Below are 70,336 nucleotides of genomic sequence, written 5' to 3'. Positions count from 1 at the left end.
GCAGCAAGATTTAGTAAACTCAATTGGTGAATCATCAGGACTATCCTAAATATCCCAGGCTGGCAGGTTCATGTATACTACGTAACACTGACCTTTTGTGTGTGTGTGTGTGTGTGTGTGTTTTTAAGACTTAATCAAAGCTGCAAATACAGCTTAGCAGTAGACTTTTCTTGGCTGCTGGTGTTGCAGTTTCCTCCTTGGGTTTTGTGGTGACTGGCAAGGCTTGGTAATAGAGCACCAAACTTATTCTCATCTTTCTCCTAACTGCATCAAAATAAGCTTTGAAAATCTTTCTAGTAAACCTGTAAAGGGACCTATTATCACTAATTAGTCAAGAGCCTTTGCAAAGTAGTTTGTGAAGAAGTATGGCTATTTGCAAAAATAAAAGGACAAAAAACCCCTATTTTTTGTGAAGGTCAGTGAACACTCATTCTACTTAAGCACCTTCTGGTACCATGAGACCTGGCCTGTCACTAGGGTGGGCTGTATGCATGGGCTGAACAGGTGCTAACAGGCGCCTCTGTCCCTTTAGAATACAGATTACTGAAGATAAATGACTGGTTGCTGAACGACTGCTTAGTTTCTGGCTGATGCAATACTGTGGTATTTTGTAAGCCATCATAGCTGCTTTTTCAGGATTCCTATACGTTGTGGACTTTGGAGCTTCCAAGCTATGAATTACCTGGCATGTTCCACCAGTGCTAGGCTTTCCAGTAGCCTGTTTCATAGCCAGTTTGCTACTTTTTATTGTATGAAGTAGATGATACCTAATCGCTCACTGTCAAGTTTTTGCTTTTTTCTCTACTTGCGGATTTTTTTAAAAGCCTTGGCTATTGATGCCTGCACATTAAGTGACGACCTCTTTGCTGAAGTCTTCCTGTGTGGCATAAGATAAGGCTTTATGAATTGCTTGCCTGAATTCCTGCCTGAAGCTGTATGCTCATCAGAGCTAGTAAGAAAATTGATCCACTCTAAACTTTGGCTTAAGAAAAATGTGAATAAGATAAAACAAAAAAATTGAAGTTGCATGTTGCAAAGATTAAGTTCCTTAGGCTCTGTTTCGGTATTTATACTGTATTCATCGCTGGCCTGTAGTGGTTAATGTGAATGCTGGAAGCAATTTTAAGGTGCTTGTTTATACGAGTAAACTGAAAGTAAAACAATTTGCTGGGGAGCAGAAAATCAGCAGGAATTCTGGAATAAGTCTCTAAGTTGTTTGGTTGTATTTTGAGCATGTGTGCCTAAGGAGCTCATTCTCTTAGGAGAGGTCATCTAGTAAAGCAGCATCTTGCTTAGAATCGTTTAGGTTGGGAGGGACCCTAGTTGGGTAACTTCAGTGTGGGGTTGGGTTGCTCAGGGCACTGTTACACCAGGTTTTGAGTGTATGCAAGCAGATCGCACATCCTCCCTGGACATCCTGTTGTTTGACCATCCTTGTTGAGAATTTTTTTTCCCTAACATCTAATCTGAATCTGCCTTGCTGTATTTTGAGTCTGTTGCCCATGCCCTTTCAGCAAGCAACGTTACTGAGGGCACAAGAAAACATGTTTAATTGGCATCCAAAGCTGTAAGTCAGTATGGAAAACAAAGGGATCACAAGAGAGACATGTACAATGTCTACAGGCTCAGAGGGACATTCAGTGTGGCAAAGTTGTGCTGTATAGGACATTACTGGAATAGTTATGGTGTTCATTGCTTGCATACAAACCTTGGTGTCTGAAGTCTTGCAGAAAGCAAATGCCATCGGGTTTGCCCCTGAAAGTCATTGTGTGAACCGTTTTTTGTTGCAAGGCGCTTGAGAGCTGTGCCTCATCGGCAGTCATGTCACTAGTTTGGACTTTTTTGGGGGTTTTGTGTGCATTTTTCCCTGGTGTTGTCAGTTGTACCTTATAATTGAAGCATTTAAGATGACTTGGGCTAGAAAAAGGATGTTTTTTCAAGTCTTTAGCTGTATGAAATTATATGAGGAAAGGAACTTGAGGGGAGAGAGGGCAGGTAGCTAATGAAAACCACGAGAAAGCTCTGAGCAGTGTTGTTTCTCTGTGTAAACCTGCAGTGTGTGCTGTGCTGAGCTATATGCTGCACACTGCATGGCAGGTTCAGACTTGAATTTTGGAAGCGGTGCTACTGAAGCCTTACTTTTGCCTGAAGTCTTTCCTTTGTGAGCCCAAAGAACTTGGGCATCAGATGTGAGCTACTGCAGTACTCGTTGTGAATCTGCCAGAATTTTCGATAAAAGTTAGCTAACAATAAGCAATCCATCTCTGGCGTGCGGCATTAATACCAGTGATCAGCTGGGCTAGGAGATTCGTTTTTGTAAGCAGGACCCAGTAGTTCTATGTATGGAGCAGTGAGGGGAGGAGTGGCAGGGAAATGACAGGAGATTGCATGCTGCTGTGGAGAAAAAAGCAAGTATAATTGTGAGCCCTGCCAAGGTCAGTTTATGTTGCTCGATGTATTGGAGAAGCTTTTTCACATAGGATTTTCAGAGCATCCAAAAAGAATTGGACGGCAAAATACAAAAACCCCTTTGTGAACGTAATACCTTTAGAAGAATTTTAGGCTCGTGGTTTTATTGCATGAAAATCTTTTGGTTTTGTGATCTTTGCATTCACCTCCAGTTGCTGTCTGGGGAAGATCTCCAAGGAGTAAGTAAAAGCTGATACTTGATTCAGTTGTTACTTATAGTGAGGCCAATTTAAAAATGCTCTGGGTCCCTTTGAATTTGAACCGGAATTGATGGAAGGTGGAACGCCTGAGGAGCTGCACCGCAGCTTGAGGTTGTACAGTCACGCGTTTCTCTCTGTGAAACGCAAGGCTGGGGCTGTGTAGTGCAAGATAGCAGGCGTGACTTCTGTAAGAGGTCTGTGGGAGCACAGCCAGAGCGCGACAGTCATCTGATAACTGCCTTTGTCTTTAAAGCTTCATATGATTTTATTTATTAAGACTGTAAGCTAATACTCCAAAGAAAACTGTTCGGAATTTATTGTAGCTGGTTGCTTTCCTTTCCTATTCGTTGTGCTCTCCTGCTTGTAATTCTCATGGGTAGCCCTCAGGAAGACTCGTGCTGTATATCCTCTTCTTTCCCCAACCTGTGTGACTCTGTTCATTCACCACTACAATGGCAAGCTGAAATCTAGGAGGCAGTCGTAGCGTGCGCAGAGAGACTCCCGTGCCCTCGAGGCCCTTAGTCAACAGCCGGCAGTGGGAAAGCTCTGCCAACGTCTTAAACGGAGGCTTATACTGCCAGAAGAGTGTTCTTTTGAGCACAGTTAGTGGAATTTGTTCTGCAGTGCCAGATTTTCAGTCACTGTGGTAATGTGTCTCCAGTAAGACTTCCTTGTCCTGCTGGGTTTGTCCGTCGTGTTTAAATGTAAGCTTTGTACTAATAGTCCTTGTGGTTTTAATTGCCTGGTTTCCTTTTTAACAACTTGTGTGAAAGTTGCGTGTTCAGTGGAGGTGACCAGGAGAATTTCGTAAACCCGCCAGATCAACAAATGATCTTAGTCCCTTCTGATCCGCAGCAGTGGTATTATCCTCCTGCCTTTTAGAAATGGTGAGTTTATTACACGTTTGATTAAAAGTCACTTTCTTCCAAGTTGCCTGTGTTTTCACCGACCGCTTCCTTGTAAGCTATAACTTTGGGCTTAATTGTAAGCATCCTGGTGCCCCCTGCACCTCTTCTTCCTCCCCAGGTTGTTTTGTCTTTGCTTGCTCTAATGGGATCATCTTGAGGCTGTGGCTTTGATGTGTATTCCCTTGGGGAATTTGCAATGAGCTTGATGATGCAAAACAGATCAGACCTCTGTCAGAGATCAGAATTGCTCTCCTCTTGAGCAGTTTCCAAAAGTTGTAGGTCTTGATGATAACTGTTAATGTAGAGCTCGAGCTTTGATCTTGTCTCTTTGAGAACTGCTTTTTGCTTAGACGTGAGTTAAGCGGTAGTGGCGAAGCTAGCTTGCAAGCTACTAATATTCATAGTAGCACTCGTGTGGCCCTGAATTGTTTTAAAAATTACGTAGTATTTGAGGCAGAACCTGTGTTGCTCAGACAACAGACAGCAAGTCGCAATTTTCTTAGTATATACACTCCCTCTAATATCCCTTGGATTACAAGTTGGTGAAAATGCCTGGCGGGGGTGGTGGGGGTGCATTTTTAGTTGACTCATAATATGCCAGTGCCACTACTGTCATACTCACCTCCCCCCTGATGATCTCTGTGGAAAGAGGAATTCTAGAAATTCCTTGTTGCTGATGGAAGCTGTCCTTGGCTGTGTCTCTGCTGAGTGTCCTTGAGTAGTCATCAGTTGAGGTGGAGGAAGAGAGGGGAGGAGGTGGCGGAAAACAAGGGCTGGAGCTCTTGAGAGTTGTCATTCCTAGAATTTGCTGCCCAGGGTTTACAAGAACAGGGTCCTCTTCATTAAACAGACTGACTCGTTTCCTGCAGTGCCCTTTAGGTTGAAACTTGGGCTTTTATTTTTTTCTTTTTTTTATGGGGTATTATGGAGAATGGTTCTAATTGACTTTCTCTTGTGGTTTAGCTGTGTGTAACACTTGGCAGTTCATTCTTTTCTAAACAGCATTGATCTGGTAATAATTGTTACTGGCTTTTGTGTTCCCGGAGTCCCCTGTCTCTCAGGGTCTAATGCATACAATAACAGACTTTGAGTACCTTCTGGCAGAACTTTCATAGCCTTTTGAATGCTTTTGTTGCTCGCTGCCATAGTCAGTGGACTTGGAAATCCAGCGTTTCTGGAACAGCATGGAAGCTGGACCATATTCTCTCTCTTTTTCAGGAGAAGTACAGTTGGAGCATCTGGAACAGACAGCGAAGTAGGTTACATCAGCAGCGACGCATTAAAGCTCTTTGTGTCTTTTTCTTTGCAGGAGCTGAAGGCTCTGGTGGCCCAGCACAATGTGAGTGCTTCTCAGCAAGGTGGCAGCTTCCGCACCTGCCTGCCAGGCAGCCTCCCCTCCAGCCAAAGCCAGCGCAAGTACCACTTGGAAAAGGTTTTTGTGGTATCTCAGACTGGGAGCTGCAGAGTAATGGCATATTGTGACTCGCTGAGTTGTCTCGTGGTATCACAGCCTTCTCCACAGTCTACTTTTATTCCTGGTAATCAAGCAAGTCAAGATTTGGGGATTCATAGGTGAAAGTTAAATGTGGTTTCTCCTTGCTCCCTGCTCCCGCCCCGCCCCTGCTTCCTCTTGCTTGACCTTTTGCATGTGCCTTGTAAACTGGGAGGAGTCCTAAGACTCCCTGTTGTTCCTGTGGCCCCTGCATTGGTGGCTTCTGCCTAGCGAGGTAGCTTGTTTCCCACATCCCTTCTGTGTCAGAATCCTAACAGAGGGTCTCTGGCTCTTCTGCTGAAGTGCCACATCCACAAGAAGGTAAAAGGTGTGTCTGGTACTCCTTGCAAAGGTGGGTCTTCTGAAAGGACCAGGGGCCAGCACACTAGGGCATGTGGAGAAGCTTCCAGTGCTTGAGTGAGAAACAGTTGCTCCCCACGTTGTAGGTGGATTTATCCACATGCAGCTGATCTGTCAATACGCTTTAATAAAAGAAAAATGAGAATCAAAGAACTTTTGGTATGAATGATAGGAGCACTGTTTCCCAGTGAGCAAATAGGAAGCCAAGAAGTCATGGGCAGCCCTGTTTCTGTCTGACTGTTATGGCCAGGGGCGAGTGACCGGCCATCTGGACCAGAGCTGACTTGCTTTTTCAATGAAACAGATGTAGCATTGGGAGTTGGGGAGAGTTTATTTGCAAAAGTACTTCAGTGCTTTCTGAATGATGAAACTTACTTTATTTGGTTAATGGTTTGGAGATTAATATGCCTTATCTAGGCATGACAAAATTGTTTTCTGCATTCAACTGGCCTTATTTTTCTGGCTCTTGGAGCCAGGGAATGAATTTCTGAAGGGAGGTGTTGTGGTGACTCTTGTAGCACATGGGTTAAGTTCACCTGTGAGCATTCTTTGCAGTGACACTTGTTCTCTTAAATAGCCATGTAATCCTGCTGTGCATGTTCATCTAGGCAAGAATGTCTTTGAAGAAAGTGGCTAAAGAGCAGCAGGCTCTTGTAACAAGAATTGTAAGACTGATACTGAGTTTGCTTTTGCTGGCTGGGGTCCTGAGGGATTTAGCCCGCTTGCCGTTTGAACTAAAGAATGATTTGTGGTAGTTCTTACCCAGAACAGCAAATAACTTTTCCGTGTTCCTCCCACTCCAGGCTTCAGCACAGGCGTTGTAGTTCTGGCATAGAACGGCTAGTTCCACACGTATGCCGCGTCACGATAACCTGCTTTATCCTTCTTCTGTGACAGGGTGTGGTGTTAAGATGATGAGCGTGGCCAACCTGAAGAGCAGTCAGTACATCCCTATCCACAGTAAACAGATTCGGGGACTGGCTTTTGGCAGTCAAGCAGCTGGCTTGCTGCTCTCTGCTGCTCTGGACAACACTCTCAAACTTACCAGGTGAGCCCTGCTGCGGGGAGAAACCTGTCCCGGCGGAGTTCTGCTATGTGCAAGAGACTGGACTGGATTGTGTTGTGTCTTGCTAGAAATGTCTTGCAGCACTTGCTATTCTGCTGTCCAAAAGATGCTGCTAAGATGAGCTCAAGCGTGCATATTCTTCGTGTGTGTGGGAACTAACAGAGGGAAAGACTTGGTCACGCTTTCGGATCTTTTGGGTGGAGGTGTTACGGAGCTTCCTGTCTGTGCTAGACTAGGTAAAAGTAAACAACGCTGTCTCTGATGCTAAAGTCAGCATGTCAGATTTCTAACCTATGAGGTTGATATTCTTTTTGCGGTTTGATCTGGAGAGTAACTTCTCGTCGCAGTATCTGCTCAGACACTTGACTCCCCTATCTGCCTGGTTGGCTGCATCAGAACTTGTGATCCTCTTGGTTTTGTGCTTGCTTCCAGAATGTCTTGGGAGTTAAGCGCTTACTTAACTGGTTAGGGAGGGTTTTGATTGTCTAAAGCTTAACGATGGGGATGGTAGGGTTGAGTGTTTATGGGTAAGAATCGGGGGGAAAGCCAGCAAGGCAGATGTCATGGTGGGAGTCCGCTACAGAGCACCCAGCCAGGATGAGGAGGCGGAGGAAATATTCTGTAAGGAGCTGGGAGAAGTCTCTCAATCATTAGCCCTTGTTCTCCCAGGGGGACTTCAACTTACCAGATGTCTGCTGGAAATACAATACAGGGGAGAGGAAACGGTCTGGGAGGTTCCTGGAGTGTGTGGAAAGTAACTTCCTGACATAGCTGGTGAGTGAGCCAACAAGGGAAGATGCCCTGCTGGACCCATTTGTGAGCAGAGAAGAACTTGTGGGTGATGGGATGGTTAGAAGCTGTCTTGGGCATAGCACTCAAGAAATGACGGATTTTTTTGATTCTTGCAGAAGTAACGAGGTGGGGTGAGCAGAAGTGCCTCCTTGGCCTTCTGGAGGGCAGCCTTTGGCCTGTTTAGGAGCCTGGTTGACAGAGTCCCTGGGGGGCAAAGGAGTCCAGGAAGGCTGGACTTTCTTCAAGACGGAAATCTTAAAGGCGCAGGAGCAGGCCATCCCCATGTGCCAAAAGACTGAGCCAGTGGGGAAGACGACCACCGTCCAGGCTGAACAGAGAGCTTTGGCTGGAACTCAGGAGAAAAAAAAAAAGAGGAGAGTTCCTGGCCTTGGGAAGGGGCAGGCAACTCAGGAGGCCCACAAGGATGTCCTGAGGTTATGCAGGGAGAAAACTAGAAGGGCCAAAGCTCAACTACAACTTAATCTGGCTCCTGCTGTAAAAGACAATGAAAAATGTTTCTATAAATACATTAGCAACAGCAGGAGGGCTAGGGAGAATCTCCATCCTTGGCTGGATGCGGGGAGGGAACGGGACGGGGGGGATGGGGGAGGGACAGGGACGTAGTGACAAAGGCTGAGATACTTAATGCCACCTTTGCCTCAGTTTTTAATAGTAAGACCAGTAGTTCTCTGGGTAGCCGGCCTCCTGAGCTGGGGCCAGGGAGGAGGAGCAGAATGAAGCCCCCATAATCCAAGGGGAAATGGTTAGTGATCTGCTACACCACTTAGACGCACACAAGCCTATGGGGCCGGAAGTGATCCATCCAAGGGTACTGAGGGAGCCGTCAGAAGTGCTCACCAGGCCACTTTCTGTCATTTATCAGCAGTCCTGGCTAGCTGCTGGAAGCTAGCAAATGTGATGCCCATCTACAAGAAGGGCAGGAAGGAGGATCTGAGGAACTACAGGCCCAACAGTCTGACCTCGGTGCTGGGGAAGGTTATGGAGCAGATCATCTCGAGTGCCATCACGTGGCACATATGGGACAAGCAGGCGATCAGGCCCAGTTGGCATGGGTTTATGAAAGGCAGGTCCTGCTTGACTAACCTGGTCTCCTTCTGTGACAAGGTGACCTGCTTAGTGGATGAGGGAAAGGCTGTGGATGTTGTCTTTAGTAAAGCCTTTGACACTGTTTGCCACAGCATTCTCCTGGAGAAACTGGCTGCTCATGGCTTGGACAAGTGTACTCTTGGCTGGGTAAGAAAAACTGGCTGGGTGTCTGGGCCCAGAGAGTTGTGGTGACTGGAGTTAAATCCAGCTGGTGGCCGGTCACAAGTGGTGTTTCCCAGGGCTCAGCACTGGGGCCAGTTCTGCCTAATCTCGCTATCAAGGATCTCGATGAGGGGGTCGAGTGCACCCTCAGTAAGTTTGCAGATGCCACCAAGTTGGGCAGGAGTGTTGATGTGCTTGAGAGTAGGAGGGCTCTGCAGAGGGATCTGGACAGGCTGAGGTCAGTTGTATGAGGTTAAACAAGGCCAAGTGCCGAGTCCTACACTTGGGTCACAACAACCCCGTGCAGTGCTACAGCCTTGGGGGAAGAGTGGCTGGAGAGCTGCCTGGCGGAAAAGGGGGTGTTGGTCAACAGCCGGCTGAATATGAGCCTGCAGCATGCCCAGGTGACCAAGGCAGCCAGTAGCATCCTGGCCTGTATCAGAGATGGCGTGGCCAGCAGGACCAGGGCAGTGGTCGTGCCCCTGTACTCAGCACTGGTGAGGCTGCACCTCGAATCTCGTGTTCAGTGTTGGGCCCCTCACTACAAGAAGGATGTTGAGGTCCTGGAGCGTGCCCAGAGAAGGGCAGTGAAGCTGGTGAGGGGTCTGGAGAACAAGTCTGATGGGGAGCGGCTGAGGGCACTGGGATTGTTTAGTTTGGAGAAAAGGAGGCTGAGGGCAGACCTTATTGCGCTCTACAACTACCTGAAACGGCGTTGTGATGAGGTTGGTGTTGGTCTCTTCTCCCAAGTAACTAGCGATGAGAGGAAATGGCCTCAAGTTGCACCAGAGGAGGTTTAGGAAACTGGCTATTAGGAAAAATTTCTTCACCAAAGGGGCTGTCAGGCATTGGAACAGGCTGCCCAGGGAAGCGGTTTAGTCGTCATCCCTGGAGGTGTTTAAAAGATGTGTAGATGCGGTGCTTTGGGACATGGTCGAGTGGTGGACTTGGCACTGCTAGGTCAATGGTTGATCTTGATGATGTGAAATGTCTTTTCCAACCTAAACAGTTCTATGATTCAGCAGGATCTTCATACTTCTTTCAGTCACCCTCTGAAAGAAGAGTCCTTCTCCGCTCATTGTTCTTCTCTAGTTACTGATTTCATGGTCATCCTACTAAAAGGAATTATCTATGATGTCGTTAAGCCTCCTCTTCCGGCTTGCAAGAGCTTAAAATAGCACCGTGACTTTTTTTTCCTGTTGTTTTGAACCACTGACCGTTCTGATATCAAACTCCCTGTTTCCCCAGCCAGGTTTGTCTTTGTGGTTGTTCCTTTTATACTTACCTGGGAGCAATTACTTGCTTCTCTGGAGTTGGGAGCATAATCGCCTCCCCTGAGGGAGAAGCCTGTGTGGTGTAAAGGATAGCCAGAGTTGTTTTGCGATGTGCTGTCTTCTGTCTCACTCTGTTCTCAATGTGCTGAGTCTACGTTGACAACACTGCCCTTTGCAAATGCATTCTAATCGGACACGAACTTCATCTGCTATCCTGGGTTGCACCGCTCTGTACTCTCCACTTCTTCCTTCCCCAAACTGAGCTTCTAAAGAATTAAAACTCTAAACGTGCTTTTAACTGTCTTTACCTTGCTCACTGTTTCACTGTTGCTTGGATTGGATTCTTTTGAGGCATAAGCACTGTTCCTCTCGTGTCAAAAGGCGGCAATAATTAGAGGTGTAATCTGAAAAGATGAGCCCTGTGATCTCAGGAATATGCGATATTACAGGATTACACTAGAGTCCCTTTGGCTAATTGTTTCCAGAAAAGTAACTTAGCTTTCTCTTTCCAGTAAGGCAGCTGAGACCCTGCTCTGAGATTTCCTTTCCCAGTCTCCAAAGATCAATCTGGGAAACGAGGCGTAGACCTGGAAGAATTACAAGTCACTTGACAATATCCAAATGATTATTCTGTCTAGATTTTCTAGATTCATGTCTGGAGTAAAGGAGGAGTTAATTCAGAATTCAGTCTAAAGGGAGATGCTTCTGTCTGAAGACTTGAAAAAGCGAGATTTGCTTGCCTTAATTATGCTGTTTTCTCATCAGTAGATGCTTGTGCAACAGGCCAACACTTTGCTTTTCTTCTGCAGCTTGGCAACAAATACTGTGGTGCAGACATACAACACTGGCCGTCCTGTCTGGAGCTGCTGCTGGTGTCTCGATGACAGAAACTACATCTATGCTGGATTGGTCAATGGCTCTATCATGATATATGATTTGAGACACACGAACTCTCATGTCCAGGAACTAGTCCCTCAGAAGTCCAGGTATGGCATAGGGATTTTTCATTCCTTTCAACGCTAATTTACATTCAGCTAAACATAGCTTCTTCCATAAATCATACGGCAATTGTAATAGTTTAAGTTGTTTTATGCGAATCTCTTGTTCAAAAGTTCAAATTCAGCACAGATGCGAGAGGTCTCTCATAAGGTTGCATGGTATATGTATAACTTAGTATGCATGCTTGGCACCTGCATCTTTAAGGCACACGGTGGTCAGAAATGGATCCACCGGTGCAGCCTAAGCAGGAAAACAGGATTTGTTTTGAAGCTGGGTTTGGTATTTAACTTGGAAAGGACAAATTACAAAGAGGTGTGAGAGGCTGGTCTTTCCATCTCTTCTACTCAGAGAATCAAATGCTGATTTACACACATACAGGTGTATCCTGTGTGATGCTCCTTTAAAACATAAGACTCTGTAGTTAAGTTGAATTGCATTTATTCTTGATGAACGCGTTGGGATTCCTTGCTTGAAGGACTGTTTTGTAGGCTGCTTAGGCCGTTTCTTTGCAATGTGGTTGGAGAGGCTGGAGTCCTGAAGTGGTGAGGCAGAACGCCAGCATGGCTGCAGCTGGCAGCACTGACTCTTGCCCATCATGCTTTCAGGTGCCCCATGGTGTCGCTGTCCTATCTGCCCCGGATGGCCTCAGCGTCACTGCCCTATGGTGGAATATTAGCTGGGACCTTGGAAGGAGCCTGCTTTTGGGAAAAGAAAGCTGGCGACTCCTACCAGCCTCATCACCTGCCGCTGGAACCTGGAGGATGCATCGATATTCAAACAGAGATCAGCACACGACACTGCCTCGCGACATACAGGCCTAGTACGTAACAGCGTACATCTGCAGTGCACTCTGCCACTCTGGCCTGCTGTTTGAGTTCAGCAGCAGCTTGAGTGCTGAGGGTGCAGCAGAAATGCAGTACCTGCCCTGGCCAGAGCAATAAGCACCTGTGCGTAGAAAAGAATTGGGTGAGGGCAAAAGGAGGCAGCTGCAGGGTGGTGTTGCTCGTATTCCTACAGTTAAAACTTGTCCGCAATTAAATTTTCCAAAGGTTACCTCTTTATTTCTGCTGTGCAGGTAAAAATAACCCATGCGTGCGTTGTGTAATGATGGAACTGACCTGCAGCCCGCTGACAGAGGCCTCTGATGATGTGGTGTGTTCTTCTAACCCAGTTCAGACTTTCAGCGCTGGGCCCACCTGCAAGTTGCTGACCAAGAATGCCATTTTTCAGAGCCCAGAGGAGGATGGCAGTGTCTTTGTGTGTGCTGGTGATGAGGCGTCTAATTCTGCCCTGGTATCTCCCATTCCTTTCAGTGTGGTGGAGGGTTTTCTTGCAGTTCTTAGGAGAGGAGCCTTCTTAGTGTATTTTGGTGGGAGTTGTCTTGTCACAAACGTTCCCCTGTGCAGGTTGGTCTGTTGTGCTTGCTGTAGCAGGTGTAACTTTGTGGTAGTGTGGGACACCCAAGCGAGCCAAGGCCTGCAGGCCACAGCCGTTGAGAGGAGTGCAGGTAGTGAGCCCCTGTTGTCCACCAGCGGAATGCAGCTGGGCACGCTGACACAACTGGGCACTCACTGGTGTAGCGGGGACTTGGTGGGATAGCTAATGTGGCAAGTGCTGTGAGGGGTGGGCGCAGGCTCTTTAGGAAGGGCAGGGGAGGTGGGGATACCTGGGGTTGCCCTTTCTATGAAAAAGCAGCTTGGATGCAGAGCTCGGACAACAGGCCGCATGGGAGCTCATGAGTCAGGGTCAGAGGAGAGGGCAGTCGGGGTGACATCATGCTGGGTGTTAAAGACCACCCAGGCAGGCTGTGAAAGTAGACTAAAGGGTCCTGTAAGTAAATTGAGGAAAGGCTTTTTTGTAGAGAGCAAGCTCTGTTTTGGACAGGAGGGGAGAATCCTGCTGTCTCTGACCTTGTCTGTCCCACAGCTATGGGATGCTGGAAGTGGCTCCTTGCTGCAGAAGCTGCAGGCTGACCTGCCTGTGCTAGATATCTGCCCCTTGGAAGTGAACCAAACCCACCTCCTGGCTACGCTGACTGAAAAGACGGTGAAGATCTACAAGTGGCAGTGAGAGCGGTCCCTGCATCTGCCAGAGAGGCTTTCCAGATATGCTGCTGATGAACCCTATGCAACTACTCAGTCCCAGACTCTGCTGTCCTGCATGGGCTGCTTACAGGAGACCTGAACCACTACAGCATCTTCCTGGCAGGAGGCAGGAACTGGGATGTGCTGGTGCCTGGTGTAATTCCCTTCTTCCTCCATCTTCCTTGTTAGATCTGCCCCTATTTCTTCTTTAATCAATTCTCTTCAGTCAAACTGCACAAGCTGCCTCAGCACAGCAATAATTCTTGGACTGTCTCCAGCATGTGTGGCTGTACTTTTTTCGCAGTGTGAATACAGCACAGGGACTTGCAAATCTCTTCTGCGAATCAAGAGGAACTTGCAGAGCTGAGACTCCCACAGCACTTTCTCAGGGAGTCCTGCTGTGACTACTGGGTGACAAAAAGGTGGCAATATTGGCATCTCGCTAGCATGGCTGATACTTGGTGTAAAAGCCAATTCACTGCTTTGGAGAACATGCTCCTGTGTTCTTTTGAAGGTCTAGGGCAAAGTCAGTTGGCAGTTATTCCCTGATGAGGACAGACCCTGTTTTGTTGCCATGGAGAGAACAGGCTTGGAAAAGCTAGAGAGAACCTTTTTCTTTTGTGCCTTTTTGTCCATGAGCTTAGAATTTGCACTGTAATAATTCCTTAATTCTCTGCCCCTATTTCCTTCCCCTTCTCCCTTCCCTGCTTCACCCACAAGCCAACTCGGATGGTTTAGTTGTGGAAGATGAAACTGGAGAAGTAGAGGCAAGAGAGGAGATGATTCCTGTACTGTTGGCTGCTGCAGTCCATGCTGTCCTTCCCTAAAGACAGCAATGTACAGGCACTACCTTGGGAAAGTATGCTGGCTGCTTTTGGGGTCTTTTTTTTTCCCCCCTTTGAGGAACTGGTGGAAACTCAGGTGTTTCATCAGCTCCCTTTCACTGACCTTTTGCCTGCCTTACATCATAGTTACCAGCTCATGGGCAGGTCCTAGACAGCTTCCAGTTTTATGTGTGCTGCAGACTGGCTGGTTTATGTAAATCTGAACCTGTCAGGTGGGATCAGAGGTGAGGGACTGTGTGCTGGCCAGGTGTGCTCTTAGCTCCCTTACCAAAGTATGCTGGGGGGTGTGAGAATGTTTATCTCCAGGTCAGATCATGAAGGAGGCTTTTATTTTTAATGAAGTTTCTAATTTCATTTTATTTTTAATGAAAGCAAACTTGCAAGGATGGTGGCACACTCAAAACACCAGAACCATTTTGTTTTCTGAAGTCCAGGGCTTGCCTCTTTAAAAATGAGACTTGAAAGGCTCTGCTTAACTTTATATTTTTCTGTATAGTATTTTGTTCCTGTATTTTTATATCCTGTGAAAATAAAGTGTTTATAGTTGCCAGGTATGGCTGCTGCTGCTGTACTTTAAAAATACATCTCAGCAGTGTGAACAGAAGGAAGCCTGAGGGGCACTGCAGATGGTCCTCCGGGAGAGCTAGAGCAACCTGTTGACTATGGAGACTGGGTGCTGGCAGCTGGAGAGTTGCCTCTGAGGCCAGAAGTCCTCCAGTGCCATGGTGGTGGCCCTCGAGCAACCCATGGACTATAGAGATGCAGACAACCCTCTTGCAGGGGGGGAAGTTTTTTTTTATTATAATGGAAACTAAGTTGCTATCTCTACTTTAAATAGAACCCAACATAAAAAATACATGCACCCATAGCTAGACACATTCACAAACTATCACTCATTCAACATCCACTCATTCCACCCCTCAGAATACATCCATTTCACAGTAGCAGGTCACCCTGATTCACCCTGATTCTAAGGCCATCCCTGGATCTGCCTTACCACATGCCTCTAAATGACATTGCTGCTCCACATGATTCTATATTGTCAGCCTTCGTATCCAAAAGCTGAGGAAGACACTTCGCTACGTGTGCCGCTCCCACTCCTCTTCCCTTTCAATGGTATGCTCTGGCATGAGTTGCTCAAGGATGTGTTCCAGGGATCCACAGCCTCCTCTGGCACCTGCAAAACACTACATGAGACTCTAGAGCCTGCTTGCCAATAGCTGGTGGCTACCCCCAAAAACAGACCATACAACCTCCACCCCAACAGGCCATGCTAAGCAACAGATTACCTCAGATACACACACTCTACAAACCTAAGGATTGTACCACAATCCAGAACACCACACAGGGTAGACCTAATGCCAGGCCAAAAGACACAGCCTGACAGTAAGTACAACAGTGCCCAGGATGCAGGGCATGGAAACTATGGCATGGCCTGCCGTGTGAGAACACCACAGCTCTGCAAAGCCAAAAGGCTTACAACTACAACAGCGCAGGGAATAAACCCCTGGAAGAACTCTCGAGAAGGAGAGTCAGAGAAAAGACCTGATGGCAAAGCCCAAGCACAAGTCATGAGAAAGACTGGCCAAAAGCTCCTATGACACTGAACCAGACCCAAGGCATCACCCTTCCTCTGCTCCCTCTGCCTGCACGAGACTGACTCCCCACAAACTACCCTCCCATTATGCCCATGTTTAGACACACACCATCTTCATGACCCACAGATTTTTGCCATGCCACTTAGCTGTCACGCTTCCACAGGTCACAGTCCATCTCGATGGCCATCCTCAATAGCAGCCATGTCACTAAATGGGAAGTGCCTTTAATCACCTCATACCCCTCTGCCACCTGCAAAAACAAAATACAAAGCTGTTGAATACACACTTCATCTGTGAGAGAGCAGTCTTCCATGGCTCCACTCACCTGCTCCACTTAGTTTCCAAAAATAACACTTCATAGTCAAAGTCCCCCATGGTGCTTGAAAATCCAGAGCATCATAATGACCCATCTCTCCCAAAACAACTGACCACTCTCAGGTCCGTCACACCGCTCCTCAGACCTCGATGCCTTGACCGTTTCTAAAGGCTTGCCCCAAGGTGCCTACAAAAGCATTCGGAAAACCATTGCTGAGTTACTGGCTTACCTCATGCTACCTCCCAATCCAGTTGTGATCTGCTCAACTCCATCCACCTACATACACAGAGACCTCAAAGTCACTTTGACCCTCTATGCTGCTTCAGTACCGACATAAAGAGAGCTGTGTAATGCACATGCAAATAGAATGCCATACAATGCAACATGCTCATAGATCACAGTCAAAGACAAAATACAATACTGAGCACTGCAATGGAAGACAAAACACAATGCAGGGCCATACAATGCAAAACAGTCTCAAATGACATTCAATACACATATGGAGCTATACAGAATACAAATCGCAACACTGGGCCATACGATGCAATACAGATGCAAATACAGAGCAACACAATGCAAAAGGCAGCACAGGGTTGTACGACACAAGACCGTCTGCAAATGGCAGTCCATTAGAAGTACGGAGGTATACAATGCAATATGAAACCAAATGCAGAGCGATATAACGCAAAAGAAAGCGCCGCAGAGCGAGGCAGTCTCAGATGGTAGTCAAAACCAATGCAGAGTGCCGGAATGCAATACAAAACCAGAACACTGGATGTATGCGAAGCCAGGCTTGAAGACTTAAGCCCATAAGGGTGCAGGGATGAAATGCTGCAGGGGATCTCTACAGAAACAGAACTTTTAAGAGCAGAGCTGTCATCACAACTGATTTTGTATTTCAGGAAAACACAGCTGTATCAGAAATAGACAGATAAATTCTCTGTGAATGCCCAGCTAGAAGCCATACTTACTGCCTCACCTTAACCCTGAAAGCACATACACACCACTTAGCAGCAGCAGTTTTGATAACATACTTCAATTTCTCTTTCCTGTATGTTTTACATATAAAGGAACAGTTAAAGAGGGGGAAGAAACACCAGTATTCCTGAAAACTGTCTGCATGTTCGGCCTATAGTGTTGACCACTGCATTCTGCACTTCAAAAAGCTGCAATATTCCAGTTATTTCAGTAGTTCAGGTGCAGGGAGATCGAGCTTGCCTATACACCTTCTAAATATACAGACCTAGCCTTGCATGTTTACCAAGCACCGAGTTCTGTCATTTCCCTATAGTGTCTTTACTCTGTTGTTTTGCTGCAGAAGAAACAGGTGAGATGCTTTATTTAACTATCACAAACACAAGTACCCAGAGCCTGAAGGCTGGCTTCTTCGAATGTGAAGAATAGAACCCCAGGATCTTAAACCTAATTCAAGGCTATATGCAAACGATATCGATGCATGCATCAGTGTTCATGCTGGTCCTCCCACCCGTGGCTGTGAGCCACAAAGTGGCCACTGCCAGCAACTTCACTACCTGGACAGGCAGTCATTGCCATCTACCTCCCAACAAAAACAGGAGGCAGATGAGGTCCAGCACAAGCAGGGAAAGGCTGCAGCAACATTCTGAGACACAAGCAGCAGTTAGACAACTACCTCCCCGTGACAGACAACAAGATTTAAACACCCAAATAAATGCCTTCTGTGCTTTTGAAAACATCTTCTTTAGAACTTGTTTTGCAGTGTCAACCCACTAGAAGCAGCGTGATCCTTAGCGAGGTGCAGTTCAAACACCATCAGGCAGTTGCAATCTGGACAGAAGAGATATTTTCCCTTCGTGACAGTTACTCCTCAGACATTTCTGATTAATAATTACCAGCATAGTGAGGTTTCTGTCAAAAAACTGCATTGAAAGAACAGCAGTGTCATGAGAGACATGTGAAAACGACCCCCAGTTAAATTCTATTCACTACCACATTCAGGACAACTCCGATATCCACAGCCTTTGAATTTCAGAATAGTATCTCTGACAGCATCTTCCTGAAAAGAAGTTAGTCCCCATTTTCATACGTGCTTCTCCTTTCTTCCCCAGTAACAAGCCTACATTTACGTTGCAGGGGCAAGCAGAGTCATAGGAACGCTTGCTGACCTTCCGCAAGTAAAGCTACACGAAGAGTTTAACAAAGCAAGACGGAAAGCGACTCCTATGAGGCGTTACTCTGTTTAATGCAGGCAGAAAAGGTCGGCTACTCCCCCCACACACACCCCTTGCACTTCTAACTACGCCTCGCTTTTCTCTTCCAATGATCAATTAGGAATAGACGGCTTTTTGGCAACAATTTGGCATTCTACAGAACGCACTTCCAAGTATTTTAGTCAATATAGAAGGCTGTGACGGCTTGCATCCATATTCAATATATTGATTCTGTATTTGTCACTTTGGTTACTTCTTTTGTATATAGGAATCTTTGAGGAATACAACCACTTATTTTACTGTCTTTACCCTGTACAGTGAATAACTGGTGCACAGCCTCAAAATACACCAGGGGAGGTTTAGATTGGATATTAGGAAAACTTTTTTCACTCAGAGGGTTATCAAGCTCTTACGGACATGGTTTACTGGGGGGCTTGGCAGTGCTAGGTTAATGGTTGGACTCGATGATCTTAAAGGTCTTTTCCAACCTAAATGATTCTATGATTCTGTGTTCTCCTGTGATGACATTTCAGGATACAGCACAAGACAGCTTTTGCTATTTCAGTGCTATAAAGCACAAACTCAAGAATTCTATTCCAAGAGAAAATTCTCCTTCCAGGTAAGACGCGTGCAACACAGCAAGGCCTTGGTTTGCTAAGACAGCCAGACTCATGATAAACCCCAAGGGAATGCACAATTGCTTTAGACAACACAGGAAATTAAAGCCGGACGCAGAAGTCAGGCTGCAGCTTTCAATGGCATGCAATCAGTGAGGTCGTATCTTTACGCCGAGACTCCATACCTCTTCATGCGTTCCTGTTCACTGGTATCCAGCGCTTTCAAAGTACGAGCATACAGGATCACAATGTCAGAACGTTTCGCTTTCTTATTGCACTGAAACGAAAGACAAGTTCAGTTCATCTCCAAGAATTCAACCCTTCAAACTATGCATCCCTACAAGCTGCATTATTTTGAAAAATCCTTATAGCTCTGCAGGGAGGGACTGCCTACTTGAAAACAAACCCACAAAAACACAAACATACCACAGCATGTTTGCAAGACACTCCCTCATATAGACACCAGAGCTCTCATCGGGGCTACAACAACAGTTTAGGTCGTGTATCCTACTGCACCTTTAATAATGCCTCCCACTACATTTGTTCTGCTAAAGCACCAGCGACACAGCATGGTCAGGTAAGTTCCGGGGTGGGGGGAGAGATGTAAAACAAAACACCAGCCCAACTTGTATTCTGCAAACATCAAGACTGGCTGCTCCACCAACAGACAAGGATTTGGGAACCCCTGAGGATACTTCCAACTCCATTATTTACATACCACATTCCTTTGATCAAATCCCATAGGCCCAAATCCATAAAAGCATTCCAGTGCCAGTATGAAACACTGACATCCCCCGGATTTCAGTGATACGCAGGGAGGCAGATATTTCAATAATTGTGTGCGTCTGGCTGTGACCATTTAGTACGCTAGACTCACCTTAAAAAGAAGGGATAACACCTCCCTGAGCTGGGATGTGGAAGAAACTACGGCATCCGCAAGCTTACTGTTTTGCAAACATACTTCGTTGATCAGAAAAGAGGCAACAAATACTCAGAACAAGTAACCTCCGCTGAAGATTTCGTTACTACGTGTGCTTAAAATGCAGACTCCTCTAGCATTTAGGAGCACAAAGATATTGCGGGCAACACTTTCAGATCAGACAAACCCCCTCCCTTCCTAAAGAACTGCCTTGCACAGCAGTAAGTGGCCAAGACAGCTTTCCTGGCAGCCTGCAGCTGTCACTGGCACGACCAGGAATGCTGCAATTTCACAGTAACTTGCACTCAAGCCACTCGCTATACAGAGCGCCGCGCACAGCAGCTCTGTGCTATTCAATCAGAGAATGCCCATCTTTATGCTTAGCTAATTGCTTCTAGGAATCCGTCTGCCGTTCCCACCCTCCAGGATCACGGTGCAGTGTTCTGAAACCATTTGCAGGTTTAGCACTTGAACTATCAAACTTCTGAGTTGCCACGCACAAACGCTCCACTTCAGGGAGAAAATCCAAGTCAGAATCCTCCCTTTAACGCAGCGCTGGTTGTTCCTGGCCTAGTTACACCAGAATAATGGTGGTTTTTGTTACTTCTACCAGCAGGCAAAGGTGAAGTCTTCATGCAGCAAGCAGTTGCAACAGTTAGAGGGCTCACACCAGCAGCAGAAGTTACCCGGTAGCAAGTCCTTTCCAGTGCACAGAAGCATCCATTTTACCTGAGGACACTTCCCTGCCTGTCCCTTGAGCCACCTTTCAATGCAGGTGTAACCAAATAGGTGTCCACACCGCAATGCCGAGAGACGGTGGTCCCCAGCATAGAAACAAACATATCTGCGTACAGGTCCATAGTTAGGCTGATTTAAGGATACAACCCTGCATCGTTATGCCCAGAGGAAGATGGACACCTATATGAAGCAGTTATTTTGACGAAGGATCTAAGCATGCATATTCCACGTGCCAAGAAAGCATTTACCATATGCTATCTGTCCATTCACCCTGACTTAAGCAGTTCTCCAGCTGGCAGTTATCCAAACTATCAGTTCTGCTGGGCCATATGTTTTTGTGGTGGGCCTCCGCTAGCCCTTCTATTGAAGCATGGGCACAGAGAAACGCTACGTTTGCATCACCACCACTAGCATACTAAAAAAGGCGCAGAAATCACTGTCTCCCCCACCTCCTGACAAAAGTTATTAGTCACATTTAGTATTCGAGACAGGTATGCTCGATCCAGTGGGGAGGTACCACCTAACCCTGGCTAACGTCTGTCAAGTTTTCAGCCTCTGTGGTTCCAGGCAGAACAGGAACCAGTGGCTTACACAGCAAAAAAAGACAAGAGAATTCCAGAAAACCCAGAGAGCACATGTTCACGTCACGCAGTATTAGACAGCACTTAACAGCCTGAGCTCCTGTCACGTCTAAGACTAGCTCGAGCAAGCAGAACGAATCTGTTCAAAAGACACCTCATAGATGTACCCTGAAAAAAAAAAATTGTCAAGGTGGGCTGGCCAGTCAAAAACTAAACTAAGGGCGGAGAGCAAAGCATAAAGACATTCCTAAAAACTAATCTTGTTCTCATATCCTCTACCAAGTTAACCATTTGCCACTTGTACATCAACTGCACATGTTCATCACAAACAATGCCACTGAAGTGCGTGTCAGCCTGTGAACATCAGTCCGGATAAAGGACTGTGAGCCGGAAAAAGCCAAGGAAAGAAAAAAAGACAAACAAAAAGCCCAACTGCCCTAAGTATCTCTACCTCCGCAGCTAAGCGTCGTAAGAAGTTAGAGGGATAAAAAGAGAACTCTAAACTGAAGCAGACTGAAATCCCAAACGATTAAAAAAAACAACTGAATTGGATCCTTCTCTGAAAACTGAGAGCACTGCTGATCTCCAGGCACATGACTTGATGTCTCCTGTAATATTCCTTCATTATATATAACAGAGGACGTGTTCCAAGTACTAATCTCTGAACTTGGAAGTTATTCTGAACATTTCCAGGATTACTTGTAAGCAGCAGCCTGCAAATAGCAAAAAGAGTGTATTTAACGTTACAGTAGCTCTGCGGAAGTGCGTCCCAGAAAGCCTTGCGGTGGCAACCCGCTCCGGTCAGCTCTGGGTATAACACTCTGTCTGTTGCACTGTCTGATGTGAAGCTCAAAAGGATCGCCCCACCGAGTTCTGAAGCAGCGGGATGAGTTTCGGAAACAAGTCTCTACATAGCTCAACTACAGCACAAACCTCCTGAGCCAGCTGCTGGAGGTGTCTCCTGGGCTGACAGCAACGGCGGTGCTGCAGCCTCCACCGCTTCCTCCTCCTCAGCAGAACTGCTGCTCTCGGAGTCGCTCACTTCTATTGTTTCGTCCGAGCTGCGTTCCCGGTTGTGCCTCACACTGTACGAGGGCTCCAGACGCGGAACTGGTCCTGTAGCCGGCTCTTGGGTCCTGCTGAGTTCAAAGTAACTGTCCAATGCTGCCCTGAGGCCAGAAAAGCAAGACAGAAAAGCCACAGTTATTTCAGCTAAGCTAAAGACTCAGAATGTTTCTCCACGCTTGTCTGTGGTAAAATTCCCAGGCCCCAACTGCAACAGGAAGGTCTTCTTTTGGGGTGGGGGGGGAGAAGAAAAGCCAAGATGCCGTAAGTATCATTCACTAAGAGCCTAAGGAACTCCCACCTGTTACCTCCAACCTCACCTCAGAACCTGACCTGGTTCTCACAGCCGCTGGTAATATCAGATGCACAAGCCTTGTATCAGAGTCCTGTTCCATTGACTGCTTCGTGCCTAGTCTTTCGACTTTCCCTCTTGCCTTCTACTGGAACTTCATCCCTAGAGAGAAACATCCTCCCCTCTCTCCCCCAACAGTTCAGCTATCGTCTCAATTATCCTTCAGATTCAAAAGCTAATTGTTTCAGGTTGCCTTCTAGCTCCAACAACTACAGTGACCTTCACACGCAATCCAAGGGCAAACTGTACAGTTTTGCTGAATCACCTGCGAGGAGAGGAGTTCTTGCTCTCACTGACTTTAAAGGCAGTGCACCCGTTAGTTCTAATTTCACCCCTGACATTTACAAAAGCTACAAAGATGAGACAAAACCCAAACCAACCAGAAATGGGGATTTCTTTCTGCCTGGAGAGCATCCCCACTCATCCCCCTTTAAACCCATCACAGATGATACTAAACACAGAATATCTTTTTTCTTTGCCTGGAAGTAACAACAACAAAATATTACTTTGCATGGTTGTGGAAGTTTCTGCAGTAATTGTCACCAGAAAATTTAATCAGGCCGTCCCCAAATCAAAGGTGAAATGCAAAACAGAGCACAAGCTCCACTGAGCTGAATGCTGGCTGCAGATGCCGAGTCTCAGCACTGCCGCAGGAGGCACTGACCGGAATCTGGCAGAGCAGAGGGAACGGTATGAGCAGAAGCTCTGCAAGTGAGACGGAAAGCACAGAAGGGCTCAGAAGTCCACAACACCACTGCCAACACAAGAAATGGGGGGGATTCACTTAACAAGAGCAAAGATCCTGCCAGAAGAGATCAGAGCGCGCTGTGCCATTATTGAGCTTAAAAGGTATGTGAGCTGCCCAGAATTTGGCCACAACCACACACCTCGGCTGAGCTGGGCTCTGTAAGCCAGGAAGCAAGGCAGTTTTAAACTGACGCCAGGCTTGATAAGAGTGCAGTGCAGAGCCAGTTTCATTTCTGCTTTACCTGGCACTGACAGTCCTCTGGGAACCACCAAGTCTCTGCTGCCCGAGAGCTCTCCTCACTCGTGCACGTTGCGTAACCTCTGGCAATGGCCGATTCTGATCAAATGCCCCTTGTAGCCTTCACAGTTTGTTGAGAGCCGAGGAAGGTCTTGGCTGCTGGTCAGGCTCAGCAGCTGCTGCCCTTGCCGTACCGGCACTTGGCATGACAACAGCACCATCAGCAGGAAGAACTGTAACGCTGCCTCCTCCTTCCCCGAGCACTGGTGCATGGGACGACAGCGCTGCGTCACCAGAGGGCTCTGTGGGAAGCGTCCTGATGTTCTCTACAGAGTAACCAGCCACTGGCTGAAGGTCAACTTCCATCTCTTCTTGAGCCATTTCTGCAAAGAGTTCAAGAAAACCAGTATTTATTTGCAAGTCTGCGCCCTACTTCTGGCCTGACTGTGGCAAGAATCAGGTGCAGCAGTCAGTGACTACAAAAGCCTTTAGAATTCAGACTCGAGAAAATATTTGGCCTTTTGCAGCAAAGCTAAATTGTTTCAAGTCGATACAGGTATGCGAGCTGGGATAGCAGGCAGCACCTGCCCAAAGTCCCAGAGTTTGAGTAGCTGTGCTATGGTGGGAGACCCAACAACTCGTGTCTCAGGTACTGAAGCACCAAAAATACAGTGCTCGGAACACCAGTTCAAAAGTAACAATCAAAAAGCAGCAGGGTCAACATCACGTCGTCTGTGACTAGCAATATAAAATGCTTGACAATACATATATAAAACTCAGTCAACACTTTTCTCCACCTGCACTTACTCCAGACCTTATATAAATGGAGACCAGATTTTGACTAGCCTGTCTCCACTCAACAATAAGAGGATCATATTAATACACGTGTTATTAATTAATATTAATACACGTGTTATTAGTACACGTACAATGAAGGACTTCATTGGATCAACAGAACCAGCTGCTTTCTCTAGAAGACACTCAAAACTCCTGAGAATCAACTCAGGAAACTACAAGAAGTTTTTCACAGAAGAGCACACAGTTCTACCACTAACTGCAACAGAGTAAAATGCTTCAGGCATGCAGAGAAACCATGGATACTCATTACAACAAATACCACCTTCTTGTCACCTCAGCAGTTCTTATGCCTCCTTTCAGGCAAAGGCCCAAACAATTACAAATGCAGCACATAAACATTCCTGTCCTCCATGATTCATGTTCATTTGTCCCTATGTTGCTACCTGGAAAAAGAGATAGCAGATATGTACCCTTAGTCCCAAGCCACAGACCTGACAATATTAAAGACATCAAACATACAGTTTGACTTAAGCCAAAATTGTAGACGTTACAACCGAGTAACGCACTGCAACGCAAACGCACGAAATCTAAGCTCACAAAGCTGGAAGAGCTACAAGATACAAAGGAAAAAATAAAATACATTCAGGCACTATACCTTCAAACAAACAGCCTTGAGAAAACAGACTCCTCTTCGACTACTGAAGGAAATTCCTCAGCTCTGAACTACAGGCATTCAGACACCAGCGTGCCAGGAGACAGTTTTTACGAATGTCACCTCTGCTGAGGAGGTCTTCACCTACTGTCTTGATGAAGAGAGGTCGCAATTATGCTACAAGTTGGAACCTGAGGAAGGGAGGCTCTCTGCCTCTCACCTAACACACTGCTATGGATACTGACAAACTGAACATCCAGAAAATGAAAGTATTCCGTGATGGCAAGGTGTAATCAGCTAACAGCTGAATTTTTTTAATGCCATAGCAACCCACTTCACAGACCTTAAAACTACATTAGGCAGAAGATTAAAAAACTGCATTGAGGCAGGATTTCAACTAAAAAGGCAATTATCTAGACCTTTTACTCATCCAGTTCTTTGGGGTTTATTATCAGGAAGAGTAACTGCAAAGCTTGTTCAAAAGTAAGCGTACACTTTCCAAAGACCAAAACAAGCACAGTCCACCGAAAAAGTGGTGCTCTCATGCAGGAAAGCTACACTATAAAGAACAACTAGACATTACCTCTGGGTTAGAAAATAAAGACAGCACAAATAACTTGCCTAGAATATTCCTTCTTCAAATCCTGCCGTTCCAACCGTGACAACCCAAAGCAGCAGCAGAGCCAGAGTGAGCTCCTTTCCTCCAGTAGGAGGGAGGAGAGGATGCAAGTGGGGAAAACACAATCTAGCTGTACCCGTCTACTGTCACAGCTGACCGAGTCAAAACGAATTTTCCAATCATTCAGCTACCTGGCTCAGTTAAACCACCTCCCCATAACCGGACCTTTGTAGAACACAGTCTCCTCAGTTCATCCTGAGCCAAGCTCAGACTGCACAGCCTGCATCAAACTCTACTTCTCCCCTTGTATTTCCTTTGCTCCTTGGTATTCAGAGCTGCGGCAAGCCAGCAGCACCAGCTCACCAAAGGAAGCAGACTTGTAAGACAATCCCTTTTATTAAGCCAAACATGCCAAGCTAAACTGATGCATAACCAGCTACCCCAAGTATCAGCTCGCCAAGAACAGCACAAAACTGAAAAAGAAAAAACCACACAAAACCCAAAAATCACTCTCTCCGATAAGCAGCAGTGCAGTGACTGTTAAGATTGCTAAGGATATGGAGAACTAAGAACCCGTGCTTAATGCTCTGTTCACAAGAGAGTTAAGCGCAGGACCTAGCAGGAGAGAGACCATCTTACCCTCTGGTCAGCTCACACGTGGCTTCAGTAAGATGAAAAGGGTACTTTTAAATATTGCTACATCCTGAGATGCAGCCAAAGGCTGATGCCAAAATAAGTAACCCAAACGCGAATCAGACTTTTAAAGTAGATTTAGAATTGTACTTTAAGACTTAACTACAAAAGTCAGGAGGAAATTGGGCTTACACTATCCGAACACAAGGAAAAACAAAACTTCAGAACAAAAATGTCGCTAATCTCGGTTAAGCAGCCAAGCCTTAGGACAAAAACCTTCAGGGAATGTTCCAGCCTTGTCGCCATCATTTTCTTCTGTCGCTGCTCTTTTTTGTTGTTGTTGTTTTTTTTGTTTGTGGGGTTTTTTTGTTTTGTTTTGTTCCCCCCCCCCTTCAAAATGTAATCATGTCAACTCCTTCCTCCTATGTCCAACCTTTCCCTTGCATTGACTTGGATAGCTCCATCGTCTATTTTATGAATTTTGGAAGGAGGAAGGATCAGTCGTGACCACCCAAATTAATTGGCATCTGCCACAAACCACTGTAAATTCCTCATTCAATTCAGTTGGAGACAGAACGGTGTCCAGAAATTTCTAAGGCAGGTGTGCAGGCTTCAACTCATACAAAGTCTAGGACCCAGTTACAGCCTAATAATTAACTCCACCTCTTAACACTGCAAGACATTTTTCCTTTAAGCTAGCTCAACTTCAACTCTGGGTAAGAATTTACCTTTTTTTTTTTCCTTAAGGATGTAAGAGTTAAGCTTCCCTGCCCTGTACCTGCCAAAGCCAACCCTCATTTAGGTGGCTTTGAATCCTCACCAGGTCAATACCCCTTAGAAAAAAAGGGAGAGTGTAAACAAAGCCCTTGGCGAGGCTTAAGGTACATTTTCCAGGTTTCTGATCATTGCCTTAAAAAAAAAAAAATCCCTTTGTCTGTTGCTGTCTGAACCTGATGATAATGCTGTAGGCACTGTACAAGCACCACTGAAATACTAACTGCCTACTCATTTGCCATAGTAATGGTCAGAGACCCAGGACAGCCTCCGTCCCACAACTCCGCCCTACAACTCCGTACTTACCATCCCGAGAAACTGGCAGTTCCAATTCAAAACAGCTCACCTGAAAGCTACGGAGAACGCCTGAAGGTTTTGTGGGACAAAATCAAACTATAAGCACGGAAGGAGATGGTCCAACTCAGTAAACGGTGTCTTCACTATTTGCATTTCCAAAAAACTAACCCACCCCTGCGCTACATTCAGTCCACAGCCCTCAGTTACTTACAGCTCTGGGTGGGTGAAGTCATTTGCTGCCACAATCCAGACATCTCAAAAAAGGTACTTTAAATGCCAGCCTCCACTTGTGCATGGCAAAGCTGAGAGAGATGGAAAGAACATGAGTACGTGCTCAAATGTGAGAAAATGTCACATGTTGAGCCAAAACAAAACCTTCCCCCTTCAACTCAATAAATTACAGAGATAAAAGGGGGGAAAAAGACAAAATAAGTTGAGCTACCGTGACAGACCACACTTATCCAGCTCAATGCAACCAAAAAGCTTCAGGGAAGCCTTCGCATTTCCAATCCCTTTACCAAGGAAGTAGAAAAACTCGAGAACAAGCACAGGGACTGAGCACACACGACTCTTCCTTAAACAGGCAATAAAAAGGTCCACCGCACTAAGACGGCAGAAAACCAATAAGCACTGAAACTATGAAGGCGACGGGGGGGACACACACAACTCCAAAGTAAGGAACAACAAGAGCTTGCCTTTTTGGCAGGCTGCTAGCCTATGAGCCACCACCTGTAAGCGCAGCTTCTGAGCTCGTCTGGGAGCTAATGCCTCCCTAACAGGGTGGCCAAAAGGGCCCAGACAGGCGGAAGGAACACTAAGGGACAAGTTATTCATAAAGCAAACATCAGAGGGTTTTGTAACTGTCATGAATGTTGCATCAGGACTCATTTAAAAGGTCTGCCACAAGTGTTTGACTAAGCTACCTGCCCAAAATGAAAAGATGGCGTTAGATAAAAATCTAAATTAGTTTTCCATTTTAAGCCCGGAAGTAAGTCACTGACACTTAGTGGTTCAAGACTCCCCTTGAGGACAGTAACCATTAAGTCACTGCCATCTGCTGTCGCTGCAATAACGGATGAGGAACAAGCACAGGTTCTTCCTGACTACATTTCCACTTGATAAAACACCATTAAAACTGACCCAGTCTGACGTTCCTGGACTTTGCAGCAGAGAAACCAAGAACTAAACAGACCTCGACACCACAGCAGTTCACCAAAAACACTTCCCCCTTCTTCAAACAGAGCAAGAACCACCAATGAGCGAGTGAATGAAGGGATGGGGCTAGAAGAGACACTGAGGTGGCAACTCAGGTGGGGGTTTCTTCAGTTACACTTCAGCCACTCACAGCAAATGTCTGGGAACAACAGCCTGCCCAGCCAACCTCCCCGCATAAACTAAGTGAGGCAGAAGGATTGTACAGATCTGGTTTCATACACGCACAAGCAAGCGCTGGAGACCAACCACCTCTGCAGCTGAGCTTTCCACCCAGGTGGGAATTGGAGACTGAAAAAAAAACACCTTCTCAGGTCACCGCTACTACCAGCAAGGCGCACCTTCCTCAGCACTACGGGGGCAGGAGTCTCCCCGGACCTCTGGAAAGAGAATAACCGCGTCAGGCACCAAAGCCAAAACAAAGCCATCCCACCGACACCTCTCCCTCCCAGGAGGTCGCTGCTAGGGTGGCAGCCCAGAGCCCCACAGCTGCAAACCCCGCAGGGCTGCCGGCAGAAGACGGGCTCGTCTCACGGTCCCCATCCTCCCCGCAGCCGGCCCGTCCCTCTCACGCGACGCTCCACAGCGGCGGGGGCGCAGCGCGGGAAGCGCGGACCGCGCCGGCCTGCACGCAAACCCCGCTTTTTAACCACAAAAATCGCGAGGTGAATAAGAAACAGAGGCTCGGGCCGGGCTCGCTCCCCTCAGGAGCGGCGGCGGGGAGCGAGCGGCGCGCAGCCCCGCTCTTTGTTCGCCGCCGCGGGTAGGCCCGGCCCGGTGCTCACCTCGCGGACGTCCTGCAGACACTCGAGCACGGCGAGGTTGTTGGCCCAGCTGTGCTTGGGAGCAGAGCCGCACCACGCCGTCCCGGCACACTGCCTCCTCCGAGAGCTTCCACTCGCTGCCGCGGGGACCCCGCGGGCCCGCCGCGCCCGGCCCCACCGCCTAACCCCGCTAAGGCCAGGCTGCCCACAGCGGCGGGGCCCGCGGGAGGAGGGCCGGGCCGGGCCGGGCCCGGCCAGCGGCCACAAACACGTCCGCCCGGCGCCATCTTGGAATCACCACCCCCGGCACCACCGCCCGCCCACCTTAGCGGCACGCACGCCGTATGCAAACCAGTGCGCCGGTGACGTCACCGCGCCGCACCCCCCCCCAGCCGGCCACGCCCCCTTTCGGAGCAGGGGACCTGGGTCGTCCGGGTCCCGTGGCTCCGCCCCGTCGTCGCCTCAAGCGGGCGAGGCGCCCGCGCGGCCCCCGGCGCCGTGGTGACCCCCCCCCCCCCCCCATTGCAGCCCCCGGCCGCCATCACAGCCCCGCGGTGGTCCCCACAGCTCATCGGCTGTGCGGGACGGCACTTGCCAGACTGCTGAGCCAGCGCTGCTGGCAGGGGACGCGAGGAGCCATGGCCCCGGCACGTTCACACCTCTAGGAAGGCAGCCCGGCCCCACACCTCTCACAGCGGGTATCCAGAAGCTGTCTCCAGTTTTTGCTCTAAATCTCTCGGTTCCCACCCGGGAGACGGAGCTTGCAGTGCCATCCTCGTCGGAGGGACGTTGGGGAGAGTTGTTCAAAGCCCGAGGAGCTCTTGGCTGCCCTGGTGATGGAGGACGGAGGAAAGGCCGTGAGGAAATGGTGCACAGAGCAGGGTTGGGCTAGTGTGCAGTAAAGAAAACTTGGGGACGCGTAGTGAATGATGAAGAAAAAATACTGAATAGCCGCTCAAAAAAACTAAATCCTTGGGGATGGGATAAATCCCGCTCCCTGTGCCGGGGTGGCCCAGCCCTGGGGTATCCCCTTCGGGGAGCAGGCAGCCAAACAAGGGCAGAAAAAAATCACATTTTGGGGGGTGCCACAAGACTGCTTGTTTTGGGGTTTACTGGGTTGGCTGCACCTCCTGCAGGAGCTTTCAGCGCAGGATTCTCTTGTTTCGGAGCTGGGATTTGGCATGTCATGCTCCATTGTGGCTCCGGGCTTCCTTCATGGGGATGGAGAGAAACGGGCACTCCTGTAAGAGCGATTTTGTCCCCAAAGCAGGATCTACAAGGGCTGATTCCGTTGCCAATGGGATCGACAAGTTCCTCCTAGGGCAACTGGATGCTGAATTTGGTGATGGTGTCTGAAAAGCAGTGTCTACAACCACTTAGCCTCCATCGGAGCAGCGTTTTCGTAACGCTGCGGCTCCCTCCGCCCCGTCAGCCAGACCTTGGCATTTCACAATAAAAAAATACCTGTCCAGGTGCTGGGTTGGTGGCAGCAGTGGGACACAGGTCTGCCACCAGCTCAGCAACCACAGCTTTTTGGATGCCCTCTCGGTCTCCCAGCAGCAGGATCCAGCAGGCCAGCTCACAGCACCCTCCCAAGATGGGTTTACCCCAAAATCTCAGCTTTGCTTCCAACGGCAGATGGAAACTGGGGACAGGGAGAATCCCACCTCAATTCCTCTGCCTGGTTGACTCCAGGAGCAGTTTTCCCAGCACAAGCCAGCATCAGGCCAAAGTCAGCAGCTTTTGCCTGGATGCCGGGGCACTCCACGGGTCTGCCCTGGCTCGGGTGAAGCAGAGCTGTAGGGCTGCTCCCTGTCTGCCCTGGGGCTACCTCGTCCTGCCTGGGCAAAGCCCTGCTTTTGGGGATGCCACCAACCATCTTACCCACACCAGGAGCTACCTGGTTTGTGTTTTTCACAAAAGAGCGTTGCTGTTCACACGTCTTAGCTTCACAAAGCATCGGAAGGCCCAGGTCGCTACTGCAGAGCACCTACCTTTAAAAAAAAAAAAAAAAAAAAAAAAAAAAGGTGGGGCAATTTTCCAACCCTTCCTCCAACCTGCCACAATTCTTTCCCAATCCTGCTTCTGCCTTCCCAAGCGCTCAGTGCTGCTCCCAGCTTGACGCCATCTGAAGCACGGGGGGCTCGCTCCCCCTTCGGCAACCTCTGCTGCTAGCGGAAGCGCCTCATTGGACTTGATGCAAGACTAAACCCCCGGACCCTCAAATTAATTACGCTTTATGGGTTGGGATAATCATGGAAGTTAGTTTGAGGCATTTTTTCTCTTGACCAGCACAGGCTGGACAGGGCCTGTTACCTGCTAAGTTTGTCCCAAGGATTAGAGAAGCATTTTAGGGCATAGTTCCCCAAACTCCTCTATTTTATTGCTACTTAGAGGCACGATGTTGCAAGAGACAGGATGGGAGCAACATCCCACATCCCCTTGGTGTTCTTGAGATGCTGCTATGGCTCCAAGGCTTTTATCAATTAACTCCCCTGTACCAGAGCACGGGCTTCCTACGGGCACCCACCCCGCAGCACCCAGTGCTCTGTAACGCCCTCAAATGCAAATAAACAATGATAAATATTGTTATCTTAAGTGACGGAGGCTGTTTACACCAACACGCTGGACTTTGCAGGCTGAGTGCTCTCAGGGGACGATGGCAGCTTGGCGGAGGGGCAGTCCCACTGCCGAGGTGCTGCAATAGAGCGCTGCTTGGTTTCGCAGGCAACTCCGCAACATTTAGGGATGCAGCTAGGCTCAGAGGGTGTCTGAGCACTCAACTAATTCACATTTTAGCTGGGAAAAGCCTTTACTGCAAGTTTGCTATTAGAATGTTGAAAGTGCCTCCCAGCAAGGGAGACCTTGGCCCTTTCTCCCTACCTATATCGGCAGGGAAATCTCTTTTTTCACATTTAAAAGTTTTGGTATTTGGGCCCCTGAAAGGCCATGCAAGAGGTTTCCATCCCACAGTTCCTGTGCCTCCAAGTGCTCTCCTAGCCCCCAGTATTTACCACTGGCTGCACCAGCCATCAAGATCATCAAGTCCAACCATCAACCCAACACCACCAAGCCCACTAAACCATGTCCCCAAGTGCCACGTTTACAGGTTTTTTGAACACTGTGATGGTTCTCCAGTGATGGTGACTCCACCACCTCCCTGGGCAGCCTGTTCCAATGTTTGACCACTCTCTCAGGAAAGAAATTTTTCCTAATATCTAGTCTAAACCTCCCCTGGAGCAACTTGAGGCCATTTCATCTTGTTTCCTATTGCTACTTACTTGGGAGAAGAGTCCTACACCAACCTCACCACATCTCCCTTTCAGGTAGTTGTAGAGAGCGATGAGGGCTCCCCTCAGCCTCCTCTTCTCCAGACTAAACACCCCCAGTTCCCTCAGCCGCTCCTCATCAGACTTGTGCTCCAGACCCTTCACCAGCTCTGTTGCCCTTCTCTGGACACGCTCCAGCACCTCAACATCCTTCTTGCAGTGAGGGGCCCAACACTGAACACAGTATTCAAGGTGTGGCCTCCCCAGTGCCGAGTCCAGGGGCATGATCTCTGCCCTGCTCCTGCTGGCCACACTATTGCTGATACAGGCCAGGATGCTGTTGGCCACCTTGGCCACCTGGGCACACTGCCGGCTCATGTTCAGCCGGCTGTCAACCAGCACTCCCCGGTCCTTTTCTGCCGGGCAGCTCTCCAGCCACTCCTCCCCAAGCCTGTAGCGTTGCCTGGGGTTGTTGTGGCCGAAGTGCAGGACCCGGCACTTGGCCTTATTAAACCTCATACAGCTGGCCTTGGCCCATTGATCCAGCCTGTCCAGATCCCCCTGCAGAGCCTTCCTGCCTTCCAGCAGATCAACTCCTGATGACCAGATGGACATTTAATAGCCCCTAAGCTGCTAACTCTTGAAGTCAAAAATGTTGTGTATGGCACTTTCTGACCACTCAGCTAGCTTTCCGTTATATGAAACAGTATTTGTTCCCCACCCCTCCTCCATTTCCTTCCTTTCTTCCCCTTGTGGTGGTGCATTTCCCCCAACCCACCCATCGCCTTGCTCCTGGGCCGCTCTACAACCTGAGGAATTCAGTTGCCTGGCAAGCCTTGGCTTCTGAACAAAGAGTTTGGCAGTTGAAAGCCCCTCAGCTGTACCAACCACTCTTGCGTAGCTGAGGTGGGGAACGGCACTGATTGTACCAGGAATGTAGTTGCCTGACTAGGGTGAGGAATGAGAACAGGACTGACTAATCATCTCCTGACAGCCCTGGAAGGACCGGTACCTGTGCTACTGGAGACTTGAGAAATTACCTGTCTGCGTTGTGGCCAGGATGGAAGTTCACTGATGCCTAAAGTCAATCATCTCCCGACCCTATAAAATGCGGTTCTAAGTGAGGCCCTTTGAGCTCTCCTGGACCACAGTGGGCTGTGACCAGCATCTCCCTCAGAGCTTGCAAACTCCCAAGTTCGGAGGACCATTGCGGACCTGTCTCAAACCTGTCCTGCAGCCCTGGCCCTGCTCGAGCCCTCACTTGGGGTACCTGGGACCCTGCCCTGGCAAGCAGGAGGGGGCTGAGGTGGTGTTCCCCATGGGGCAGGGAGGAGCGTGGTGGCAGGGCTGTGGGCTGCCTTGGCCAGCTTTGGCTGCTGTGGGCCTAGCCAACACCCCGAGGCTGGAAAGCATAGAATCATAGAACAGTTTGGGTTGGAAGGGGCCTTTCAAGGCCATCTAGTCCAACTCCCTGCCATGAGCAGGGACATCTTCAACTAGATCAGGTTGCTCAGAGCCCCGTCCAGCCTGACCTGGGATGTTCCCAGGGATGGGGCATCCACCACCTCTCTGGGCAACCTGGGCCAGAGTTTCACCACCCTCATTGGGAAAAATGTCTTCCTTTTATCTAGTTGAAATCTCCCCTCGTTTAGTTTAAAACCATCACCCCTTGTCCTGTCGCAACAGGCCCTGCTAAAAAGTCTGTCCCCATCTTTACTATAGGCCCCTGTTAACTACTGGCAGGCTGCAATGAGGTCTCCCCGGAGCCTTCTCTGCTCCAGGCTGAGCCCCCCCAGCTCTCCCAGCCTGTCCTCCCAGCAGAGCTGTTCCAGCCCTCGGAGCGTTGCTGGGGCCTCCTCTGGCCCCGCTCCAGCAGGTCCATGTCTCTCCTGTGCTGAGACAAACAAACAGGGAGACTGCACCCCTGGAAGAGGACAGGGAGGTTAGATCTCTCGAGGACCCTGCTCATTCCCTGAGTTGTGCAGCCATGGGTCTTTCCTCCCTCAGTGGGTACCCCTTGGATCCAGCCTCCTTGGGCCACAGCTGGCAGCCTTCTAGTCTCCATCTACTCCCAACATATGCGGCACTCTCCCTATGGCTGCCCCAAAGCCAAAGCACCCCACAGCTCTCATCCACATGCACCTTGGGGTCCTCGGCTCTCCTCCATGGGCATCCTGGCCACTGTCTTGCAGCGGTGCAGCTCCTGCTGAGGTTGGTGGCCAAGTTGTCCCCCTTGTCCTTCCTGCCAGCAGGCAGGTCCAGGACGGGCTCAGACCCATTTCCCTGCAGCATGTTGAAAAGAGCACAGCAGATTCTTAACGTCTTTATTAGTTTGTTGTTTTTTGTCCAACACAGTAAATCCTCTCTACAGCAACAGGTTAGTTAAATCCAGTTTACATATTGCCGTCTCATGAGTGCTGCGGCCTTGATGCCGCCGTGACAAAACCAGGTTGCGCTCAGACAGCAAAATGCGTTAAATTCATCCGTGACTGGGAAAAAAGAAAAACCAACAAAAATCAAAAGAACAACCAACCAGGGAAAAACAAACTGACGAACAAAACCAAGGTGAGGAACCGAAGGCAAGTATGGCCAGACCACCTCCAGGGGAACCACATGGCACCACTTGGATGAGAATGCAAGGAGGCACGAACCCAGAAAGGTCAGGGACTGGACAAACCCTTATATATATTATGTATAGGTATTTATATATATATATCATCTGGAAGAACACGCTGAGAAAACAAGAGATCACAGCGGTATCTACAGTAAAAAGGAGCTACTTAGCTTTCAGAGTCACACCGAGAAGGAAGCACACGGCAGAACAAAGTGGGGGACAAATGGGGACACTGGTGTTCTGGGGTGGCCATTCAATATGGGAGGGGCTGGGTGGAGCACAGGTCTCGGGGCCAAAAGCCCTCATATACCTGCTGGGAGGCCTGGGACCCCCGTGCCCCTTGCTGGGGAGCAGGGATGGAGTCTGGGGGTCAAGTGCTTTTGCAGAGCTGGGTAGGACCTGCTCACAGTGGGCTGGTTCTGCTCGCCCAGATGGTGGCACCTGGTAGGTCCCCTACGGGTCCCTGCTTGGGTCCCCCACAGACCACCCACAAAGACCTGAGCACCCATCACCAGAGCTGGGGGCTCCCTTACCCCGGGTGCAGGAGGAGCCGGGGTCTGCTGTCTGTGGGGTGGGCCAGGGACGGCAGCAGAGACTGGGTGGCGGACGGTGGGGTTATGCAATGACGCGGCTCTCCACGCCGAGCGTGAGAGGCTGGATCCACCCAGAGCCAGTGACCGGATGGGCCCCCACGGCTCGGGGGGAGCCAAGCCCTTGAGAGATGCCCCGCTCAGTGTGCAGCTGAGATGCTGGGTGTGGGGAGGGTTGTGTGGATTTGGGGGCCATGGTAGGTCTGGCCTGCTGTGTGGGCAAAGCCAGACACTGGGGTACTCCCCATGTCCCATGGGTCACCCCACACTGCCAGCACCTTGCAGTGATGCACCCTGCGGGGCAAAGGGTGCTGAGGGCTCCCCAGCATCGCAGTGGGGGGAAGTGTCTCATCTTATTGCTAATGACCCCACTACAGTGACACCCACGGGCTGTGGTGAAACTGGAGCGGGGATTTGCCATGCGACGTCCCCAAACCCGGTGGCCTCTGAGGCCTGACAGCCTCAGCCCAAGAGCTGGGAGTGGAACTGCCAGTGTGGCAGGGACCAAGCAAGCCAGGACACACAGCCCCCCTTCACCACCGGTGCATTTTTGGCGGCAGGTGGTGGTTGTCTTCTTGCAACAAGGGACCAAGGAAGTGCCACCATGGACGAGGGCATAGGCAGAGGCAGCGGGACGCCCATGCCACCCCCCTGCCCCCATGGCTTCTGGAGCAGGGATGAGCCCTCTCCCCTGTCCTGGGGCCACCCTCAGAGTTCATGACCAGGGTGAGGGCACAGTTTGGGGTGCCATTTCTCACAACGCTCAGCCAGCTCCAGGGCAGCAGGTCCTGGGTGTGCTGGGGGATCCCATGCTAGCTCTCCTCAGGGAGAGCCGGTGGGGAGAAAAGGGAGCTGCATCCCCAGAAAAGGTCCAGTGACCTCCCAGTGAGCACCGCTCCCTGTCCCTGTCTTCCTTTTGGTTTGGCCAGCTGTCAGTTGACCTTGGGGGACCAACCTACCTCCTGTGTCCTCTCCACATCCTGCTGTCCTGCCCCATCCCACCATCCTGTCCTCATCTCAACACCCTGCCCTGCTCCCCCATCCTGGCCCTGTCCTCCTGCCACCCACCCTCCCAAGCCAGGGCCAAGCCGATGCTAAGGAGGGTGAGGACAAATGCAGAACCATGTGTGACTGCTGGGCGAAGCCAGGAGCCGGAGCTGGGAGGCAATGAAGCAAAGCCCCTCTCCTGCTCCGGTACCAGACAGAGGGATGAGGCTAATGGCAAAGACGACAAATCGACCCCAAAGGAGTGAGGGCCCTGGTGGAGGACGTCCATGGGGCAGGTGGGTGCTGGTGGGATGCTGACGGATGGGAGATGGCTCTGGAGGAGACGCTGGCGGCAGGCGTGGACCTCAGCACGATACCTCCATGGTGTGGTTGATCTGCCCCATGGCCTCGGTGCTCTCCGAGTGGGTGCAGGCACGTGGGCGGGTGCCGTCCACCGAGCTGGCGCTGGTGAGGGAGGCCGTGCGGGAGCGTGCCAGGCGGGTCATGCTGGCAGACGGCACTGCACAGGCACAGAGAGATGGACAGGGTGCTCAGCTACCTCCGAAAGCCAGCAGGACCTGAGCTGACATGGCCTCACGCGAGCAAAGCCGCCAGTCTCGCTCCCCGAATGACCCCGGGCACAAGCTTGCAGCATGCGGTACTGTGACAACATGAGCAGCTCCAGGCTGGCAAGGGACAGAGGGGCAGGGACGGGGCACCCTGGGCCAGGCTGCACACCAGGCACATCTCCCAGGCGTGAACCGCTGGGCATGAGGCAGCGGGGAGCCCTGGCTCATGGGAAGGGGTGAGCTCCGGGGAAGGGGTGAGCTCTCCCGGCTCCCCAGGGCGTCCAGGGAAGGTGACACCCTCCTCCAGCCAGGACACCCAGCAGGCACGGCTCCTGGCTGGCTGGAGGAGGGCACAGCGGGCACGCTGCCGAGACAGCGCCCGCACAGCGAGGGGCACTTCTCCGGATGCCATTTCTCAGCCCCCGGCCCTGGGTCAGGGTGCCATCTCAGGCACAGCGGAGCGAGGCAGAGGGCACCTGGCTGGGAAGGGCCAGCCCCGCACCCAGGCTGCTCCCAAAGGTGCCCAGGCAGCTCGAGGGCACAGGCCAGGCAGGCACCATGCAGCAGCGGGCACGGGCCGAGCAGCGCTGAGCGGTACCTGTGCCTCCACTCAGCCTCCGATCCTTCAGGTGGGCGACTGGCAGGGATGGAGCAGGAGAAGGGCAGGGAGGGCAGAGAGAGAGCGTCAGCCGTGCTGGCCTCTCCGTGGGACCAGGAGCCCCCGCCCAGCCCCACGTGTGCACGCACACAGACCTGCACGTGTGCCCACAGACCTGCGCACGCACAGACACGCGCATGTGCACGTGGACCTGCAAACACACACACGCGTGTACGTGGACTTTCCCACGTGTGCACGCGCAGGTACACACACACACACACACACACGTGGACCTATACACACACACACGCACACAGACTTGTGCATATGGACTTGGCGCATCTGTGCGCGCACACACACGGCCCCTGCTTGCGCGTGCCCCCACACACGTAAGTGTGCACGCGTGCACAGAGACCCTGTCCACACGCTGCGTACAGACGGAGCCCTTGTCCACACGCCTGTGTGCACGCAGAACCTGTACGCCACACACCCCTCTGAACGCCCGCACAGCCGTCTTGTGCCCCTGCACGTACGCCAGGGACGCGCGTGCAGCTCTCCATCGCGACGGGCACGCGGGTGTGCCAGGCGCCTCTCCTGCGGCAGGGTCAGCACACAGGCACACACACACGTGCACACGCAGGCACGCGCCAGCCCCGTGCCCAGCCCTGGCACTCACTGTAGCCCATGCCTTGCAGGAAGTACTTGAAGGCTTCGGTCAGCTTGCCGGGCTGCAGGGAGAGAGCAGGCTGAGTTGAGGCAGCACCAGGGCCGAGATCGCCGCTCAGCCCTGAGCTAGCCGGGGAAGTGCATGTCTCAGGGCCCAGTATACCCAGTTAACTGGGGAAATTGTGGGGGCTCACCTGTGTGACCTGGGGCAGCCCACCGGAGTCAGCCATCTGCAGAGAGAAGGTCCTGCTTAGTCTGGGAGGGCGCCTTTGCCTCCCACCCTGACCCCTGGTACCCACTGGCAGGATGAAACGGCTGGGGCCACCCTGCTCTCCCCATGCATCCCCCACCCAGGACAGACCTGAAGTGGGGAGATGGGGACACCCTGCCATGGGGCAGAGGGCAATGGGGCGCTTCACTGGGCAGCAGGGACCCTGCCACCCGCCTACCTTCAGGAAGGTGGTGTTGGTGGGATCCAGCTTGGAGTTACACTCCACCTGCAGGCGAGAGGGATAATATTAGCACCCTGGGGTGCCCTCAGCCTGGCAGAAGTTGCCCATGGGTACTGCCACTGGCCCAGCCCATGGCACCCCAGCTGGCACATCCCACCCCAGTCAGGTGGAGAAAGCGACAGCTTAGGCGAGCCCTCAGCCCACAGAACCACCATCTGGTTCTTCCATGGTGGACCACTCCTCCTGCCATGGGACCTTCCTCCTGCCAGGCAGTGTCTGGGCAAGGGTGGGGGCTGGAAAGGGAGGGGAGGGGGGCTGGTGAGGCATCCTGTGTGTCACACGTGTGTATAAGCACACAAGTGTGCTCATGTGCATATGCATAGAGGTACGCGTGCTGGAGGAGGGTGCGTGTGCGTGCAGTTACACGCTATGTACAAACGTGGCCATCTGCACAGTACCTGGGGCCGATCCTGCAAGTGTGGACAACCACGTGGACGCGCGCAAGCACATGCCTGTGCTAACAGCTGTTTGGGTGCATATGGCCACGCAGGGAGCGTGCCTGTGTGCCGACACATCCGAGTGTGCACGTTGTGCCCACGTCTGGGCGTGTGAGGAAGGGGAGTTTTTCCAGGTGCACGTGCAAATGTGCCCACATGAGGAGGTAGGTTTGCACATGAGCACGTGCCTGCACACGGGAACTCACACGTGTCTGAGCAAGCAGCAAACATGAGCGTGCCCATGCGTGGGCACCATCTGCATGCCAGCAGGCACTACCCCATCACTCACCACCCCCTCTTCAGCGGGCGCGTTGTCTCCGACCACCAGCATCACGGGGCAGCTGGAAGTGAGAGGAGGAAGGGGCACAGTCAGGGCCTGGCCTGGGTGGACTCCGCTGCCCTGGGACCCCCCATGCCACGCTGGCACAACTCTTACCGCAGCGTCTTGGCATTAGGCACAGTCCCAGGCCGGTTGATGTCCAGGTCCCTGCGGCTGATGGAGGAGAAAGAGGGACAGTGTGAGCCCGTGGGCAGGTGCTGCCACCAATGCCATAGCACAAGAGCTGGGGCACCACCAGCTCCGGGAAGCAGCACCCAGCCCCGCTGTCCCAGCACCCTGTGGATGGAGGACCCCACGGCCATGTCTGCTGCGACTTGAGCAGAGCCCGCGCTGCGGGATGCAGCACCCAGCGGAGTAGCAAGGCTCCCAAACCCCTGCACACGTGGGAGAGCATCTCTGCCCCGTTCCTCGGGCCTGTGCAAGCACCCAGCGCAGGAGGTGACCAGGGGATGTGCTCCCACAGACACGGGCTCTGGGACGTGTCAAGGCTCTGGCACAGGTGCCACCACTCCCACATCCCCAGACGGCACTGGCAGCCAGCTTCGCACCGCTGCCTGCCTGCGCTGGAGGGTGATGGCAGCACCCAAGGGGTCAGGGTCCCCATGGTGCCCTCAGGGCAGATGGGGGGCTGCCCGCTGGCAGGGCCGCCCGGGGCGCTCACCTGTTGTACATGTTGAGGAAGAGCTGGAGGTTGAACTGGTTCACCACGCTGCCGATCTGCTGCCGGTAACTCTGCACCAGCTCCGTGTTGTTCACCAGCTCTTCCTGTGCCGGCGGGGATGGAGATCAGGGCAGGTGCTGCCGGGTGCCGCGGGGGCACCCCGCTCCCCAGGCCTGCCCATGACGTGCTGGCCAGCAGGGCGGAGGGGGAGGATGCTGGGCAAATGCAGGCAGCACACCCGGGCAGGACGCGGGCATGAGTCGCACACTCGTCAAGGCTAAGCCCCGGATCAGGCAGGAGGGATATAGGCAGGGCTTGACTAACCCCATCCCGGGGCAGGGGCAGGTCCAGCGGCACTGCAGCACCCGGCAGGCAGGGCAGGGCGCAGGCTGGGTGACCCGGCTGGGGTGCTGGGTGGGGGGCCAGTGGCAGGGTGCCGGCAGGATGCGCAGCCCTTACCTGGCTGAACAGATGGGACAGGACAGTGTCCGGCAGCGTGCTGGTGAGGCCAGAGAGCTGTGGAGGGAGCACAGGGAGTTACAGCACTGCCATGGCTGGCTCCTGCCCCAGGGAGCCGCCAGGGCCGGCGTGGGGGTCAGGGCCCTGCCCACCTTGGCAGCTGCCCAGTCAATCCAGCCTTTGCCGTTGGGGTCGATGTTCATGAGGACCAGTCCTTCGACCAGGTCGGGGAAGATGAGCTGCAGTGAGCAAGAGGGGTGACACTCAGCGAGAAGGGGAGATGCGCCCAGGGCAGCCCCCCACCAGCACCGTTGCCCACTGCACAGGCGTTGCACGGGGCTAACGTGGCCCTGTCCTGGGAGCGATGGGAGATCTGGGGCAAGACTACCCGGCCGCCAAGGTCCCATCCCTCCAGGAGCCTTCATGGTGGCACCAGTCTGCCCAGGGGTGTGAGCTCCTGCTCTTCCCCATGCCCCAGGCTGACAGCAGGTACAGGCAAATCGGGGCCAGCCCATCCCAGCCCCAGGCTCACCGCAAACTTGGCCAGCACGTAGGCTCCTGCCCCAACGCCGATCCCGATGACATACTTGAAGCTGGAAAGCGGAGAGGTGCACATGGGGGGACGGTGAGCTCCAGCACGGGTCCCCTGGGGCACCCCTCCACCCACAGCATGGGGCACAAGAAGACATGCAGGGTGCCAGATTACAGGCACAACTCCCTCAGCCCCAAACCTTGGCTTCCTGCCCATCTCCCTGCCTAGCACCCTCGGCCAAGAGCCATGGAGGAGAGGCCGACTCACCCAAAATGCTGCACCACACTGGGTAACATGGCAGCCAGCTGGTCCATGGATGGGTACTGGTACCTGCGGCACAGGGAGGCACACACAGCAGTTATAGGACCTGTGCAGAGCGGGAAGGCTGGGATAGGGCAGATGGGCTGCCTGAAGTGGGCAAGGAAATGCTACCCACCCGAAACCCCCCCATTGCCCACCCTGGGCCAGTCGGCTGCCACAGGCTTTGACACAGTTCGGAGAGACCTGCAGGCAAGGCACAACTGCCCAGGCAGTGACAACCCTGCAGGCAGGAAGGTGACATCCCGGTGGCATAGTGAGCCCCTGAAGCTGGCACCTACCCCTGAGGGAACTGCGAAGCTCCTGTCTGCTGGCCCGGCGCATCCACATGGCACACCACAAAGTGCTTCGTGATCTCCTGCATGTCCTCATAGTTGAAGAAGGTGTTGAAGCAAAGCTTGTCTGTCAAAGGGCGGGCAGGGATCAGAGACCAAACGCCCCAGCACAGGGGCCTGGTGGGCCAGGGGAGCACGGAGAGAGGTTGCCTGCCCACCCACTGCCCTTCAACCAGGAGGTGACATGCCACCAAAGCCCTCCCATTCCTTTTCCTCCAGGCTTCTTGTGCCCACAGCAGAGACCACAGCCACTGTTAGCAAGGGCTGCATCCCTACTGGTGTTGGGAGGCATGGGGCTAGATGGACACAGCCAGGAGGATGAGAAGTTTGGGGTGAACCTCGTCTGCTTGGAGAGATGGGGTTGGGGGGATGCAAAGCCCAGAGCTGCAGGACCACCTGGCAAGCTTAGCAGCCCAGGGTATTATCGACCCTATCCAAAATCCCCAGAAAGGGCTCAAGCAAACATGGGATTTGAGAAACGGCTGCAAATCTCTCTGCTTGGAAACAGTCAAAGAAACAGCCCCAGCGCTGCTGTGGACAGGCCACCACTGTTGCAGGAGATACAGCCATTGCTGGGGCTTGGAGGGGTCCTGCCCGCTGGCATCGGTGCTAGGACATCCCTCCCAAAGCGTGGGGGTGAGGCAGGTTGTAAGGTCCATTGCAACCAGCAGACACAGCCCTGGACGTGACAGAGCTGCTGTGATGGTGAGGCAGCTCACGCAGCATGCCAGTGACTCAGCCTCAGCCGCCGGTGGAGACGGAGATGCTTCTTCCCATTCACAGGGCACTGGGCATCCCAGTTCAGACGGGGGGCACAGCCCGGCACAGGGGTCTGGGGTGCAGGTCCAAGGCTGGAGGCTAACAGAGAGCGCAGCATCCCCACATCCAGAGCCCCGGCTTGGGGTCCCTCCTCCTCTGCCTGTCAGAGTCCCTCCTTCCCTGCTATCCTCCGTCTCCTTCGTCCCCCACCATGCTGTGCTGCCGGGTCTGTGCTCCAAATAACAACGGGCCGGCAGCAGCAGCGGGGACCGAGCCAGCATCTCCCACGTCCTGTCCCTGCCCGGCGTGGGCAGGTGGACAGCCAGCACCAGGGTGGCCAAGCGGTCCCGGCTGTGCCTGGCCTGGGCTTTGGGGTCATCTGAGCATCCAAACCCTCCTGGTGCTTTCAGATGCTTGGGGAGACCCAATGCAGCCTGGGGACCCTCCATGGGAGGAGGCAAAGGAGCTGAGCCAGGGGCTTTGGCCAACATCCCGGCAACCCATGCAGCCCCATGCTTGCTCCCACCTGCCCCTGTGCCCAATGGCCTGGGGACAGCACTCACGATTGAGGCCCACATCGTGGTATGTCAGGATGGCTGGGCGATTCCCCTTGGGAGAGCCCCGGATGACGACGTGCAGCAGCCCGTAGGGGGTCTCAATGTCATGTTCCTGGGGGAAGAGGAGACGGGGTGACGCCTGCCTGTTCCAAGACATCCTCTCCTGCCCTGCCATCCCACCCCTCACCGCTGTTTCCCCAGCCGGCTGGGTCCCGCGGGAGCACCATGGAAAGAGGAGCAGCTGCTCTGGGAAAACCCCCAGCGCTGGGCATCCCAGTGGTGGCAGAAGGTAGAGCAACTCACGTAGTCCACTGTCCTGATTTCAGCTGGGATAGACTTATTTTTTTTCACAGAAGCTAGTATGAGACTATGTTTTGGATTTGGGATGAGAAAATGTTAACGTGCTGATGTTTTGAGCTGTTGCGAAGCAGTCAAGGACAGTCCAGCTTCTCCTGCTGGCCTGACAGCGAGCAGGCTGGGGGTGCACGGGAAGCTGGGAGGGGACACAGCCGGGACAGCTGATCCAGGCTGGCCAAAGGGATATTCCATACCGTACGACGTCATGCCCAGTATATAGAGCTGGGAGGAAGAAGAAGGAAGGGGACAGGGGACATTCGGAATTACGGCGTCTGTCTTCCCAAGAAACCATTACGCGTGGTGGAGCCCTGCTTCCCTGGAGATGGCCAAACCCCTGCCTGCCCATGGGGAGTGGGGAATGGATTCCTCGTTCTGCTCTGCTTGCGTGCACGGCTTTTGCTTTACCTATTAAACTGTCTTTATCTCAAACCGTGAATTTTCTCACTTTTACTCTTCTGATTCTCTCCCCCGTCCCACCGTGGGGGAGTGAGCGAGGGGCTGCGTGGTGCGTAGTTGCCGGCTGGGGCTAAACCACGACATCCACCAACTCGAAGGGAAGGGAAGGGGTAGGATAATAGGATTTAGGATATCATGGGATGGGATCACAGGATGGGATCAAAGGATAGAGGTTTGGGATGGGATTGGATGGGATAGGATGATCCAAGAAGGCTTGGGAGAAGAGGATCGTGAGACCAGACAGGCGGACCGCAGGATGGGACAGGAGATCTTTGAGGGCCTGAGACTGAAGGAGTTTTGGCAGCAGGGTGGGGGATCATGGTATGGCCCACCTGGCCTGGGTTCACTGTGGTACCACCCTGGGAAATACTGCAGCCTGATCCCAAAACAACAGCTAAAGTAACTTTAAAATCCCTTGGTCTGAAACGGCTGCACTCCCATACATAAACCAGGACTGTCCCATGCCTCAGTTTCCCTGGCTGGGAGGGCTCCAGCCTCACCTTCACAGCCATTGTCCCCAGCCAGCACGGGAAACTGAGGCTGTGAGCCCAGGTGCCGGCCAAGGCATCGCCCAGGGACAAGGGACCAGGGGTCCCCTCCGGATGCCCATGCTTGCCAGCCAGCCCACGGGCAGTGACCTCAGAGCTGGGATCTGGTGGGTGCAGGAGCATCACGTGCCGAGCAGGGCTGGGTAGGGGATGCTGGCAGGGTGCCCAACCAGCGTGGTCCTCGCTGCGGGTACTGGCAGCCTCACAGATGGGCTGGTGGGAGGGGAGTGGGTGCGTGGACTCTCCCGTGGGTTACATGCCGCCAAGGACTCTGAAGGACATGGGCCTCAGGTGGGAGGAACCGCCTGAGGACAGGGTCTCCTCACTGCAGTGCTTCCCCTCACCTCACCGAGATCCGCTGTCCCCGGGGGGACACAGCGCCCGAGGGCAGCTCAAGGGCTCTGTGGAGACAATGCTCAGCTCCCCAAGGGCACCCCGACCCCAGCCCTCATCCAGCTGTCCCTCCGCTCCCCGAGGCTGTATCAGGCGGCAGGCGATGAGCGGGGACATGCCCTCGCAACAACAGAAGGGGAACCTGAGGCAGAGGAAGGGCCCAGCCCAAGGTCACAGAGCAGGAGGCATCCATGTGGTCTGATCCTGGGCACAGGGCAGCCTCCTTGTCATCCCCATGCCCACGGTCCTCATCACAGCCCCAACAGCTCGGCCTGCAATCCCACCCCAAAATCACATGCCCAAGGTGGTGGCCCCTTCCCCAGCACTGCTCCACTGCTCCCCCTGCCCTCCCCACCAAGCCAGGCACATCCCTGCCCATGGCGCAGCCTCTGCAGCGCCGCTGGGTACCACAGCCCTGCCCGTCGCTGCAGGGATGCTCGCTGCTGGGGGAGCGGCTAGGGATGCAGGGGATGCGGGCAGCGGGGGGCAGGGGCATTGACAACCCGTGGCCCCGCAGCACCCATAGGTGCCTGAGAGAGCCCAGCCCTGTCCAGGTTACCCACTCGCTGCTGCAGTGCTCCCACCTCGCTTACCCTCCTCCGGCACCAGCCTGTTGCCATCGGGTCCTGCCATCGCCACAGAAGGCGAAAAGCATCCGAGGGATTGCTTCAAAATAGCAAGAGACCCTCTCCCTCTGCAGCTCTGGGGGTGGGGAAGGGGCAGCGTACCCCCCCGTCGGCAGTCAGCCCCGGCGCAGACCGCAGCTGCTGCAGCTGCGCTTACTCACCCTCGCCCTCGGTGCAGCATCTCCGCTGGGCGCAGGGAGGACACGCTCAAGGACAATGCGTCCCCGAAACCTGCGGCACGTCAGGGATGCGGCAGCGGGGCTGGGGGAAGGAAGGGCTCCCCAGCAGCAGGTCCCCCTCACACTAACGCCTGCCTGGCCCACGTCAAGTCCCGCTGGGTGCAAAGGTCCAGCCTGGGCGAGCAGGGGAGGTACTGGGGCAAAACTCCCTGGAAGGGCGGGCAGCGAGCACGGGAACGGTGGTACCTACCCCATCCCAGCACTCAGGCATGGTGAGGAACCGGGTGGACGAGGATGCGAGGGCGGGGTGGGCCAAGCACAGGGTCCTGGCGTAGGGCACAGCAGTGCGGCGGCGAAGCAGCGCTCTGCGCTGGCTCAGCCCCTCGCCTGGATTTATAGCAGAGCCCCAGCCCTGCGCTAAGCCCTCCCTCCCCTTCCCCCTCGATGCGACGCGCAGCCCCGGCAGGTTTGGCCTCCGTTGCGGGCAGGCGCTGCCATGGAGCCAGCACTCAGCCATTGGCTGACGCGGGAATTATTCATGCTCCAATTGGCCCCAAATACCCTTGTTTATGAAGAAAAACGCCTGGCACCGCGCAGTACCTCCTCCATCTTCCCTCCTTCAGCAGACCGAGACAGGCAGGGGTGCGCTAGCAGCCACCCCAATGCACAGGTACCAGGAAGCACACGCACACACACGCAAATGAACGTGGGTACACGCTAAACACGCAGGAGAAGGACGCAGCAGGCGTGCTTTGCGTATACACATGACCACGCACATACATGCACAGGAACATGTACCGACACAGACACACAAGGGGCCAAGCAAAACTGCGTGTCCCCACACGGAGACTTCAGAAAAATAAATACAATTATCCGTGCTGAAGCACACGCACCCCACAAAGTGCTTGCACATACCCCCCCGGGGCTGGCTCCTGTGTGTCTGTGTCGGTACACGTTCCTGTGCAGGCATGTGCATGACCCCGTGCATATAAGGAGCATGCCTGCTTCATCCTTCTCCCGTGTGCTTAGCGTGTATGCCACAGCCGTCACTCATGCCCATGGGTGCACCATGACCCGCACACACGCAGAATGCACGTGTGCACAGAGGGGCACACACCTGTATACGCGTGAACGCTGCCCCAGATACCTGTGTTACCTTACCCAGCAGCACGGTCATCCCGCCTGCTGCAGAACGCTGGCACGCAGGGGCCGTGCGGGATTGAGCTCCAACCTGGACATCGCCAGTGGCAGGCAAATAAGGCGGGAGGAAAGACAATCACCTCTGCATCATCCCCACCCCGGCAGCTCGCCACGGCTTGCTTCCACCATGCCCTGTCACGCACCGCAGCCATGGGCAGAGGGGTCCAGCTGCCATCACCAGCACATGCGCAGGCTGCCCTGCACGGCAAAGCCCCACGTCCTTGGCTCCACCCAGCAGTCTTGTTCCTGTGGAGTCTCTGATGTCTAATAACAGGGGTGAGCCGTTTTTCCCTTGGGAGAGCCCTCTCCCTGACCTGGACAAATGGTCACCCAGAGCTGATGGGGAGCCAACAAAAGCAGCATCCTGCAAACAAGTCAGAGCTGGGCAGCCAGGGGGTCTGGACATGGGCGAAAGGACAGACAGACAGGCAGCGGGACAGCATCCACCTTGCCTCCACCAAAGAGGCTTTCCTCCGCACTGCTTCGTCCTGCAGGGAGCTCAGACTCAAGCCCGGAGAGATGCATTCTGCTAACGAAGGACCGTGGGTGAGGGGGAAGCCCAGCTCCCAGGTGGTTCTTGGCACAGGCACAAAAGCTGTTTGTGGGTCCAGGTGCCGTTTTCGCTTTCCTCAGCCCCGCTGCCTGTGGAGCCAAGGAGCGTGAGCAGCCACAGGCTCTGGGAAAAAGCAAGAGACGCAGGCAAGAAAAGATGGGCGGAGGGGAGGGGAGAAGGGGTGGAAAAGCCAAGGTGAAGGAAGGCATGAATCTAAAGGGCAGCAGGGAGATGGGAGGGCTGAGCAAGGCTGGCTGCTTGAATGGCATCGAATGGCATCGCCACCCCGTTGGCTACTAGCCCATCCACCTGGCAGGTGGCCCTAACGTCCAGCAGGACCAGGGGCCCCAGGTCCCAGGGCAGAGGCATCTGCGCGCCTGCACTCCTGCACCTTGGCTTATGCCAGGAGGCCCAAGGACTTTAATTAGACTAGCGGCAGCAGTAGGGGACCCCCCCACTCCCCCCCGCCAGCCCAGCCAGGCCAGAGCGTCTCAGCAAGGGCAGTGACTGGCTCTGGGGAGGAGCAGAGGGACAGTGAAGAGCTAAGCTGGCGGCTGGATTGAATTACCCCAAGGAGGTGAGCCTAGAAAACGGGGCGAGATCTCCCCAAAGAAGGGCAGGCAGCCCCCAGCCTTCGCAGGGAACCAGCCCACGAAGTGCTCTGGGGTGAAGGAGAGGGTTGCCCCAGCACAGCCTGGGAAGCTCATCCTCACCCTGAGGTTCTTAATGGGGAACCAAGAGGGTGCAGGGCCTCACTGGCTTGGGAAAAGCCACCTTGATCCTTGCCCAGTTAATTTTTTTAGGTGCCGAGGGCATGCAGACACATTGCTGTGGCATTTGCTGTCTGGCCCCACTCCACCTGGGTACCACCCAGGGACACGGTTCAGCATCACTGTGGGCCAGTCCCTGAAATACTGGCATGCAAAGATTGTCCTAGGAGAGTCATTGCTCTTTAACAGCCCCTGCATGCAAACCAAGTCCTCCCCCACCACTGGAGCCATGCTGGTGCCCGTGGCACTACTGGGTGCTCTGGGCAGCCTGACATTGCCACCTCCCTCTCCCTCCTTGCCCTCACTTTGGTGACACCAGGAGGTTTGGTTTCCCCTCCAGTGGTCTGAACAGGGACCCTGGAGCAAGCAGAGCAAGGAGCAGTTCAGACCCACACCCTGTGCCGCTCCTGGCCCCAGCATCTCGCCAGCTTTGGAGCTGCTGGGAAGGGCAGCATTTCTTTTCTACCACTGCCACTTTTGAATAATTTTGTGGCCTCCAAGAGGGACACGAGAAATCTCCTACTCTGTGAACCTGATGAAAGTCCTTGCTCCCTGTCCGGCTGCACCCCGCCACCCGCCCAGGCGGTGGAGAGCGAGTGGGCCAGCACTGCTTTGGGTCTGCCAAAATGGGGACCCGGGCTCCCCTGCCCTTCTCCCAGGATGAATGAAATACAGATTTATTTTATCCTTGCAAGTGCTGCTGTTTCAGTGCCGGACCTGGCAGGGCTCAGCCAGCGCCACCAGAGCGCATCCTCCCCACGGTCCCAGCCGCTGGCAAAGCAGCGACAACCTGAAGTCAGTCACAGCTGTCCCCTGGGAGGGGGGGTGCTTTGGGAGAGGGACAGGCAGCGAGCCGGGGTCCGGCAGCCCCGCTACCCTCCATCCCCACCTGCTGGAACCCCGGTCTCCACAGGGAGAGCCTGGTGCAGGGTGCGCTTGGGTGGAGGTGTAAGAGCGGTGAAGACCCGACACGGGAGCCAGGCACGAGCTGAGCCCCTGTGAGCCCCGAGGCCACGTCGTGGGGCTCCTCCGGAGGGGCGAAACGCAAGTACGAGGTGGGCAGGTGCCAGCCAGGGGAGCGGAAGGGCCCTGCTCTCCAACAGAGGTAGGTGGTATGGGGGGCAGTGCCCCAGCCCTCCAAAAATGAAAGAGGCTTTCAAACATCCTTATGTAAGCGGGGAGCTGGCATCGCCTGGGAAACCATTGCCATGGCAATGGTAGAGGGGCTGGAAAAGCAGCTCAGCCCTCCTGAGAAGAAATCGCCTGTTTTAAAGAGGTTTTGTCCCTGTCCCACCACCAAGTGCCCGCCAGCCGCGTGCGAGCGCCAGCACAGAGCATGCCTGGCAGCGACCCCCTGTCCCCCCCTGCCAGGGACCGCGGTGAACGTGCGGCCCCACGCGCAGACGCTGACCGGGCACCGCGTCCCCATGGACGGGGGGACAGCAACACCCCTGGGTCCGCTCAGCGCCCCGCAGCCTTCCCCAGCCCCAGGCCGCCGTCCCACACGGGACCCAGGGGTGGAGGGCACCCCCCACGGCTGGTCCTACCTTCCAGTCTGTGTCCACAGCGGAGAGGAAGACATCCGAGTTCTCCTGGGGGGACAAGGAGCTGTTGGGGACAGGGACATCCCGCCGCCGCACCTCACTCCCGCGGCGCATTCCTCCCACCCAGCTCACGAAGCCCCCTGACACCACAAGCACCCGCTCCCCGGGTGGACATGACGCCCACACGTGTGCGCGCACACACACACGTCTAGGAGACCCGCAGACGTGTTCGTGCACTGCCTGCACGTGTGCACGCATACAAGCGTGTACTAGCATGTGTGTGCAACATCTTCACACATACGCATCGTCACACCAAACCAGAACCTGCGCTCACCCGTGCATGCACATCGATACCAGCACACAACTGCACACACATGCGCTACCACACGCGTGCACACACATGCATCCAGTACCAGCATATCTGCACCCACACCTGCACCAAATAGCAACGCATGTGCACATACGTGCACCCGATACCAGCACATACACACACACACCTCCCACCCAACTCCCAGTTAAACACCCGCAACCCGGCACCCCGTGTGCGGTCACCGGACTCACCAGCTCACTGTCCTGGCCCCGCAGCAGCGGCTTCTCCTCGGTGAAGCGCAGCTCGTGCAGCCCCGCCATGGTCATCTCCTGCAGCAGCAGCCCTGCCCAGGGCGAGGGAGGTGTCAGCGCCCGTGGGGACCTGCCTCGGTCCCCTTTGCCCCAGCCCCCTGGAGCCTCCCGGGTCTCCCCGCCCGCGGGGATGGGACCCAAACCTGCTTCACTCCACCCGTCTACTGGTCTACTGCGGGGACTTGGTGCTTCGGCTGTGTCCGGGGGCCACAGCAAGCCCCTCTGCTGGGGGGTGGAAGCAGGCATGGGGCAGGCAGTGCCTGACGGGACTCAGCTCCCAGCTCGCACACAGGTCCAGTTCTCCCAGCTGAGGACAGACCTGTCTCCAGGGCATGGTCTTAGGCAAACTGGAAGACCATTCAAGTCTGTCCATGCTGGTCCTCCCTGTAAGCACTCAACCCAGGGCAAGAACACCCCAATTCCCACCACAGCTTCCAACATCAGTCAGAGAGAGAAAATCCAACATTTTGGCTGGTTTCAGGCTGCAGACAGATATGGGTGGGACAGAGGCAGATCTCCCTGCACAGCCAGAAGGAAGGTTTCTCAGCCACGCTGGGAGGCAGAGGGGCACTCCAAGCAGCCCGGGAGCAGAGAGACGGCCTGAAGTTTGTATTGCAATGATGGGAGAAAACCAAATGTGAAGCCTTTACTCCCCAAATCTTCTCCTTGTCTGCAAAGCAGGTGCTGGCCAGCTGGCAGCAAAACCCCAAGGCTTGCAGGGACAGACTTCACTGTAGAGCTGCCACTCAGCGGAGGTGTGAGACTGGATGCTGCTGAGCAGGCACCAGGACTTCATACCCCCCAATGCCAGCATCTCCAAAAACACACCCCAAGCACAATGCCGGCTTAGAAAGCAGAGGGGACCGAGGGGATGCCTGCACACCCAGCAGCTGGCTGCACACAGACATAGGGGACACAGGGGACAGTCCAGGCTCTCCCGTGTATAGGTGGGGTGGGTAACCAGCACGTCCCGGTGCAAGGGGATTATCTGCGCTCAGGCAGGATCCGAACCTCAGGCGTTTGCCTTCACAGCCTCCATTTCCACCCCTTCCCCAAGATATGGGGCCATACTAGCACTGCAGCAGACACCAACCCCACTCCGTCCACAGCCTTGGCCAAGCCCGTCCACCTTCGAACCTCGATCAGCCCACATCGGCAATGCGAAAAGGCCAATCAATGCCACAAGCATTGCAAGGCCACCAGGAATACAGGATCTGGTCATGAACTCCCCTCCAAAACTGGTTTTTGCTCATCCAACTGGGTTTTCCATTCAAAAACCAAGCAGGCTCTGCCACCTGGCTGCTTTCTGCAGACACCACACTTTGCTTTGCTCCTTGGGAGACATCCAACAAACCAGAACTGTTTGGAGGGAGAAACACCACCGCGAAGCCTCCTGGCAGTCCCAGGGCGCCTGGCGCTGGGGGGTCTCCACGTCACCCCCAGCATGGAGGGTCCTGCTGGGCTGGGGACTGCACAAAAGCCCAGGGGAGAGAGGTGCCGACAGCCCGATGGAGAGGCACATGTCTGGGGTGTGCTGCTCCGGGCTGGGCTGCTGCCGGGGAAATGGCTTTGTGCAAGGGAACAGCCCTCGCCTGCAGCCCACCAGCACAGCTGAGACGATGCAGTCTGCAGAGCCACGACCGAGCAACCCCACGATCCCCCGGGACATGATCCCAAGGTTAAAAAATGGGAAGAAAATCAGCCTCACCGGTAGCTGGGTCTGGAAGAGGGCAGGAGCATCCCACGCTGACCGCACCAACCCACTGTGTGGCCACAGCCGCAGGGAACAGCACTTAGCATATGGTGAATGCCTTTATTAATTAAAGCCTCCAGCTAATATGGGCGGGAGGGTGGCCGAGCAATGAGGAAATGCCCCGTGACCTTGCCCATGTGGTGGGGGGAAAGCTGGGTCACGAGGAACGTGGTAGAGCCCTGTGCCAGCCAGCGCAGGATGGATGGTCACCTAAAGTAGTGCTGACCACAGGCATGGAGGAGGGATCGGTACATCAGGGAGTCCTGTGGCTGCAACAGCCTGCGAGCAGGATCACAGCCATGCTGCCGGCTTCCTATGGGTGCTCAGCTTCCCATGCCACTCCACAGCTACCCTCAATCCCTGCTCCTGCCAGTGCAACAGTGGGGCTGTGGGCAGTGTCACCCACCCCTGCTGGGCCACCACAGCTGTGGAGGGCTGGTGAGGAAGCCACGGCCCCAGGTCTCCTAGCCAAAACAACTTGGCTCCCATCGCACGCCAGGGCAATGTGGCTGGCAACGAGCCTTTTTCCCTCCAGCTCACCCCAGTGGTCCCCAACAGCACTCATCCCCAGAGTGCCACCCCAAGTGCACCCACCTCTACACGCACTCCGCCCACCCAGCGTGGTGCCACCATTTTCTGGGCACAGCTGGGACACGTCTCCTCCCTAATCCCAAATCAGTCCCAAACCCAGCATGACATTAGTGTTCTGTTTGGGACTAGTACCCTGCCCCACCAGGGCCCTGGCGCGGCGTATATAGTCGGGGATGGCAAAAGCCACGTTGGCTTATCTTCCCCAGGGATCTGCAGCCCCGTGTTGGCTTATTGGAGGAGAACCAGCTCATGGCACGGAAATACACGATTCTTATCATCATCATCATGATGAGGCTGTGGGAAGGGTCTAACGCTGGGTAGCATGTCTGGTTGGAAGGCAGGGATCCCTCGGATGATGCACCAGCCTCACAAGAGTCTCCCCATTGACCACCTGCGTCCTGCCCTGCCACGGACATGGCACCCAAAGGATGTCGGCACGGATTCTCCAGGCTAACTGAGCAGCGCGTGACAGACAGGGAGGCAAACCTGGAGGAGCAAGGGCTGGCCCGTGTCAGGTGGCAAAGCCAAGGCAACCTCCAGCGAGGTAGGGAGAGAGAGGAAGGGAACCTGCAGCCCAGTCCGAGACACGGAAGCACGGCGACAGCTTCACCCCCTGAGCAGGACCACCGAGAGGCCACGACGAGGAGTCACTGTGCCCCAGTGTGACACAGCCTGGGCCACCTCCCGCCCCACCAGTGCAAGATAAAACCCCACAGCTTGCTCTGCCCCCGGGGGGGGGGTCACCCATCTGCACCCCAGCAGCCCCCACAAACTAGCCTAATGGAGTGGTCCACCTGGGGAGCGCAGGAGTGGGCAGGCCCCAGCACGAGACCCACCAGGCTGGGGGATCTGGTGCCACTGATGCAGAGGGGCTGAGCACCCCAGGCCCGGGGGGCGGCGTGGCAGCGGGGGGCTCTGCGGGGGCACGGGCTGTCTCGCAGTGGCTGTTGCTAAGGGCAACCCCCTCCCCAGCCCCAGGCCCATCCCCGGGGCTCCCAGGCAGCCGGAAGACTCCCAGGGGAGGCTGGCGGAGAAGCGGGCGCTGCAGGGATGCTCCAGCAGTGCTACAGGCACCCCCCCACCCCGGCTGTCTGCTTGGCAGACCCCCGTGCCAGGAGGCTGACGACTCAGTCGCGTGTTCCCCCCCCCGCCGCCAGCACGCCCAGGCTGGGCTTCCCCCGCTGCAGCCCTGGCACCTCCGCAGGCATCACCTCCCGCACCCCAAAAAGCATCGTTCCCCTCAGCAGCCCGTACCTGGGGGAGAAGAGGCAGGCGGCGGGGTGAGGGGGGGGGCGGCAACCCCATCTCCTAGGCAGGGGCTGGAGGCTCTTTCCCCCCTGCGCCCCCGACCCCATCACCCAGCGCCCGGCTCCTCCCAGCCTCGCCCCCCAGCACGCCCGGGCCGGGAGCGGGCGGCCGGGCCGGGCCGTACCTGTCAGCAGCTCGATCTTGTGCCGGAGCACCTTCATACCGGGGCGGCGGGTCCCGGCGCCGCCGGCGGGCGGGGCGGAGGGAGGGGGCGGCGGCGGGCGCCGGCGCGGGGAGCGAGCGGAGCCGGTGCTGGTGCCGGTGCGAGGCGCGCAGGGCGGCGCAGGGGCGAGGCTGGGCACGGCCCCCGCCGGGCCGGTTCCGCCCCTCGCCGGGCCCGGAGGGGAGGGGACGGGGCCGGAGATGGGGACGGCGCCGGGGGGCGCCAGGAGGACAATGGGGCCGGGGCTGGGGGAGGAGGGAGCGCTGCCGGGGGGTCACAGGGGAGATGGAGGGCTGCCGGGGGGGATGCAGGGGAGATGGAGCGCTGCCGGGGGGTCACAGGGGAGATGGAGGGCTGCCGGCGGGTTACAGGGGAGATGGAGCGCTGCCGGGGGGGTACAGGGGAGATGGAGCGCTGCCGGGGGGGTTACAGAGGAGATGGAGGGCTGCCGGGGGGGTTACAGGGGAGATGGAGGGCTGCCGGCGGGTTACAGGGGAGATGGAGCGCTGCCGGGGGGGTTACAGGGGAGATGGAGGGCTGCCGGCGGGTTACAGGGGAGATGGAGCGCTGCCGGGGGGAGTTACAGAGGAGATGGAGGGCTGCCGGGGGGGTTACAGGGGAGATGGAGGGCTGCCGGCGGGTTACAGGGGAGATGGAGCGCTGCCGGGGGGGTTACAGGGGAGATGGAGGGCTGCCGGCGGGTTACAGGGGAGATGGAGGGCTGCCGGCGGGTTACAGGGGAGATGGAGCGCTGCCGGGGGGGTTACAGGGGAGATGGAGCGCTGCCGGGGGGGTTACAGGGGAGATGGAGGGCTGCCGGCGGGTTACAGGGGAGATGGAGCGCTGCCGAGGGGTCACAGGGGAGATGGAGGGCTGCCGGGGGGTTACAGGGGAGATGGAGCGCTGCCGGGGGGGTTACAGGGGAGATGGAGGGCTGCCGGGGGGGTTACAGGGGAGATGGAGGGCTGCCAGTGAGGGTGGCACATATCACCCTGTAGGGAACCATGGAGGTCCCAAAGCTGGACCATGATGGCCAAGTCCAGGGGGTCCCTATGACCATGGGGTCCCAGGAGCAGAGAACAGTGGGAGCCTTGGGGAGCCCCACGTATGGGGCTATGCCCAAGGGGTCTGGGGGTCTCCAAGAGCAGGGGATGGCCATGATCAAGGTGCCTGGGGAGGATCCCAGGACAAGAAGGGACCTGTGCAACTGAGATATTTGGAACACGGCCATCATGGCCAAGGGGTCTAGGGAGTCCTGGGGAGCGGGGCCATGAAAGCCAAAGGGCCTGGGAGTATGCAGGAACAAGAATAAGGATGACAAGGGACCTGGGGGTCCTCTGGAGCATGGGGGTGCAGGTTGTCCGAGCATAGGATGGACATTGTCAAGGGGCCCAGATGGTCCCAGGATAAGGGGGACCTGTGCAATGAAAGACCCACAGCAGGGCCATAATGGTCTGGGGGTGCCAGGGAGCGAGGATGGTGATAGCCATGATGTCTGAAAGATCACCCAGGAGTGGAGGCTGTGGCTGGGGTGGTGATGACCCCGCACATATTGATGCTGGGGGTATAGGGTGGCAGCTGTTTGGGGTAGAGCAGGAGGTTGTGGAGTGGCTGTTTGGGTCAGGCAAAACCAGGGGCTGTGAACACTGCCATGGGGGTGGGATGGGGTTGGACAGGGCTGGTCCCACAGCGGGGAAGATGCAGGACCCTCATCTTCTGTGTGAGGCAGGGATGCTGGTGGTGCCTCCCTCTGCCCTGGCTGTGGTCCTGCATCGTCAGAGGCCACCAGCTCTGCACGGCAGCCAGTCTGTGGAGGTTTGCCCACCACCCTTGCAACGGTGCCCAGGTTTTAAAGGAGCTAGGGGCTCCCAAGGTGGCAGAGCATGAAGCAAGGCTGTGTCCTGAATTGGGACAGCTGGTCCAGGAACGATAGAGGGGCCCAGCCTGCCCCTAGAGCAAGGGCTGATTCCCACTTGCCTCCAAGCTGGGCAGTCCTGTCCTGCTATTGTTCATTCCTCTGTACTTCTTTGGTATTGCTTTAATTTTTTTCACAGTTAGGGATGTAACAGCCTCCACTCCCAAGTACACAGGACATGCCATTCAAAACCCAGAACTGGCCCTTACCAAAACATTCTCACAGGGAAACTGCTTAGGACCCCACCACCTCCCCTCTGCGGGCTTGGTTCCCCCGCCAGCCCCGTGTGATGCTCGCCTGGGAGGACTCAGGCTGCTCCCCAGGGGCAGGACTGCAGTCTGATCTGGTGTCCAGGCTATCGCTCACCGCTCTTCCCTGCTGGGCATTTCTACCAGGAGAGTCCAGGCAAAACATTTCGTGTCTCCATTGCAAAGATGGCGTGCATGAGTCACGGCACGACGCTGCTTCATCCTGTGTTTCAGTGCTATTTACTTGTCAGCATGGGAAATCCAAGGTTTCTTGCAGGACGTGTGAAGCTCAGGTTCTCCTACGCCAAGAGGGGTCCATGCAAGATGCTGCAAGAGGATTGGGGTTTGCGTGACGGGATCTCGGAGACAACCTCTGCCCTGGAGGTCCTGTGGACCAGCCAGCAGCAGACCTAGGCTGGCCCTGGAAAGTGATTTCTTGGCAGGCCCTGTAACCACCAGCCATGTGCCTTGGGAGCAGTGCTGGCATCTCAAGGGCATTGAACCAGGGTCTTGTTAGCACCGCCCTCATCCAGAGATGCAAGTTTGCCCCCAACCCTAAATTCCCAGGATGGCAGCGGGAGCCCCCAGGCTGCTCTCAGAACCTGGGTTGAACCAGGCATCCCAGACCTCAGCTTCATCACCCCTTGGCCAGCTGCGGTGGCCAACGTACCCCTGTGCTTCACGGAACCTTTCACTGCTGGGCCATGGAGTGCCTTGAGAGTGGCCACAGGCAGATCATCCTACAAAGGCCTGCTGAGGGCCTGGAGGAATGTCTGCTGATACAGACATTCATCTCCATCCCTGGTACATCTGTTTTAACAGCTTGTCCCAGGCTTTTTGGATGGCAACCAGTTTTCAGCTGATTTTAGCCTCTCCCGCTGAGTCACCAGGAGCTCTGCATCCAGGCTGTGTTCGCCTTCTCACCTCAAAGGGAGAAAACACCCAGAATGTCAGGGAGCACAGGGACCCTTTAATACCTCAACTAGGAGCCAGCCCAGCACCCAACACTTCAATGGGGTCAGATCTCCCCTGCTTTCAGGGCTGCCTTTCATCCTCTTCTGCGGGTCCAGCAGCCAAGGGGTTTCCTCTGAACTCGTCAGGAATGAGATGGGGTCGGATTCAGATCTTCCTGACATTGTGCAAACTTAAACTTCCTCCTCCTCCAATCGGCAGTGATTTCTACGGGAATAAATGATTTTTCAAACAGGATTTATCTTCTCCACATGAAGCCCAACTTTATCAAATAACAGCTTTTAGATGGCTACCTTGCCAAAGAAGCAGGGCCATGTGGCTGAAATAATTGCACAATTAATTAGGTTTGGGAAGAATCTCTCAGTGCTCTAAGCTGGAGGGACTGGGGTGTCACCCCACGTGGGGGTTCAGAAACCGCCTGCATGCAGAGCCTTCCGCACCCCGTGTTGTGTGATTAAAGGGAAGCAAGAGCGTTTTACAGCATGGATTTTTCCACATTATTTTTCATCGCGCTTTTAATGCAGGTCAATGTGGCATTTTCCACGTGGCTTTCCCTGCGCTTTTAGCTCAGCCATGCGACACTAAGCTAGTCAAACAGAGGTCTGGCTCCAGAGACGGCATCAGGGAGGTTGCAGCCCCGGACAGGGGCTCCCCAGCACCTTGCTGGGGGTTTGGGGATGCCGCTCGCAGACTTGTGTCGTTTCCCAGTGTTTAGGCACACAGCCTGACACTCATTCCCAGTTGCTGCTGTGGCACCAGTGCTTCCCGAGGACCCGAGGAGCCCTCTGCCTGGAGATGTCAGTGATGATGTTGAAGTTGGGCCGCAGCTGTCGGAGGGATGTCTTGTCCCTGGCACCAAAGAGGGGGGATCATGTTGGGGATATGCCAAGAACAGGGGATGTTCCCTGGTGCCCAGAGCCCACCTAGAGAGGGCTATCCTCCAAAGGCTGCCACAGCCGAACCCCTTGGTCTCTCCCAGCTGGGCTTTGCTATGGTCTCCTGGGCCTGGGGCCATATTCCAACCTTCTTTGTGCCGCCACACATATCATAGCAGTTGGGTGGTGATGGACACAGGCCAGGCTGGCCATCGGGCCGACACCCCGAACCTCGGTCCACCGAAGCAAGTGGGTCTGAGGGGACAAACTGAGCTCTGAATATACCCTGCGGTGAGCCGTCCCCCCACGCCGCTCAGGGCTGGGGTCCCCACCTGTGCTGGCAGCCAGCCATTGCCCTCCCCGGGCAATGCACGGGGACTCTTGGCCGGGCTCTTGCAAAGCCCAAGCAGCCTCGGAGCCACCTCATCTACGTGCCACAGTGAGCTGGGCATCCACCCCAGTGGGATGGGAGCCAGAAGTGGGAGGAAGAAGCTGGGTGCTGTGGGGTGACTCAGGTACAGAAGTGGCATAGGAAAGGCTGCCAGAAGCACGGTGATGCTCGCCAGACCCAAGCCTCTGCGCTGCCCTGTGGGCTGGCAGGCTGGAGCAGACTGCGCTGTCCCAGGGCCATTCACCCCCTCATCCCCAGCCAGCCTCCGTCCTTCCCCGTGGGAAGCAGAAGGGGCCGAGCCAGGCAGCAGAAGATGCTATTTCAAACCCCCTGGCTGGGAGCTGTACCCCTCCACCCCAGCTGTCTGGTGTGTTTCCCAAGGACGCACCCCGGTCAGCATCATTTTGCAGCCCCCTCCTTCCCTGTGCGCGGGTTTACTCCTCCACCGGCAGCGCAGAGTAATTTTCCACAGCGCTGCCAATGCTCGCAGCGGTGCAGGGAGCACGGGGAGGGGCTGTCATCACTGATGCAAAAGCGGCATTTTCTTGACTCCCTAAGCCAGAGCGCAAGCAGACAGCCGGGGACCTGTGGTCCCAGGCCCTGGGACAGATCCGGCTGACCCCATGTAGTGACAGGGGCTGCAGATCCTCCCTGAAGCCGAGGGTTACGTGCAGGGCTGTCTACGTGTACCAAGTACCAATGCAAGCCGGAAACATCCACGTGAAAAGTTTCACCTATCTCCATGTAGGAGGTCTTCTTGCAGGATTTGCTGGTAGGGAAACCGAGGCACGGAGCAGCTGGGCCCGGGCAGGGCTGCCCCGCTCACCAGCCTTGTCTACCAGCAGCCCTACAGCAGCTCCGCTTCCAGCGCGGTGCGGCAGAAAGCAGGCAGGTGGATGGGGAAAAGGGAGCTGAGGTGGGAACGCTGCCGGGGCTCCAGAGCAAAACTCCAGTGAAAAAGCGCAGCTCCCAGCAGGGTCCCCCCCCTCCAAGCGTAACCTCACTTGGAGCAGGACCAGCTTGAGAGCAATGGGCTGCCCTTCTAGCCGGGACTCCCAGCACTAGAGCTGCCTCAGCAGTCATGCCGGCAAGCGGAGCGGCACAGGAGCCAGAACTGTGAAGACAGCGATGCCGCTGCTGGCAGGGCACGAGGCCCTGGCACCTCTCATTTAGCCCATCTCTGGAAGAAACCTGGAGAGAGGGTAAAGGCCATAAAACTCTAACAGAAATGCTCCAGCCTGGCCCTGTTCCTCCCCAAAGCTCCTGTTGCAAGGACCACGGTGCCGTCTTGACCTGGCAGAGGCAGGGACCCCCAACCCCGCTGCAGCTACCTCCGCACCCCTTGGCCACCCTTCCCAGATGGACGGAGCACGCGGAGAGTGACGGTAGAGATGACCAGCAAGGGAAGCAAAGGTCTGAATCCACACTCCAAAGCAGGGCAGGGTTTCACGCTTGGCTGACAGCTCCAGGGTGCATCCTGCGCCCACACACAGGGCTAATTTGGGGGCAGGGGGAGAAGCAGCCTCGGGCAGATGTGCTGGCTGCCCGTGTTGTCTGGGCAGGGGATAGCCACGGTTCATGCGCCTGTTTCGAAGGGTGTCACAGGGATTAGGTATCACCCCGAGGCACATGCAATCCAGTGATGATGCGCAGAGGCGTCAGAGCTAAATTTAGCCTTGGTCGTGTGCAAGTGTGATGTTTTTATCACTGCCCTTAAATAAAGACATTGTTTGGAGCATGTGTCTGCTGGCCCTGCCTTGCTCAGCCCTGGACTTTTGATGGGCTGTTTCGATCAAGCTGTTCAAAAGGGGGAGAAACAAAGAGAATTAGAAGTTGGCGAGACATATCCCAAGGGCCTATTTCCAAAAATGCCCAGAAGCCATCTCTCAGGAACCAGCAGTGCACACAAAGCAGGGAGAGGGTGACCTCGGTGGCCGTGGGAACATGCTTGTGAAGAGACAGAGGTGTCTGCCAGGCAGAGCTGCTCCACGGGCATGGGACCAAGTGCTGTGGAGTCATGGCCGTAGCAAGGGGTCTACCAGGCTGGCTTGGGCTTGAGGCAGCAGTGCTGGAGCACTGGCTGCTGGTGGTGGGCCCCATCCTGCATCCCACTGCCTGCCCACCCTAGGGCAGGCGCGATCTGCAGGGCAGCAAAAGGCACACAGCTTGCTGGGTCCAAACTGACCAGGGCTGGAATGACAGCCGGGCAATTGGACCTTGGACACCTCAAAAGAGACCCCTCAAACCCTGCCCAGAGGTCCCAGATTGGTCCCCGGACAACGGGTCGGTCCCCCCCAGAACCACTGGGCTTTGTGCAGAACAAGGGGAGGCTGCGATGTGGTACTGCCTGCGCAGGAGCTCGTGGCTTGGGCTGCGGGCAGCAACAGGCTGGAGCCAGCCACGCTGCTCTCCAGCCTAACACCGCAGATTTTGCTGAAGCTGCTTGGGAAGACGCAATCCTGCAGGGAGCTCAGCATCCTCTCCCGTGGCAGCACAAAGCATGCGCCGGGGCTGGCCCGCCGCCCTGCCCGGGGCCGCCCTCCTGCCCTCGCAACGCAGGGCTACCAGTAATTTTCCATCCTGGCTGCGGGCTCTGCCCTAATGAGATGTTCTCCTATGTCCCTCTTACAGGGCTGTGCCCCGTGCAAGTTTCTCCATTCATTCAGACGCAGAGTCCCCCCACTTTTCACGGCTCAAGCTGCCCACCAGTTCCGCAGGACAGCAGCTCCTCTGAGCCCTGCTCCTCCCTGTGCTCACAGCCCCTCTGCCTCAGGGCAACGGGAAGGTTTTGTTCCAAAACCTGGGGGAAAAAAAGCCCAATGGGGGAAAAAAAGCCCAGCAACCAGCCAAGAGAAATTCCCACGGCTCAGCTGCACTCTTGGGCCAGGAACAAGGCAGCCCCGGGTACTTTGCTGTCCGCCATTTACAGCTGCGTTGTATCGACCAAACACGGCACAGCAAAGTCGATTTGCAGAGGGAGGTATCCGGCCCTGGAGCTCAGCGTGCCCGCAGCGTGCCTGCAGCACCGTGCTGCCCTGAACTCCCTTCTCCTTGTGATGAAGCTGCTCAACTCCGATCTCAGCTTAAGCGTTGTGCTCTGCGGGTGCGGAGAGCCAGAGGGAGACGATGCCCACTCCTAAGGGAGCAGAAGGTGGAGAGGCAGGCCCTCCTCCCCCCACGCCGGCACAGCAGGACCGATGCGACCAGGCATGGCTCCAACGCCTGCCACCGCTGCTCCGGAGCTGGGCAGAGGATGGAGGGGTCCCTTGGGAGCCGGTGTTCACTCACGCTCCCACCTCCATGCAGAGGGGACAGCGCATGGCTTTCCAGAGCACGGGGGAGCAGATGCCCCCGTCAGGGGAGGGTCTGTGGATACAAACAGCCCCTTCACTGCCCCGGGAATGGCTTGTCCCAGGAGGGGCAGAGAGCAGGCTGAAGGCATGGGTGCTGAGGGGGTCTCGCTGCTGCTCTGTGCTCTAGGGAGCCCACTGCAGCCAGGGAGGAGCTGAGCATCCAAGAGCCTCCATCTCAAAGTCTCTCACTACCTCCAGGAGCAGCAGAACCTTGATCAAAGTACGTGGAAACCACAGAAGGGTTCACCCATCTCCCTTGGGTTTTGCAGGCACCAAAGCGGGTGCGACCTCCCCCTCCACCGCAGTGTGTCCCCCACAACACCCCTCAGAGCTGCAAAATGAAGGATTCTTGATGTGGCATCAAGATGCCTTAGCGCCAGCAAATATGTTGCTTTGGACTAGAGGTGCCTCAAAAGACATAGAGAGGCACTGGGAGAGAAAGACGCCTGCGGGAAGGGGCCTGGGGCATGAAGAGCTCTCCCACTGCCAGGTGACACCTCTTCTGGAGGTGCCATTTCCCAGGTCCTCGCCTGCAAAGCCTGCCTGCAGCCCCCCATGACTTGCTGGGCTGCCAAAGCCTTTGGGCCCACAGGCCAACCTCCTGCCCACCTCTCCTGAGCAACCCCCTCCACCCCTCCCTGCCTCCTCCCAGCACCCGGCCCCACTGTGCCGCTTCTGCAAATGGCGGCTTTTCACAGCCGAGCCAGGCTTTAAATAAATACCTGTCAGCAGAGCAGAGCCGAGCTGTTCAGAGCGCGTCTGCGGGTGTGCAGACGCGTTTAGCAAGCTGGTAGGTGTGAGACGGAGCAGAGACAGCAGGCTCGCTCTCCTCCGAGGCCCGAGAGCGGCAAAGGCAGCATTAATTGGCATTTTCGCTTATGCAGCGCCCGTCGCGATGGAGCAAAGATGCCCACTCTGACCTTCCCCTGGAGAGCGGGATAACGCCACTTCCGGGGGCTGGCTTCTCCGGCTGTGCGCGGCCGCGACGGTTTAAGGCGAGGGTGATGGAGTGGGAAGACTCAGTTGTTCCCCAGTTGCCACCAACTGAATTTGGGGACACACGCAGGGGCCCGGTGTGGGTGGGCCGCACCTCTCCGCTGTCTGGTTGTGTGCGGCTCGGCCAGGAGCTGGGGAGGGGGTCCTGCTGCGGCCTGGGTACCAAGGTTGCCTTGTAGCGAGACCAGAACGTGCCAGCAGCTGCGGGCGCTTGGGTCTCGAAGCACAGACCACTTCCCCAGCGACGCAGAGGCCCCGGGGCTGGCAGGGCAGATTTTTTTAAAGCAGATTAGAATTGGCTTCTAACATCAGAAAGATAAGAAGCAAGCTCAGGTGAGCCTGGCAAACCTCCCACTGAGACAGCAAGATGCTGCTGATCCCTGCACAGGGCCGGGTCTGGCTCATCCCCTCCGCGCTCAGGCGGCCGGGAGCCCTGGTGGGACGGGCGCCCGCCACCTCCCCCTGCAGTGGACGCATCAGCAGGCCACCCATGAAAATGAGCTGCTCTAGCTCACACCGAAGCCTGGCCCGCTGACAAGGATGTCCCCAGGGGGTCTCGCAGATGGCTGCGGCAGCCCTGCTGGCTTTGGCATTTCTTTGCTGGTGCCGGCAGAGGTTGGCCCCGGCGAGACAAGCACGCTCCGTTCGCGCTGCCCGAACCCCCAGCACCTCGTCAGCACATCCGAGACAGAGCCAGGCTGGGGCCTCGGCCCGGCGTCGTGGCTGTGTGGCAGGGCCAAGAAGGGGCTGTCGCACAGGAGGGGCTGCGCACGGGAGGGACAGCAAAGCCTTGGGCAACCCCGGCCAGGGAGACGGTGCCCTGTGCTTGGGTGGAGGAGCGGAGCCAGCTCTGCCCGAGGGCTGGGGACTCGCTAGGGTCACAGTCATGAAAAGAGAGGGGCCTGGAGCACAGGGGACACATCTGGGGTTTTCCAGGCATCAGCGTCCCTGCCCGGGGGCCTGGCTCAGGAGGGGAGTGCAGCGGGGCAGAGCGGCACACGTAGGAAGGGTTCCAGCACAGCCAGTCCTTGCCCAGGCAGGAGAAGGCATCTGGAGGGGCCCAAGCAGCCACCCACAGCCCTTCCTCCTTGTTCCTCCTGAAAGCCTTCACAGGAGCGGCCAAACACCCAGCTCTCCTTGCCCGCGCCCCACCAGCTCTGCCCCGACCTTCTCCTTGGCTCGCAGCTGACCCCCTCTAGCTCTGGGGGGATCCATTGGCCCCAACGATTTCACCCCGCTTCTCATTAATGCACTCTCTTGTGCTGCACGTGGGCCATGGGGAGAGGGGCAGAAGGCTGGCCAAAGGCACCACCACATGCTGTCCCAGGACAGCAGGTGAACTCTTAGCATCACCCCTTTGCAACGCAACCCTCTCCGCCGCAGAGGCAGGTCTTCAGCTCTTCCTTCCACGGCTTCTGGCTCGCTGGAGGACCATGAACCTTCCTTTCTCAGCTCTCCAGCTCCTTGGAAAGACACGTTCAGTATGTTTGAGTGCCTCAGCCAGGATTTTGGAACTTTTAACCAAAACTCACCAACGTGTCCTCACAGTCCCTCATTACCTTTTCACTCAGCAATGGCACCTCTCCAGAGAGCCTCCATCGAACTCCCCGTGCCCATCTGGAGATGAAGTGGGACTCAAGAACACCCTGACCCACTGATGATGGGAAGCTAGAGCCAACATTTCTAGAGTCCATTTCTCAAGGCACCTAACTTTTAGCCGGGACAAAAGTGCAGGCACTTGGGTAATGGCGGGGAGTTGAACGTGCCTCCCTGCTCTGCACACAGTTGTCGGCCAGCCTGCCTGCCTGCAGGGCCAGCCCCCTCGGGTGGCCAGCCTGCTCCCCCTCCAGCCCCTGCCAGGGGCACTTGCCCGAGCTGGAGGCACCGAATGTCGGCAGCTTCCCGCTAAGAGCAGCCTGGACCCCCAGAGCACTGCTGGGGTGGCATGTGTGGGAGCTCCAACCCAGCCATGCAGCACACACCTCCCTGCCCACTCATCCTCTCCTTCCCTTTTTAGCCTTGTCCCTTATAGAAGCACAAGACAAAACTAGGATGAAGTCACCGAACGGGTTTGGGGAGGGCTGGATACCAGGTGCTGTCCTGGCCTGTGCATCCTCCCAGCTCAGGGGCTTTAAATCCAATCCTGGTGTCAAACAGCCCTGGAACACCAAAGCGGTGTTCCAGCCCTGGAAACCCGAGTGGTTTTCACCAGTGGGTGCGAAATACCCATTGAAACCCACTTCTCTTCCAGCCTCCACGTCCTCCTGCGGCAGGGTGTTGCGCATCCCTGAGGTAAAATCATCCTTGATGTTGATGATGGCTGTGAGACCATACCGCCGGCTTACAGCTGGTCCTGGCAGAGCTTCTGGAACCCCATCCCACATCCTGCAGCGGACCGGCCGAGAGGCTCTGGCCCAGCCTGGTACTGACCTTCGCTGCGAATCCAGTCACACCCCCCCCCATCAATAACTAAATGCAAGATAGCAAAATGAGCTGTCGCAGCCAATTAACATGCTGGGCTTAATCAGCTTGTGGGCTTTCAGGGTGGAGGTGAGGGGCTGGCTCCAGGCCAGAAGGGCTGGGGAGAGGCAGGGTGAGGGGTCTGGTGGGTTGCAGCCACCCGTGTCCGCTGGCTCCCTCGGCCGGGAGCAGGAGGCCGGCGTGGGTGCTTCCACGGCCACGCACAGACGCGGCATCATCTCGCTGGTGAGTGGACGCCCCAGCCCCAGGCAGAGCCAGCAGAGAGGGACTGGCCGGTGGGGTAGCTGGTGCCGAGACATACATGCAGGGCTTTAGCCCCGAGGCAGACCCGCTCATTAGGAGAGCAGCCGGCTACAACTGCCAAACCCCAAAGGGTTCCAGTTAAAGCCGGGGGGGGGGGGGATCCCAATGTCTTTCTTTGAGTGCCTCTCAATTAATTAGCATCCTGCTGATTCTACGATTGAGGCTAAGGATATCAAATTGGTCTCTGCCATGAAGCAGATGCTGTTCCTAAGGTCCGATTCACAGCGACTTCCCTTTCCCTGTGCCGTCCTGCCTTGCTGCCTCAACCGAAGCTCCAGGGTGCCGGGCACAGCCTGGCCAGCTGGGACTCAGGGGGGCTCCAGGGCCGACGGTGGGATCGCTTTGCAGAGATGCTCGGGGGTTAAATGCCACTGCATGCTCAGGGCTACACAGGGAGGACCTCCCTTGGAGGATGCTGGTGTAAATCCAGAGCGGTGCTTATCTGGGGAGCAGCGTAGCCACGACGAAGCCTGGCCATCCACAGGGGCGATGGTTTGTTCACCCTGTTCTGCTTGTGTCAGCGCGGGACAGACTCACCGCCGGGCAGTTAGAGCTGCGTTTGTGCACCTGAGAGCCCAAACTGAAAGGAAAAATCACAGCTCAGCCTCCAGGCAGGGCTTGGTAAATCCACCACGACTGCAATAAACCTGCTGATTTGGTGCAAATTTGGAATAACCCTGCAACTTTCACTGGAGCCAGGCCAGATTCACCGGGACAGTACAAGAGTACAGCCCTGCCCAGGAAAACACAGGCTGCACCTGGCTTGGCTCTGCTCCACTCCACCAGCACTGCGTGGATCTCCACCGGCACTAGCGAGGGGGGACTCTTCTCTGAAAGCCTTTGCAAAGGGTGTGACTCCAGCAGTTGTTCTGTTAATGATGACCAGGGCCTGTGCATGGCTCCCTGCCCAAGCCCACGAGCCTTCCACTCCCCGACCCCAGCCACAGAGCTGCCCCCTCAGTGAAAGTGGCCATTCAGCCACCCACGGGCACGAAACGCACCTAGGAAAGGAGCTGGAGGATCCTTCAGCTCGCACTCCCCCAGGTGCCAATTAAACGCCTAAACAAACTGCAAATCTTGTATTTGTAAGCGAGGAGAAGGCAAGAAACTCATCTTAAATCATTGCTGTGATGGGAGCCTGCCCGCCAAGGTAACACCTGCACTGCAGAGGACAGTCCCACAGCAAGGGAAACAGGCACATTAGAGGATTGTTTTAATAGTGCCTTGATTTCTGTATCTGCTTTACTGCTTCCTCCCAAGTGCATAGCTGCCAAGCCCCTCAAGCTACAGGACTATGTTGTCGTGCGGTGATCTCCTCACTCCCCTTTAACACCTGGGAAAAAAAGCCACACTACATCCTAAGCATTTGGCTGCTCCTCAGTCTGAAGTCAGCCTTATAAGCCATGCAAGCTGAGAGTGCAGGTTGGGCTTTTGCAACCTCCAGCAGCTTTTTGCCACGTTTTTTGTATCGCAGCATCACAACAGAGATGGAACAGAATAGCACTGTCACAACCCTCTGGAGGCATCTCCTTACAACTGCCTGTTTCTAGGCACAGAGAAATCTGGAGGCAGTTATGGCTGTCTTTAGGGTTGCAGTTTCTCAAGCTCATCTGTAGGCAAAGTTGGATTTCCCACAGTGAAGCTGTTTTTCTCTGACCCTACAGGATCCCAGCATAACAGAATTACAGCTTCCAAGCTTTAAAGCAATCTTCACCCTTAAGGTCTCCCCTCCATTTCATAGGTTAATTGAAAGTAAAATGCATAGTTGTCAACGAGAACCTGAGCCTGAAAGCTGTTTGCAATCATAGAATCTTTGGGTGGGAAGGGACCTTTAGAGGCCACCTAGTCCAACCCCCTGCCATGAGCAGGGACATCTCCATCTCGAGCAGGTTGCTCAGAGCCCCGTCCAGCCTGATCTGGGATGCTCCCAGGGATGGGACATCAACCACCTCTCTGGGCAACCTGGGCCAGGGTTTCACCACCCTCATTGGGAAAAATGTCTTAGATCTAGATCTAAATCTCTCCTCCTGTAGTTTAAAACTGTTAACGCTTGTCCTATCGCTACAGGCCCTGCTAAAAAGTCAGTCCCCATCTTTACCATAGACCCCCTTTAAGGACTCGCAAGCTGCAATGAGGGCTCCCCGGAGCCTTCTCTGCTCCAGGCTGAACCCCCCCAGCTCTCCCAGCCTGTCCTCCCAGCAGCTGGAGGAAAAGTGGCTTCTGTCCTCAACACAAGGGATTTCTGCCTTGCCACAGGGCTAGCTGGAAAACCTGAGGAAGTTTCCCACATGTTTCCCCCAAGGTGTGTGGGAGCATTGTGAAGAGCTGCAGCTGTATGGCTTCACAAAGGCTAACGAAAAGCAAAAGACCACTGTGTCTCCTGCCAATCCAGATAAAAAGGATACTAAGGCCACTGGCACTACTGGGCAGCCTGCCATAACTTTTCAAAAATAGAAGCGTGCTATCTCAGGAACCTGCTGGTATTGTTAATGACATTAATGAAGTGTTTCGAAAACCAGAACAAATGCCTTGGCTTCGTGGGGCTGTGCTGCTCCTTGTAATTTTCCACGACAGCCGAGGAGTGGTCCGGCTGCGTGCCGCTCTTCGTGCCACTCTGCTCTGCTCTGAACCCCCTCTGGGTTCTTTTTCACTCCCTGAGGTCCCTCTCCAGCTCCTGCCTCCTCCTCTCCTTTACTTCCCCACACATCTCCAGCTCTCTTCACCCCAGTCTTCGGCCTCTGACAAACCAGGCAATGATGTGCAGCCTGGCAGCGGTCCTGCAGTTTATTTCCTGGTATTTACAGTGATAAGTGGAGGCACTTCAGGATCCCTTCAAACGAGGGAGAACCACACTGAATGCTGACCTGCCTCCCAAGAGCCTCCACATACTCCCCCTCTCCCTGCCTGCTCTGCTTCCCATTGTCTCTTTCCCACCTTTTGTCTCCTGCCCAAGCAGACCCAAAGGGATCGCTGCGGCTGCCGCCGCCCCTCCCCAGCCCACCGCAGTGCCACAGGACCCCTTGGGGCATGGACCACTCCGGCAGGAGGCAAGTCCTGTACCCTCTCAGGTAGTATCCAGCAGCTGTGTGCTCAGCACATCTTGTGACTGAAGTGTCACAGCCAAGTGTCTGTCCATCTCCTCCTCAGCTACTCTTTCCTGGCAGCTTTCTCACCTCCTTACACAGCAATCAGTAATACTTCATTTTCATTGCCTCTGCCAGCCATGACATCCACTCTTCCTGTAAGCTTAGGACCAGGTAGCGCAACCTAAACCCCACTTTGAATCTCACTTGACTTGTGTTTTCAGCTGGCAGATACAACAGAAGGTCACTTAGACACCTAGTTTGATCTCACAGGGCAAACAGGTCTCTACTACCTACAACTTCAAGCAGTTACAGTAGGACCTGCACAAAAACAATGTCTTAAGCTCGATGCCCCCTCTCCTGGCTGCTGACAAGCAGGGCATGCACAGGCGGTCCCAGGCCATGTTCTTCGCGAGGTCGTGTCTCCTAGCAATCCCTGGGAAAACCCAAATGGTGCACTTCGGCCAACAGCAGAGAGGTTACTGCAGACTGGCAAAAAAGGGGCGAGATGGTGTCTCTAAAACTGCGCAACGCCAGCTCCAACCCAACCACGTGTCTAACGTAGGCTGAGATGGCAATATTGTTTGAGCAGAGAGCGCAATGTGAAGCTTCCAGCTTCACTGATCCTGATTCATTGCAGAAGTATCTCGGTGCTGAAGAGATGGGATTGATGTGTGCACATGGGGTCAGAGAACACGACAAACTGGATAAAAACTCAATACACTAATAACATCTATGTGCAGCTCCAGCCCAGCCACAGCAGGTTGGCACCCTCTCCATAGCAATGTGCACATGACATTAATGGGTTCATACAACCCCCAAGGTCCTGCTGACACCACGTCAGGTTCAGTTTCAGAACAAAGGTCAACAGGCTGTTCCCACACCCAAAAGGCCCTTGGGCCTAGATGTCAGCAGCAGCAGCTCTCAGCCAGCAACGCTGCGGTGGAAGGTACAACTCAAGGCAAGTGCTCAGGTGGTCTTCACCCAGGAGACGCTTTCAAGGGAACCCCAAACTGGCACGGCTTCTTTCAAAAGCAGCATCTGCCTGCTCCAGACTTGAATCACATTGCCTCATCAGCACAAAACACAGAAAATCATGTTACACCCACTAGAGTACACATCACAAAGCCAGCCTTGCAAAACAAAACCATCAGACATAAGTTGGAAGCGTGTATGGCCTTAACCCATTACTCACTCGTGGGACATGACGAAACCAGGGCAATCTGTTATCCCTCCACCCGTCTTCATGCAAGTCCCACCAACAGTTCTGCTCAGCATTTAGTGCTCAGGTTGCCACCAACTTTAATGAAAGCACTTCTGAGCATGTAAGATCAGGAAGACAGAGGAGAAACGTGGGCTTAGAACTGCACACTTGGCCACTCCCTGCAGGGCCAAGTAGCTGTTCAAGTAGGAGACAAGGGCAGAGAGTGGATAAAGCACTTATTCTTAGAAGTTACCAGATATGTGGCAGTCTTGGAGAAGCTTATCAGTAAGGGTTTAATGGGGCTGATCAAGGAAAGCAGAGTGATTTATGAAAAGGGGAATCTTTCAGCTCTGACAAGCACTTATCAAGGAAGCATCTGAACT

The 70,336-nt window shown here is 54.5% G+C and overlaps 2 protein-coding genes across 5 annotated transcripts in view; one reads left to right on the top strand and one right to left on the bottom strand.

Moving 5' to 3' along the window:
* Positions 1–12,899, top strand: part of RFWD3 (ring finger and WD repeat domain 3) — a gene marked incomplete at both ends in the record, with an annotated part of 21,081 nt that extends 8,182 nt beyond the window's left edge. Inside the window, 6 exons of the mRNA XM_082005923.1 lie at positions 4,887–5,115; positions 6,327–6,477; positions 10,640–10,816; positions 11,435–11,649; positions 11,905–12,122; positions 12,756–12,899. Coding sequence (XP_081862049.1) covers positions 4,887–5,115; positions 6,327–6,477; positions 10,640–10,816; positions 11,435–11,649; positions 11,905–12,122; positions 12,756–12,899 — 1,134 coding nt within the window. The remainder of the gene's footprint in view (positions 1–4,886; positions 5,116–6,326; positions 6,478–10,639; positions 10,817–11,434; positions 11,650–11,904; positions 12,123–12,755) is intronic.
* A 23,793-nt stretch (positions 12,900–36,692) lies between these two features.
* Positions 36,693–54,278, bottom strand: NDRG4 (NDRG family member 4; the record flags this gene model as incomplete). 4 transcript variants are annotated; one of them, XM_082005852.1, is made up of 17 exons in its annotated part: positions 36,693–36,847; positions 37,495–37,533; positions 38,171–38,222; positions 38,355–38,390; positions 38,610–38,657; positions 39,399–39,450; positions 39,546–39,602; positions 40,111–40,214; positions 40,570–40,626; positions 40,722–40,808; positions 41,102–41,162; positions 41,369–41,431; positions 41,701–41,821; positions 43,077–43,182; positions 49,700–49,744; positions 50,258–50,349; positions 54,094–54,278. In XM_082005852.1, 17 exons carry the CDS (start codon positions 54,128–54,130, stop codon positions 36,693–36,695), a joined length of 1,212 nt encoding a protein of 403 aa, XP_081861978.1. The 4 variants fall into 4 exon arrangements, with proteins under 4 accessions (XP_081861978.1, XP_081861979.1, XP_081861980.1 ...); XM_082005853.1 differs by lacking the exon at positions 37,495–37,533; XM_082005854.1 differs by lacking the exons at positions 49,700–49,744; positions 50,258–50,349; positions 54,094–54,278 and adding an exon at positions 45,880–45,900.
* Between the last annotated feature and the right edge of the window lie 16,058 nt (positions 54,279–70,336).

This window comes from Phaethon aethereus, assembly GCF_964289735.1.
Source record: "Phaethon aethereus genome assembly, chromosome: 13".
NCBI classification, from domain to species: Eukaryota; Metazoa; Chordata; class Aves; order Phaethontiformes; family Phaethontidae; genus Phaethon; species Phaethon aethereus.
The sequence above is the reverse complement of the archived record's forward strand: the minus strand, read 5'-3'. Positions and strand labels throughout refer to the sequence as shown.